This window comes from Nothoprocta perdicaria, unplaced genomic scaffold (assembly GCF_003342845.1).
Source record: "Nothoprocta perdicaria isolate Ctin4 unplaced genomic scaffold, notPer1 scaffold_36, whole genome shotgun sequence".
NCBI lineage: Eukaryota > Metazoa > Chordata > Aves > Tinamiformes > Tinamidae > Nothoprocta > Nothoprocta perdicaria.
The window spans coordinates 3,182,419-3,247,040 of record NW_020455599.1 but is presented as its reverse complement, the minus strand read 5'-3'; the positions used below and the strand labels follow the sequence as shown (position 1 = coordinate 3,247,040).

The 64,622-nt window shown below is 40.2% G+C and overlaps 1 protein-coding gene and 1 long non-coding RNA gene across 2 annotated transcripts in view; one reads left to right on the top strand and one right to left on the bottom strand.

The window, feature by feature from the left end:
- The window catches only part of SCAF8 (SR-related CTD associated factor 8), a 65,851-nt gene extending 49,408 nt beyond the window's left edge, over nt 1-16,443 (bottom strand). Inside the window, exons 1-2 of the mRNA XM_026044372.1 lie at nt 16,368-16,443; nt 10,264-10,304 (exon numbers count right to left, since the gene is read on the bottom strand). Coding sequence (XP_025900157.1) covers nt 10,264-10,304; nt 16,368-16,443 — 117 coding nt within the window. The remainder of the gene's footprint in view (nt 1-10,263; nt 10,305-16,367) is intronic.
- A 23,202-nt stretch (nt 16,444-39,645) lies between these two features.
- Nucleotides 39,646-52,195, top strand: LOC112951665. The gene is made up of 2 exons (XR_003250258.1): nt 39,646-39,892; nt 51,987-52,195. It is a non-coding gene; the product is annotated as an uncharacterized LOC112951665 (long non-coding RNA).
- Nucleotides 52,196-64,622: the final 12,427 nt, after the last annotated feature.

The window sequence follows — 64,622 nt, the reverse complement described above, 5'->3', positions numbered from 1 at the left end:
CGTTAACGGCTGCCGCGCCGGCATTAAAGGATTAAAGAACAAAAGCCGAAGCTCCCGGTCGCTCAGACGTCACATCGCGGCAGACCGAGGGCTCCCCTGGACAGCGCTCTGCTCGCCGCCGAAGCCGCCTCGCGCAGGCGGGGAGCTGCCCGCGGGAGGCGCGTGCCCGCTGCGCGCCCCCAGACTGCGGGGAGCCCCGCGGAAACACCGGCACTCACCAAGCTCTGCACTTCGTGGCACCCTCTTGGTGCCCTTCTTCCCTCCACCTCGCACCCAGGATTAGATTTTTGTGTTGGTTTCTTACACAAAGCTAGCTAACACCAACCAAGCTAACACTAAAACCAAGAGTTTTCTAGTAGCTGCAGGTGAAGTCCTGCTGTGATTTCAGCTTTATCGAATACACATTTCTGCTTGAAACACGGGTTCCTCAGCTAACAAATGGAAAAAACATCACACTGCATACATACAGTACTCGCTTCCTTGAACCACAGAGTCTGACAGGAGGCCCATCTTTAACAGAGTTCAAAGGCTTTTACAATAAAGCCTTAGATTTATCTCTAGTTGCTATTTTTCAGACTATTACTGCATTTTCAGTGCTGCAGGCACAGTAAAGGTATAATAGTCAATTAGGCTCTGATCAGAGCTGTGCTTTTATCTTCCAGTAGATCCTAGACCATTCCTAGGACAATCCTGGCAGTATCTACCTACTCGCACTGAGCACTTCTCAAATCTCAGCCACAAAGTGCCAGTTAAAACTCCTGCCACAAAAGGCCCCCTCTCCAAACTTGGGGCCACTCCCCAAACTTGGGGCCTTGAAATTCGAGCAGGTTTTACTTTACAAACAGGGTAGCTTAGAATTTAAGATAAACTCAAAATTTAAGGCAGACCCACTTCCTTAAAGAAGTAAGAGAGAGATTCAAGTAAGGAGAGATTAAGCATTGTCACAAAAAAAACCCACTGGATTTTCTTGTGCTAACAGAACTATTTGGAGAGAAGGCCCATGTCTAGCAACTGTTACTGTTGCAGTATCAGGCCACTGGGACAGTTAGGGAGCATATGTAGTTCTAATGAAACATTAGAATTACAAAGATTGAACATATCCGTAAGATCTCAGCATGCAAATACAGGAGATACAGCCATTTGTGCCTGAGCTAAAATAAGACAAGTTATTTTGTACAAGTTATTTTTGTACATCTATGTAAAAAATACAGGTACAAAAGTTTTCTTGAGGAACTCAGTTCTAGAATTAGAAAGCCACCCTTTCAAAACAGACTAAAATGTTTCACAGAAAGTTACATAAATGGTCCCTGATAAATTTTAGACATTAGCAGTAGTAAGTGTTGATTTGGGATAGTAGTTTATAGAACAACCATCCAACCTAGCCATAAGAGATAATGGCAGAGAATACAACTTCTCCCAAGATGAAATCAAGGATCTACTCGCTGGTTCATGTTTTCTGACACAGGTGGAGAGCCAGCCCATCACCTGTAATTACCTGAATCACTCCTCCACATCATTTACCTCTTCTCCTACCAAATCTACAGCTTGATGCCACATGGCTGCAAAAACAAAATTCCTTCTCCCTGCCTGCTAAGGGAATTCCATTTGACTCTACAGACCATAAAAGTAACGAGCACAATACACTAACAGTTGTCATTTCTCTTTATTGTCTCAGGCAAATAATGTACCAAAGTGATTCATTTGATGTTTGCCTTTAACCATTTTGGTTTCCTTTCAGACTTAACAATAAAGAACTGGAATATCACATTATCTTACAAAAACAGCATAGACATGACAAAAAAAAAATCAAGAAACTCTTAGCCAAGGTTTAATATCATTGTTTTTAAACCAAAAGCTAAGGTGCAAAAATAACATAAGAAACAGAATAAAAACCAGTAGGCAGATATCCTAGGTATAAATCTTTACCACAGATAAATATGGAACTGGATAAAGTTTCCTGCAGCCATTAAACACTCACCACATCTCCGTTCTACATAATGTTTTGATAGCTATCAAGGCAGCTGAAATAAATACCCAAGGTTTATATTACACTCAAACCTAACCACTTGCAATGCCTAATTCACTACTGTTAAAAAACTGTTGTGTTTTGAGGAAGAAAGTCACAAGATATGGAGTACACCTTGCAGAATTGGCAGTTCACCTCATGTTCACCAGTTAAGCTAAATTTCCCAGTTTCAAAACTTCTGCTGAATTATAACCCCATTAGTCATATCAATTGCACTTTTCGCTAAACAGATGGAGTCCCTACTCCTTGATTATTCTTAGTAGTTCTAATAAAACACTAGCATGATTTCCTTTCACTTGTGCCACTGATCTTAGGCTGTGAGACTAAGCTCATTAGCAACTTGCATAGCAATAGGAGACACATCAGAAATATACACTAGCACAAACTATAGAGCTATTAAGGCAGATGGAGAAATCAGTCTGTTTTCTGCACAAATATCCACCTGTTTTAAATAAAAAAGGTACATCAGTCTAAATGAAATATCAGTACTAAAAGTTATGGAAATGAGAACAGTACTGATGAGTGCATAGGAGTGCACATCTATGGTCTCAACCAACATAAGAGACCAAGGAGGGCAGCATACAAAGAACAAAGTTAATATAACAAATACTTTCTACTCTAAGTTTTCAGTGAATGAATCAGAATGACAGTATATAAAGGATAAAGAAAATTTAGGTTTCTACCATGAACAGTTTCAAAATCACTTAGACTTCCCTCCAGATGCCCTAATAAAACATAGTTCATTCAATTAAGGCATATAAAGTTGAAAGAGAACAAAAACCCTATACTGTAATTTTTAAAGCCAGCAGGAGAAATTCTGCATAAAAACTGAATCAGAGAAACATCAGCAAATCCCTTTACTAATCTTCCAAAAATACAACTTCTGTCCAAGCTCAGAAAGAAAATAAGCCAGACACTTAAAGTTTCCTAACAGATTTTAAAAAATAAATAAATAAATAAAAAACCACTACACCCACAGATTATGCTGGCCAACCAAATACTCATCTTTTTCTTTTTTCCTCCTCCAAAGTGCAGTCAGAAAAAAAGGAAGCAAAAGTTTGATATAATAGGAGTTGATAGCATTGCATGCACGGAGCTTGAGGAAAAGAAGTTTTGTACAGTATTCTTTTCCCATAAAAGCCAAAGGGTTAATGCCTGGCAATACCTTTTAAGCCTTAGCAGTCTTCAAAACTCATGAGCTGATAATTGCACCCCATTTACCTGCCTGCCTTTGTTACCTCTAGGCCAAAAACTAGTACAAAAAGTCACTAAGCAAAATCACTTGGGATTTCCACCCTGGAAATGAAATACTCATCACTTGAGCGTAGTTACATTTAACACTCAACTTGCTTATTCAACTCATTTATATGTAGATGGCTTGGTAATGAAGAGATGCAACATGCATATAACATGCTTATATACAAAATACCTATGTTACAGCTCTTCATTAACAAAGACAATGGGAAAATAGGCAAACTTGCATACAAGGAGCACTGGAGCTCTGCAAAACACCACTCAGACTGTGACATGGATAGCAGCAAATCAGAGCTACGAAGCCCAGCTAGGCTGGGTCAGCATACACAGTAGCTCAGGTAGCTTCAGCACTGCGATTGCCAAACACTGTCCGTTTCCAAGGGAAAATTAACTTGCCCCACATGTGTCCAAACTACCCAACTCTTCAGATCTTTATCTTTGGATTTCAGGAGTGCCGAGACATTCCAGTGGCTATGTAGAACTCATCTCATGATGACAGATTTGGGAGTTGGCTGACTCAGGTAGAGCTGAGAGTAGCAGTCAACTTCCCTGGTGTCTTTAAATCTGTCAAGCACAAAACCAAGAAAACACCTTCTAGACCTGAGTGGTCCCCAAACAGTGTAGTTACCTTAGCATGATGCTTTAGCTTGTTGCCTGCTCTGTCTCACTCGAAACTTTGATGCCAGAACAAGGAAGAGGTTATAACCAGAAGCGTGCATCTTCTAGAAAATTGTGTTAAAATGATCATTCCCAGCTGGGCATTATTGCAACAGCCCTGACATATTGTCTGTGAATGCTGTGGCATAAAAACAAAAGGCATGTTACACCTAAGTGCTGAGAATATATCCCAAATGTGTAATCACATCAAGAGTAATTACAGGGTGCAACTCAGCATCCACGATGTTCCTGATGAACTCTATGCAGAACTCCTACATAGCCCTCTTGATTGTAAAAACATCTAATGACACTTCACAAGAATTCATTTCCTCCCTCTGCCTCCACCCAAACTTGCTTCCTAGGTTACAAAAGATCCAGAAGATAGTTAAATATGGAAAAAACAGAGTAATTCCTCTAGTTATCCTGCAAGTGATATCTCTCAGGAGGCAATGTAGAAAGTTTAGTTAAGCTCCCCTTGGCCTGATCTACAGTTTTCTGTATTCTGTAAACTATTTTTAAAACCAAAATGCAAGAGCAAGCTCTTATGCTGATATACTAAAACACATAGGGAGGAAAAAAGTCTACTAGTCTACTACCCTCACTCTATGTATACTGTACAACTAATTTTGAGAAAAGCATTTATGCAATTGCTACAGTGTCCCAGTCCAAGTCTTTGTTTATCCAAACACTAACATACAGAAAGTGCAAGTATCCTCCTGTGAGTGTTACACAGGACTGCACAGAGAAATTTAGAAGAGCAGACTGGCTGCTTGTACATGAAAGAGTAGAATCAGGTATACTGCTGGGGAGAGAGGGCAAGAACAGACATACTTTGGCTGTCAATACTGGTATTTACTTCACAGTATAATTCAGACCATTCTGTTTGCTTTAGCTTTAATGCAGGACAACCTGTGTTCTAACTCATCTTTTAAGTAAATATATTTTGCACTAACAAATACGCTTTATGATGTTTGTCCCAGCATACACTCCACCTTCTACTCTGAAGCTCTTAACTTAGACCTTAGAGCACTTATAGCCTTGTATATATGGGCTGTATACATCTATACAATATATATAGTATACAGCCCATCTATGCTTTCAGTTGCTTATGAAGCCCCAGATGCATAGGTGCAACATTACTGCTGCAAAGGCATAAACACTTAGAAACTTTATATTCTGATCATATTTTAAGATTTGGTCTTAACATGATTTTTTTTCTTTTTAAATACAGTAATAGATCTTAAATTAGTCTGAAGTTAGAGTGAGGTTTCAAAAGTCCCTTTTCATCTTTCATAAAACTTTGTAGCTTTGAACCTGGACTGTTTATTGTCACAAGTTTAAAAAGCAGCACAGCAGAAGTCATCTTGTCGTGCTTGGTAAGTTTTATAACGGTCATTCCCTTCAAACAGCAAACATTAGGGCGGCAACAGTAACGTGGCTTTCATGTCTTAGATGAAAGGTTATTTTGCTTAAAAAATGCTACTACTCCAAGAACATGAAAATTCAAGAACATTTTGTATCAGATCCATTCTTGGTGCAAATGTATTAATCAAGGATTTACATTCTTACTAAGCAGTGAGAGAGATAGGCCAAATCACTCCGAAGTCACTAGGTGATGTACTGAAATGCACAGTGGGCTACAGCAGAGCTTGGGTGTGCGCAGAGCCTTTCAGGTGAGCCGTGGCACCTGCTTCCTGGGTCTGGAAGGCAGTGAGCACAGAGAGAACAGCCTCTTTCACACTTATCCTTTCACTGGTACTTCTCGGGAGTGAACCTGAAAAGTGTAATTAGGCTCCTACAAAAACTTTCTGTATTAATGAAGGTTTGAGTTAGTTCTTTAAAGCCAAAATACAGGACCTGGTTACAACAATTAAAATACTACTTTTAAAGCGACCTGTCTCCCACAGAACCAAGGTGTTTAAAAAAAAAAAAAGGCAAAAAAAAAAGGTTTTTTCTCCAGTCTGAGGCACAGTCACTGAGGGAATTAGGTGTTATGAGCTGGGTCACTCTTAGTCTTACACTTGCTTTGCAAGATTGATAAAACCTGGTTACGTTATTTAGACTTTTATGCACTCATAAATATTCATCTTAAAAGACTCCAGGTTGCTCTCACTCTTTACCAAGCTCAGCATTTCATCTTCATGCACATATGCCCACGTGTAACTGACCGGACAAAAAGCGTAGCTCACCATCAGAAACGTCCCTTATGAATACTTGTGCCCCAAAACATCCTAACGGTGGGACAGAGGCAAGGAAAAAGTTGGCAAATAGCGTAACTAACACAATGGATTAATAACTTTTGCTTTACTTTACACTTGGCTTTCTCCAAAAATGCGTATACATACAAATACTAAGATATGTTCGTATGTCCTCCAGGTAAGACCTCTCGAGAGAGCTGTTTCTGAGACAAGCTCTCCCGAGACGCAGGCAGCGTTTCCCGAACGCCCGACAGGAGGTGTTCCTGGAGGCGGTTTTCCAGCAGCAGTTACCGCTCGCCGTTACGCAGCGCCGCCCCGCCGTTTCGGGAGCCGTTTCCACTCCCAAAGCGCGTCACGTTCCCCAACCGCCGCGTGCGCCGCGGGCGAGCGCGACACCTGGCGGCCGCCGCCGGCACCGCGGGCAGCGGCGACAACCGCCCCGGTGCCGCAGGGCCGGGGAAAGCGGCGGGCGGCCGGGGCCAGGCGCGGCCTTCGCACCCTGCCGCTGCCGCAGGGCGGCCTGCGGGGAGCGGGACGGGCCGCCCTGCGGCAGCCGCTTCCGTCACGCTTTGTGCGGGGAAACGCGGCTCCCCTTCCCTCCAAGCATTCCTGTCCCGGGAGGTCCTCACCGCCTCCTCACACCCCAGACAAGTAAACACCATCTAATAAAAACAGCCCTCCACACGTTCCACCTTCAGAGGGCAGTTTTATACACTTTTGCCAGCAGTGAGTGAGCAGGCACATCCAGCAACGCCCACCTGATGTACTTCTCCCAGATCCCTATGGTGGCCATACCTGCCCACCCTGGCTTGGTCTTGGCTCTCCCCCCAAATCAGTACATCCTCTTGGACAGTCTCTTTAACATCGCAGCTGAAGAAAGATCAATCTTGCATGGCCAGCTCTACATCTTCACTTCTCACAAGACCTTCCTATCTCACCATTCTGATTCCTCATAGCCAGAAGTGATAAAAAAAAAAAAAAAAAAAAAAAAAAAAAAAATCCCCCAAACTCTTCTGCTATTGAACTATCAGAATAATAAAGCATTGCTTTCAGTTGTATGCAACTCAGTGCTATGCTGTTTGTATGTGACACGTCAGGACAAAACCTTGGTTAAAGCTACAGCTCTGACTTGTTTTATTCAGTTTAGTTATTCCAACTCAAACGCAATCTCGTTACTAACACAAATGTCACCTCGGGTGTTTCACAAGCTGACAGCCAGAACTTGTGAACTCAGCTTTTGTCCTTTGATCACCACATTCTTCCAGAGATCTATTGCAATAAATGCAAGTCATGAACTAGCTATGGTAGACATGCTCTACATTGGTTATTTCCCCTAGTTATTTTAAGTGGAAGGACTCAAGGTATAAACATACATATAAATATATACATGAAAATAGGAATTTTCTCACATGCTGAGCTGTCTGGTTAGGTAACAAGCTCTTTACTGACAAGGACTACACTTCTTGCTCTCACAGAGACTGGACTGCAGGCTCTTTAGGCTACACAAGGCTCAATCAATCACTGTTAGCACTGGTGAATTTTAATGCTTCTTTATATAACCAAGTCCCTTGGTAGGAGATGTGTTAAGACTAAATCTATAACAAAGCAACTTAGCTGAAGCTTCATATGGATGAAGTGCACAATAACCACAGGTACAAGGTCTGCCTAGTGTAGCAGGTGTATTTGCTTAATTAAATCTGACAATCCTTTAATTAAAGCACCAATTTAAATGAAGGAAATCCAGGCACTAATCATTTCTGCCGATGCTATTTCTAGCAAATAAAAATATAAGGCAGCCAGATCTACCAGGCACTCAGTAGCATCTACAAATATTATAACCCTGAATTCCAAATGTTTCGTGAAATAAAGTTTTAAAAGAGAAAGTACGTGAGAGACATCTAAAAACACTTCTTCTGTCTGTTCAGGAAAAAAAAGAGCATTTAATACAAAACTTGGTCCTTGTAACTTGGTCCTGCATAGTAATTCTTTCCATGTCTAACATCAAATTACCTTCTTGGATTCACAGACATGAGTAAACCCCTATGGAGTTTTACATAAAGAAACAAAGGTCCATCCAACCATAGGGTCAGACTCTGCATGATTAACTGGTGTTGGCATTTCCTCAGGATTCTTCAGATCTATTTGAGAAATGGTTCAGGCTGGACCTGAAGTATAAGGAATCAGTCAAGGGCAGTGCTAAATTGCATGCTTCTGTTGCTAGCAAGAATAAAATAAGCAAAGCATGATCTAAAAAAGAAAGTACAGCAAATACTATTGTATACACTTTCTTTGTCAAAAGCTAAATGTAGTCTTTAAGACTTTGGCAAAACGCCAGTGCAATCTTTAATGCATTTTGTCCACCATGAAATAACGATCGAGTTCGCACCTACTATGATTTACTATACCTGCCCTTTCTGTAAGAGTTAAGCTAAATGTAAAGCTTAAGAGATCTTTACGCACAGCTAGAGTGGAAAAAAATACTACTACATTAAAAGAACAGCTTCAGAAAGCAGGCAGACACTTGTCAGATTGCAGTTGCAGCAGAATAAAGTGATCCAAATACTATGATTCTGTGCTAGTTTTGAAGTACAGTCTATTTAACTACAGTTGTTTCACTCCAGAGCCCCCTTTCTGTGCAGTCCTTAGTACACAAAGTTTGGCAATCATGATGGCTTACATTAATGTCATAATTTTATTTATGTAGCTAAATTGCATAATCTTGAAACAGCAATACATATTCATTATAACCATCATTACTAGCTGTGTCCTGCTTCTCCCAAAGCATTACTCCTGAAAACACGACGGAGCATCTTTCCAGGCTAACAGAAGTCCTCATCCTAATTCAAAATATAGTGCTAATACCAGACATGAGTTCTGGATTTGAAAAGATAAATACTGCATCAGCTTTTCCATGGAGGCTTATAGGCTGTGTATTTTTACAGAGAAGACAGAGATTTACAGAGATTTTACAGAGAAGAGAGACATTTCATTTGGTACAAGTAAGGAGAATAATAAAAGGTTCTTCTTCATGAAGAAGCTTGACGAAGTTGAGCTTGCTGGTAAACATTGCTTAAAAAGTGGTTTTAACAAAAGTCTTAATTAAAAGCTACACCTAACAGGTAAAGAACTCCCAGCATCACACTCACTATGTAACTACTAGCTATTTTTTTCCTTCCCTATGTCTTTTTTAACCTTCTCTAAAGGGCTGAACACTTTTCACATATTCTATGAGATTTTTCTACCAGGTAGAAAAACTACACCTGATGTTAACAGCTGAACAGTAAGAACTATTAATCCTTTCCCAAAGCATTTCCTCCTACCAACAGTACAGCCATATTTATCATGAAATAAAGGAAGGCAGGGTCATCCTCCCCTAAACAGGCAAACTTTAGCACCCTGTTTTAGAAGAGTGGGATAAAACAGAAAAAAAAATCAACACAAAGGGCACTTATTCATAAATGCAGCTTGCCTTAAAGAAAAACTATATATAAATTCCCAGAACTCTTAGTTCAAATGTCTTGGTTTTGATGTCAAGCAGTAAGTTCTTTTGTTTTCTCCGTCCTTTCAAGTGCAACTTCAAATACATCTTGCTCATTACAGTAAAGCATGATAAAATAATAGTTTTCTTTAGTAGAAGGTAGAAAAAGGATCAAATAACACCCTCTCAGCCATAAGAGAAGGAAGAAGAAAAAAGAAAAGAAGAAAAAAGAGCCTCTCCCCTCAAATAAAACCCCTCAAAAACTTATTTTCTATCTTACATCCTTTTTTTCCCCTTGCATTTCAGTCTGTGTGGCTCACATACACATCACTATGAGGAGAGCAAACGTTTTTATCATACTACTTTTCAGGACAGTACCAAAAAGTCTGTGCCATTGGCTTGGCCACCTCAAACACTTAAAGCACTATTCTCACCTGAAAACTAGATTATTAGCAGTACCTGTTCTTTTGAAAGCACCTGAGATGCATTAATCACAATGATGATGTTACTCTGCCACCTCATTGACTCATGAGGTGACACAGACTAAACTTCCATCATATTTGTGTGTCCTGGCCTTCGGGAAAGCACCACCGTTTTAAGTCTTTCAATTTAATACATTTTGCAACGCTGCATAGTAAGTATTGACTTACCTTAGTAGAGCAGGCTATAAGCTGTGTTTCTCCAAGACCTGCTTTACATGAAGCTCAGCTAGCAAATGCTAGGAAGAAGCAAACATTAATTAAAATAATAGCAATTGTTTATTTTTTTCATGAAAATAAATTAAAATAGAATTAAAAGAGTTAAGTGGTTGTCCCTTTTGGCTTTACTTGCATTCCTGAATACTAGCAAACAAATTATGAAATATAAATTGTAAGTTCTATAGATGTTGTGAAACTCAAAAATATCATACATTTCAAAGTCCTTTAAAAGTGTAATGCTTTAAACTATTAATGTACTATTAGGTGAATACTATAGCTTAATTAAAGCAGCTACACATTTTTTATTGCCACCAAAACATCTATCAGTGTTTCACAGGTACATCCTTACTGTAGCAGCTTCTTAGCATAAATATGCCTAAATAGCAAGTGAATACAAAAGCCACCTCATTTCACTACCATGCTTATCTTCTTAGTGCTATTAAAGGGGAAATTGGGCAGGAAAAGCCCTTAAATAGGAAACTTAATCTGCTTGATGAGAAGAAAAGGGACAGATGCTGAGAACAAGTGTTTTGACTTTCAGCTCTCAGGTTTAGAAAGAGGGTCTTCTTAGAGAGGGGGATGTGATAGTGTTCCTCACAGCTAGGTAACTACCTGTTCTACATGGCAAGCTGTTGAGAGATAGTATTGGTAGTAGTGTAGGGAATTTAGAGGGTTGTTTGTTTGTTTTTAGTAGGCTTCTGCAGCTGTTAACTTTGTAGATTTTATTGTTTCTCTCCTTTGCTGAAAGAAAGATGAAATGTGTTGTTCTTCTAATAAAAGGCATAGTTCATTTATTTCTATGTGTGAGTTTTTGTGTTTTTTTTTTAACCACCTGAAAGCTCTAGGTAGCCCTTGAAAGTATGAGGATTATGAAAGGAAATTATGCTGTAGTTATGTGTATGGATATATAAGGTCTTGTGCAAAAAAAAAAAAAAAAAAAAAAAAAAACAGAAACCATACCTAATATTTTACTGGGAATTTCCCACACTGTATTGCTAGGCAGCTTTCTTCTTTATGATTGAGTGAAAGTGGTTCTATAACTTATGAAAATAGCACTAGGTTAGAAAACAAAAGAAGTGCTGAGGCTGTTTAGGGCTCTTGACCTACCTGTGTTATGTGGCCTGAGATATAGATATTTTGATATTGCTGCATTAGTTGCAAATTCTTTATCTGGGCTTGAACACTCCTGAATTTTTCTTACTGGTAAAACTGTAATTGCTGAGAGGCCTGATCTTTCCAGACCTAGAAGAATGTACTAGAAGTGTATGAACTAGATAATATACCCACAGAGATATTTAGTATGTTAGAACACAGAAGTTTAAGGAAACTAGCTTTATTCAAGTAAAAAGTGCTATCTGAACTATAATTGTGTTTTAACAGACATGATGTGTCTACCTTGAAAATTAAAAACAGTTACTCAGGTCTTGCTTCTGTTGCCTTCTTTTAGAATAGTGCTACAATTATAATGCAAATTAAATGGACAAAATCCTTCCTTAGTTTGAGCTTTGATACATACATTTTCAAAAGTGGAGTATGTCCCTTTTTGTAGATGATCATTTAGATTGGTATTTTTTAATATCATCAGCTAGGTTTATTTCTTTCATTTTAGTTTTTCAGTTCTAATATATGTATAGATCATAAAACTGAAGAATTTTGACAGCATGGGGTTTTGTGCTTTCTGTTTTAGCTGTGCATGAGCTTTGTTCTTGAAGGCATCATTTGAAATAGGATGTATGCTTTGGAACAGGTGGGAAAAGTTTATAATACAGTGCTCTCTTAGTGATATCTGGTCTTCCAAAGTAGCGGAGTTCAGTATACCCTGAGGAGTTACTACAGCCCAGCAGAGTTTAGCAATGGCAGTGCAAGGATTGAGCAGAGATCCTCTCATAGCCCTGCAAAGAAACTGTAGGATTATGGGCAGCACCTCTGCAACCTCCCAAGTAAAATGACAGATCATTTTGTAAGTGTTAGTAAAAATCTGTCAGTGTCTTAACCTGTCTCTTCATGACATCTTCCCAATTAATGCAGAAAGTTTCCTGCAGAACAGCTAGTTTTCTTCCTCAAAGGAGAGAGAGGGAGAGGAGAAGGAGAAGAAGAGAAGGGGGGGAAAAAAAAAAAAAAAAAAAAAAAGCCTGTCTTCCCAGTGCTTCTCTGGGACTTGGCAAGGTCGATACCTGTTGCATAAGGCATTTGTTTGCTTTGCTGGCAGCAGTGCTTTTGCTGTCTTCAATCTTTATTTTTAATTGCTGAGCACAATTATGATGGAGCAGTTGTTTTGAGGTGGTTTCGAACTAAAAAGAAAAATGGCAGTAAGCTGTCACCACCATCATTGTAGGAATAGTGAGTTTCAGATGCTTCGTTTTCAATCTGCACCTTTCCTGAGGTGTTTCTGCCCCAGATAGGGATGGGCACAGCCCCTTAGGGACTGCGTGGGCTGCCAGTGTCAGACCCACTGCTGGAGGGTGCTCTGCTACAGAGGACCCTACAGCTGCCCTGGGGTGGGGACCTCAGTTATGGGGCAGGGGTAGCTCTTCTGGTTACTTAAACACAGTAAAAGTCCTTTTGACAACGCCCACAGGTAGTGTGAGCTGCTCATAGTGCTTTCTTTGTTTCCTCTAGCCCTATGGGTACAGTACCTGCTCATAATTTTCTCCATCTCCATGCCTGGGGGATGTGTAATTCTTGCTGCTTATGCAGAACAGAAGGGCTTGTTCACTCTTAATTAGCTGGAGCTCATCACGCAGCAGCCCCAAGCTTTGTTATGCTTGTGAGTTCAGTCAGTTCTGCTCTCCACAACGTTTGCCCACCCTGTTTAGAGGGTCTGGATACACTTTACCTTCTGTTCCTTTAAAAAAAAATGTTGAATAATGCTTGTTTATCTAACGGAGGAATAGGGAAAACCGGCATGATGAACAACCTGTAAAATCTATAACAGACCTGGAAATTGGTACAGGGGTGTGCTCCAGTGTGCCCTCGCTCCTCCTCATCCTTTGGAAGCAGATAACCTATTTTCTGGTCTGGAGTTGCCACCTCAGGTCTGAAAGGTCCCCTGACACCACAGTGGGAATGGGGGCTCCTTGGTGGATAGGACAGGGCCCTTCAGGGTGTCCTGATTGTGCCATTGAGCTGCTGGCAGGAAGACCTGGTGCCCTAACAAAGCACAAAGTGATTCCGCAGTCACCGGAAAGCCTCCCTTGGTTTCCCATCTGCTGCTCCCTCTCTTCCCACCCAGCTGCTTCCACATGAGGCTTGCTTTGTTCTGAGCCTTTTTGGTAGTGGCTCGCGCCTTTTTTTTTTCTTTCAGATGTCACATTTTCCACATCAGCAGTATCAAAAGCAAAATAAAACAACTGTAAGCCTGATGGAGTGTCAGAAAGTATTCACTACAGCTCAGCTCTAGCGGAAAATAGATATGTGAAGACAAAGTGCTGCATTATGAGTGTCAGGGCAATTTCCAAAATTAGCTTAAGAAAGTGCAAGGGATTAGGGCATTGTTTTACTGAACTGCAGCAGTCTCTCGGGTGACTCGCTGCAGCCCTTTAATAGCAAAATCCTAAATCCTGCTTTAGATAAGTGGTTTGGGGACTGTTACATTAACAAAGAGGCACCATTCAATGTTTAAGGTGCCCTCACTTTGTATTAGGATCCATCCAGGATGCATAAACAGATAAGAAAATGTTAGGAAATAAAATTATTTAAACAATTAAAAAGCAATAAGGTCAGTCTTTATTAATCCATGCTTTCTGTAGGAGTACTGTGTATATTAACATACATGTCTGTATTTTTGTCATTACTATGAAAATTCTTTTGCTGAATTTGGGCAATACATATTTGGGCACTTTCATACTTACCTCAATGAACTAAAAACATTAAATGTTCCAGTCTGGATGTTAGAATGAGTACAAATTAAGATATATAATGGGGAGCACATAAATAATAACAGTGGGTAGTCCCTATGTGTTTGTTTTAAAAATGCTTAGCACAAAAAAAGTATGAGACTTACATATCCTTGTTTTAGTGCAGTTCATGATGTAGGACATATAAATTACCGTGGGGAATCACAGCAGTAGCCCATATACTTGGTCATTGCAACTCTCCCTCAGACTTGGCTGAAGAGCATGGGCTCTTTTTCTTCATTAAATCAAAGGTAAAGTTCTGCATGTTCTGCCTGTTTAGGGAGAAAGCTGTCCTGAAAGAGAAGAAGCTTCACTTTTTCACACTGGTTTTGCATTACATTCTTTAGGTAACTCTTCGTACTACTTCTCCTATCCAAGGTATTTTAGTTACATGAGGTGGCTGTGCTTGCTATGGCGTTGTTGAATGGTTTCTGAGCTCATCAACTTATCTGAGTTTTTGACTTCTTAATCTAGAAGTCTTTGGATGAGCGATGTAGCAGAATACGTTGCATCAAAACATCAGGTTGGTTTGCTGAGTCATCCATAAGATTTGATGTGCGACCTTTCTTAAGGGCTCAAGAAATTTGGCAGAGTCTCTCTTGCAGAGGTGGAGGATGCAGCTCTGTGTCAGAGGTGCTGGACCCTGGCCAAGGCAGGAAAATCCCAAAGTAATTGTGTGCAAGATGATTATACTTAAAATAGTGAAGGTAAATCCCAGCTTTCTGCACCTGGAAAATGGGTAGCAGGAATTTGTCAGCACAGGGCTGTGTCCTCACTAGGGAGGGGATGGCAAGTGGCAGAAGGTGCTTTCCTCCCAGGCCTTGGTGAGGTGGCAGGCTCCTTAGCTTTTGCTGGGATCAACGGGGAATAAAATGCTTAGCTGGTGTTCATCTACAAGTGAAAATCTGCCCCATGGAAACTACTGAGTTTCCAGTAGCGTGACAGCCAGATATGATCCTTAATGGGATTTTTTTCTGGAGGGCAGCTATTGACCCAGAAGGCAGGAGGCATTTCCTAGAAGCGCTCTCCTGCTGCTCCAGCAGAAGTCACACAACTGTGTGTTAGGAAGCCTTTGATACTAAAAGTAGTGTGAAACTATTTCAAAATTTTCCAGGCACTTTGTGAAGGAAAATATGTCTCAAGTGATGTTTTTTCTTGGTGTATACAACAATGTAACCTCTGTGTTATGGAAAGATGGGAATAAAGAACTTGGTAAAACCTTAGAAGAATGGCCCTGGAAAGAGCATTCTCATGTCAGGATGTTTCCAGGTGATCTGAAATTCATCTGTCAAAGTGAGATGAAAATAGAAATCTTCATTGATGTGGAGCCTTCTGTTACGATATCTACAGAAACTGTTTGACTATGTCTTGCTTCATAAAATCTGACACTTCATTATAGACTATACCTACCAATGCCTTGTTTTTCCTATGTGATGATCTCATTACAAACTAGGACTAAGTGCCAATAGATCAATAGATGATAGGTACAGAAAGATACTTTTCTATAGGACAAGTGTAAACACTACTTGAGCTTTTTTTTTATTTTTAATGACATCAGGAAAGGTATTTCAGAATATCTTAGTTTAGACTAAGAATAAAAAATAAAAGAAGATTTGCCAACTTTTCAGAGAGTTTTTTCCCTGAGCCCTTCAGGCGGTGGCCGTGTCTCAGTTCGTGCAGCTCAGTTCGGGCTGGCTCAGGCGCTGGAGGGCACTGCTGGCTCTGTAACACGTGGCTGGCTGCCCGTGCTCTCCGCTGCGAAACTAAGCCCTGACATTGTGTGTGGAGAGGGAAGAAAATAAAAAATAAAAAAAAAAACTTTAAATTTGCGAATACTAACAATGCTCTGAGTGGTTCACTGTAATAGAAGAGCAGGCAAACGCAGCCCTGGACGGATGCCTTGCATACTTCAATTCTTTTCGAATGAGAACTCCTATTTCCCCTTTTGTGTCCCTCATGCACTATGATTTATGCCTTATGGGAGAAAGCACCGACAAGCATTAGCTCTGGACTGGCTTCTGAGCGGTTAAGGTCCTGAACTGTCTCTTCACAGCCCATATTTGAAGGGTCATATCTCTGCCAGAAGACAGCTGGATCCGTGGAGGCAGAAAAATAGAGTTCCTCGGATTCCCTAGAAGGCCTGGAAAGTGCTGGTCCTACCAGCACAGCAAGTAAAGGAAAGGTCAGAGATTTGGGCCAGCAGTCTCAGGCGGCCCACATCTTGTATATGACCCATTTCTCTATAGGATGCACGTAGTAATATGGTTATTAATATATTTTGTGTTTCTGTATACTTCATCTTTAAATTTCTAGCAGTCCGGTGACTTCTGGAGAAAGCCAGTATATTTTGTTCCATTTCAAAGTACAGGCTATTACAGGACCTTGTATTTTCTCATGGATTTTTTTTCTCTTATTTCCTTACTTCTGTGAATCTGAATTAACTTAGAACTTATGTCTATTAATTGTACATGTGAAGTTTTACCTAGTGCAACAGAGACAGTACCCCATATAAAGGACTTTTTAATCTATGTTTTGAAACATATAAGTATTTACTAAATGTTGGTCCTAAGGTGAATCATTTTGCTGCCTTAGAGCAAGAGGATAATAAAGAATTGTTCTAGAAAACTCCATCACATCAAGCTATTTTGTGTCACTGAGGAGGCTCTAACTCTTAAAAAAAAAGAAAAAAAAAGAAAAAAAAAACACTTCATCTTTTTTTTTTTTCTTGCTAGATGAGTTAAGTGAGTTATCTGATGTTGTTTCTATCATGGGCATGGACATTTTTTTGTTAGTGAATTTAGCTTGTGTCGCTGTGAAATAATCATTCTTTCTCAGCTGCTATTAATGCTTTGTTTCCCTAGAGCTCCATTTACTGTGTTCCCCAGGGAAACAGATTCCCCAAACCGCTATTTATGTGACAAAGCTCAGCAGCTACTTATGGACTTCATTTGTATACACAAAGATTACTCAGGTTGCTAAGATTCAGTGTGATCAAGCCATCTCTGGTGGGATTTCTTATGTCTTCATAAATAACATGCCTTATTCTTTCAGTTTATAAATGCAGCTCCTATTCCCACATGCAAAAATGATGTTATGGATGAAGTGCATTTATATATTTTGCTTGATGATGAAACAAAGTCTATATTCATTATCTATTTTAACATGTCAGAACAGCAAAACAAATTGCAAATATTTTCTGTGACTTAGTAATGATACTATTCGGGTTCCTATATAATGCGGTTAAATGTCATTATTTCCATTTCACACATGTGGAACAGAGGCACAGCAAAGTCAAATGACTTCCTGGAAATTGCCCAAGAAGCCTGTAGCAGAACTTGGAAAACAACCAGGTATTCTCAGTTGTAGTCATCTTCTCTATGCACAGTGGTTCTCCATCATTAAACCTGGAAAAATCTTCTTTCCTTAACAATGAGGAAGGTCAAGTGATTGTGAGAGATGCATTTATACTCTAATTTAACTCCAACTGATGAGAGAGCTGGAAAAGCATGTAACAATCTTCCTTTTTTGTAATGTAAATAATTTTAAAGGCTTTATTAGAAAATGATGTGGTGGGAGGCAGAGTAGAACAAGGAAAGGAAGAGAAAAGGTGTATCAGTAAACAAGTGAAATCATTGTTATTTGTGTTAGCTAAACCACTGTAAAGCTGTGCAAATCTGATGCAGTTAACCATAAGGCTTCCTTTGCTTACTGAGAGAAAGCAAATCTGTGGCTAAAACCCTTTTCATAGGTACTTGCAGTTACAGATTCTCATTATTGTCTATTTCCATAGATGACCTTCCCACTTCCCTCTGTTATAGGTAGTTCTATAGCTAGTAAGCGTTCTGGAAAGTGAAGGCCTCTGTTTACAGAAGGACAGGTGCCATAAAGTACACGCTTATCAACCAGGACTGAATAAGGCTTTTGATCCTGGCCTGTCGTGTTTTTCCTTTGAACCTACTAGCCAGAGAAAGTGCCTTGTGATGTTAAGACTGTTCTTACAAAAACATCAAGCCTCCCACTTTGGACATCGGAAAACAGATTTGCTCTGTTGGACTGAAAATAGAAGTCTGTCTTTTTCGTAGTCTGCTCCTCTGATCTTGTGCCAGTAGGTCACAGAAAGGAGTGTTTTCACTATGTCACTGATGCATCCCATTTCTCCTCATCCTACTTCTCTTGTGACTCAGAGTATTTCTCAGGACCTCTAGCCACCCTCTCTTGTAGCCTTGCAAGGGTCTTCACTAGAGCTACAGCGGTGGGGGGGGGGGCTAACTCCCTAAATTTAGTGCTCACACTGGGTTCCTACACATTAACTTGAACCAAGATAATATCCTTTTGTATGGCAGCAAGGTAGCTGTGTAAGCATGAGGCGCTTGCTCTGAGTGCCCAGTGATCCCCATCCTGCTGCGGGAGCAGATAGCCACTTCCCAGAGAATAGAATTTCTACCCATCTGATGCTAATATTGGATACTGGCAACTTAGCTGAAGGATTAGTGAGAGTAAGGCTCTGCTGAGATACATATTGTGGTTTAGCCTTAATTAGTTAGCCTTAACTTTCACCTTAGATGGTGAGAGTAAATGCATCTTGAAGGAAGGCTCACTTTAAGGCAACAAAAGTACAAAGACTCTGAGATTATGAGAAAAGAATGGTATTTGTTTGTAACAGTCCTTCAGAAAGAGAGCAAACATACCCATCACTTTTTGCATATTGATATTCAAAGCTATCACTTTGAAGAATACATGATGCCTGTTCACTGAATATTTAGATGCTGAAGGCAAGCAGAAATCTAATTTCTATCTCATTTATGCAATTAAAGCTACGTGTATCAACTGTTATTTTAAGGATCTCTAACCCTTTCCTGCAATAGATCATAAAAACAGAGCTTAGGAAACAGAAACACTCCAGTATTTCAGACAGTTGAAAGATGGTGGTTGAACAATCATATGAAATGCTGAGGGCCTCAGGATGCCATTTCTAAAACTATTTGCTTGTGTGGGGCAGTCTTTATGCAGTTGTAGCCTACATGCAACACTGGTAAGACTAAAGACAAATACTTCCAAGGGTACTCAGTTGGGGATCTAGCTGCTTCTCAGGCAGAAAGTGTGCCCATCAATACTGATGTTCCATAGAGGCAGGAATAGGATAGAACAGGGGGTGCTGTGTGGTCTTCCTTGCTAGAAATACAGGGTGATATCTGTGTGTCACCGATTGAGAGGTACTGCTGCTTTCACAGTCAAACTGGGTTCTTTGTTGTAGCTGTTTCTGATGATTACAGGAATTTGCTAACAATGCATATTGTTATTTCAGAATGTAAAGGGATGGCTGTTGTGGCCATTGTAGGAATAATCTGTTCTTCTACAATTTCAGTGATGCATTCGTTATAAAATATAGTTGAAAAGCCTCTTTTTTAATCAATTTTAAAATGTCTGTTATGAGTGCTAAGTGAAGAAATATACAAACCTTTTGTTTTCCAAAACTTTCATGCTTCAGCTCTAACGAAGTTTCAAATCTTGAAGTCTCCCTTCCCAGATGCTTACATGGTGTGTCTGTGCTAACTCATGGAGCCTGGGCAGCACATGGGAAAGGCCGGAGGTCCACGTGCAATCACAGGGCTGTGATGGAAGCTGAGATGTGCTGGGTTAGCACATGTGACTGGAGTGTGGCCATGGATGGACACAGCCTGTTTAGGAAGAATAAGTAAGGAGAAGGAGGAGGGGAGGTTGCATGCTTAAAGTAAAGGAGCTCCTTGGTGGCATGGAGCTCCAGCACGAAACCAGGATGTGTCCACTGAAAGTCTCCCAGTGTGGAGATCAGAGGGGATGGTATCTTTGCTGTTGTGGCAGAGACCTGTTACAGACTGCTTGATTAAAAGGATGAAGCAGTTGGGGCTTTCCACAAACACCTAACAGAAGTTGCAGGATCTAGTAAATGACAGACTAGTTGGCCTCACCTCAAGGTCCTCCAGTTCACAGAATTCACAGAATTCACAGAATATTTAAGGTTGGAAGGGACCTCTACAGATCATCTAGTCCAACCTTCCTGCTCAAGCAGGCACACCTAGAGCATGTGGCACAGGGTGGCATCCAGGCGGGTTTTGAAGACCTCCAGAGTAGGAGACTCCACAACCTCCCTGGGCAGCCTGTTCCACTGCTCTGTCACCCTAACAGTAAAGAAGTTGCTCCTCACCTGGAGACGGAACTTCTTGTGTTTCAGCTTGTGGCCATTACCCCTCGTCCTATCGCTGGCCACCAGTGAGAACAGYYTGTCCCCTTCCTCCCTGCATTCTCCCTTCCTGAACTTATACATATTAATCATATCCCCTCTGAGCCATCTCTTCTCCAGAGAAAACAGGCCCAGCTCACTCAGCCTCTCTTCATACGAGAGCTCTAGGATAGTTCTAGGATAGTTCTAGGATAGTTCTAGGATAGCTTCAAGCTAGCAAGCCCAGGGGCTGGTAGCACTGGAGCTATAGCCACAGCACAAACCACAACGCTCTTCTGAAATGCTGAATATGAGTAGTTACCTTGTGGTAAGCTCAGTGGTTCCTCAGCTACGCTACAGCACACTTTTCCAGTGTGGAGGGAGTCTCAGTCTACTTTTCTGTGCAAAGATAAAGCTTTAACCCACACTTGCAAGCTGTTCCGTTCAAAGCTAGCAGAGTCAGACTATGCAGAGTGTCATGGCAGAGGTGCTCTCTGCTCCCTTTGAAAACAGGCTTTCTAGCTGCTTAAATGTGCACCGCATCATAAAGTAGTGCTGGATCAGCCCAAGGATGGGGAAGATATAAACTTTGTTTATAGCCACCTTTTTGCCCCCTCTCAGCTTCCAGTAGAGCACTGTTCAGTCAGGCCAAAGAATCTGCCAGATTTCATTCAGAGATGAAGTGGGTTGAATTTACTAATATTTAAAAAGCAGTGAAATGTGAACAGACTTTGTCAGTCTGGCTGCTCTGTCACAGAGCCTTCTGACCATTCCTCCTTCTCACAGCAAGCGTCATCCACCGCCTGGGCCTGTTTTCCAAGACTTATACAACTGCAGATCTGACAGGCCACAGAGCTGCTAAAAAGGAAGCACGTAGGAGTCAGATCCCAAGACGGAAAAAATTGCTGGCTCACGGTCTGTGTGAAAGATCCAACTGTTGAGAGTTGAGATATTTTGCTAATGCTGGTCGCCCGGGCTGTTAGTGTTTTACATATTCGGGTGATGGATCCAGCATCTCGCCCGGAGCAGTCTTTGCAATGGGCTCTGCCTGTGTTTTTATACATCCTGAAGGGTCGGCCTAGCTTTAACAGAGCCACCAGAGCAACAACTCCAGCCCCTATTTCAAGGGAAGCTCCTTCTCACCAGCGCTTCCTGAGGGTAGGAAACATGTTCTCATGACTCAGTCCCAACTGTGCAGCTCAGGAATATTTGTCAGCGTGGTCTAACTCCTCCTGCCTCGGGATGAGCCCTATCTTGACTGCAGAGGAAGTCCAGGTAGCTATTAAATGGATGGAGTCCTGTTCTGTGCCATGCAGCTGATGAGAGAAGGACGGGGGGGTTGCAGAGACCTGGAGCTGTGCCGGCGTGTGAAGGCAGTGACTGGCCACCAGGAAGGAAAATATGTGAAAAAGATTAAGGATGTGTAGGTTGTGATCTAAGCCATGTGAACCGCAGTAACAATTTCCTTGAGAGAGCTGCAGGTATCCTGAGGAGGCACTTGTAAGGTGCTCACATCCCCTCTCCCTTATACCCTTCTTGCTGACCTCTTCAGAGCAGGTGTATTACAAGTGCAGCCCCTGGGAAGATTCAAGTTTGAAGAAAAATCTAAAAATTCTTCCTTTCCTAGGCCAGACTCTTCCTAATACCCTTTTTTTCCCCATAACTTTCTTCCTCTTGGGTATGGTCTGAAACAACGATGCAAAGGAGTTATTTATTTGAACGCTGAACCTTTGAAAGCTGCAGTCCTCACAGAATGGATTATGCACTTCTTAGCATCTGGGGCACATGAGCTAAAAGTCTGGGGTTTGCAGGAGGTTGGTAAGTTACAGAGTGGCAGTGAGTTACCTGTGATGGTTTCTGCTGCGTTGGACACACCTGCTCACGTGGCTTCAAAGGGCAAAATCAGAAGGGAAGCAGCACAGTTCACAGTGAGACTTTTTAATCACCGCATGGAATGGGATGTAAGGAGGGAAGTCAAAAGCCACACAACAGTTTCTTCAGCACGACTGCATCAGTGCAGTTTATTCATAGTCATCAGCAGTGTGCTGTTTGCAGGTTCTAGCCTAAAAATTCCTGCCACTGCACTTGTACTCACTGAACAAATTTTGAGCAAGCAGATAATATTCGAGAACTTACATAATTGCTATAGATTCTTACACATAGCTCTTAAAATTGCAAGGATTTTAAAATTTGGAGGAACTTGGGTTAAATTTGTCGAGTTTTCCGGAAAACAGAAAGCTGAAGGTTTCAGAGAAGAGAGCGGTTGGAACAGACTCCTCTTGTTCCGTGGAAGGGCCGGGCACCGGGAATGCCATGGTGTGAGGCCACAGGAAGCCAGAGGGCTGGATCTGCGCCTCCCTTGCCAGAGCCTGCGGACGCGCGGTCCCAGCCATCTGCCAGTGTTTTAAAGGGGCATTACTGAGGAGTGACATTTTCCTGGAAGATGAGTCAGCCGTGGATTTGACTTTCAGTCCTTTCTTTTTTGACCCTTTAACCACTGTACCTCTTCATATAATGAAGATTAATATGCTGATTTTTTTATTAGTTAATTTTAAATCTTGAGATCCTTAAGCTGTTTGCTTTCCTGTATGTAATGGACTTAGCATGGGAAAGGTCTAATGGAGAAGAGCTTTTGGGTCAATAGAAAGGAGATTTTTTTGGATCCTAAAAAAGATTCAGTTTAGGCTTTTTACCAGACCATTTCAGCATATGGAAAAAAAAAAAAAAAAAAAGGATAGGACAGTTCTGTGCATAGCAGCAGCAACATAATGTAATGGTATTATATCATTTATGCCATCATGCCATTATGCCATTCTGTGATTCTGTGATATTATCTGGAGGTATCATATTTTGCTGCAGTGCAGCTGAGAAATCTGCTGTGCAAATACCTTGCAAGGAAGAAAAGAAAAATCCCTACTCTTATAAATTTCTGGTCTAAAAGAATTTCTCAAAAATGTGCAGGAAAAAAAAACTGACATCACTTGTTGGTAATCACTGCATGTAGGAGGAAGAAGCTTAAGACACATACCTAACTTGAGATGGCTGGAATTGCACGTTGCTTATAAGCAATTATAAATCTTACCCTTTCATCTTTATAGGGGCTGTTCACGACCTGAGAATATTATTCCATCAAAACAGACCACATCAGAGTGAACATCCAGTTAGGACATCTGTGGTCAAAAGCTTGCAAAAGCACCATTTCCATCATTAGCAGTTAGTGTTTGAATGTAGCTAAAGGCACAAATAATGAGGAACCTCTATGGCAAAGGAAAGAAAGAGTCTTCTGTAGGAACATTTGACATATAGGAAATGAGGAGCATGTGTAAACCAGCATTGCTGCAGCAGGATTGCTTTTGTGTATGTTGTTTTATCTTGTATTTAGCAGTTGTCTAGGGTATGGAACAATGGAATTGAGTGGACTTCAAAGCAGCAAACGAAATAAATTTCAATAGAAGGCTAAAAATCACTTCATCTTTTTTTTTTTTTTCCCTTTTTTTTATATATAAATATAAATTTACTTATCCATTCATTGTCACATGCTGGTGCATATTTTACAATTCCTGTCTGCTTTTACAATAATTGGAGCTTAGCATTGACAGTGTGTGTGTGGGGAACAGCAATTGCCATGGCTGGATCCTGACTGTGGCTTTGATGCACGGGCAGAGCACTCTTCATAATCCCCTTTGCTAGTTCCCTTTCCCTCAGTGTTGAGACGTGAATGTCTTCCAGCCACTAGCTCCTGTAGTCTGCAAACACATCAAAGGTCATAAAATATACGGTGCTAACATTAGCTGGTGCTTTCCAGCCTCTGCTACCTCCATTTGATCCTCTGTGCACAAGTGAAAAGGTAAACGGTCATCTTCGGTTTTGTCAGTGAGTAATGTTTGATTGCTTCTGTCACAGAAGAAATTTGTTCTTAGTAGGTGTTACTGGCGCCAGCTTCATTATTTATTTATTTATTTATTTAACCTTCTTTGTCTCATGAGCACTGAAAACATCCATAATGGGACTGGAATCTCTGCCCAGAATTTTATTTGAGTGGTCAGAGTCTTCAATTGCCCATGATGAGATATGGCTTTTTTTGCCCTTTGTTAAAGTTTGAATACATTTGTTGTCGGATAATTGCATCTTCTTGAGGTGATTTCCACTTGATTGTATTAGTGAAAGATGTAACAGAGCATTTAGATGAGTCTAAACATTTAAAGGGCAAATGCCTTCCCTGTCTGCTCTGCTAAGCTATTTTACTGTATAAAAATTTATGAAAGTAATTAGAGCAGTTTCTAAAATATTTGAGATCTTTCTGGAGATGCATTAAGCAGTATGGTCATAAATTAGAATCAGGCCCTATAAAAATTAGCTTTGGCTTTCGTTAGCATCCACCAACTTTCAGACTCCTCAAGCCTGGCAAGGCGATGAGGACTTCTGCTTCTGTGAATGAGCAGAAGGCACTTGGCCGGTTAGCAAAAGCTGTGTGTTTCAGGTGACAGTGAATTTCTGATGCTCTATGAACTTCCAGGAAATATAACTTCTATATGTTTTTAATTTGGTTGTAAGCAATGTGAAAACATGGAAAGCTGTTCCTTTTATGATTATTTTTTAAACAAAAGTGCCTTTTCTAATCTTCTTTTGTGAACAAGCATGGCATGTGGGCATGTACTTACTTGTCCAAGCCTGTTTAAAAGGATTTGGACATTGATAACCTCACTAAAAGCTAATGTGTCAAAATGGATTACCAGAAAGAGACATATCCCAAACTAGCAGCTAATATTTCAAACTTCTTATTTCTGTCCTTTGTTTGGAAATATATTTTTGGACATGTGCAGTTTTATTTAGGATTGCAAGGCTTGTTTGCTTTTTGTCTTGTTTCTTCTGATATTCCAAGGACCCCATCCGGCCACTGTTCCCATTGGAGCTGTCCTGCGGCAGGAACCACTTCCTCCAGCTCCTGCCTGATGCTCGTGGGACCCAGGGCTCCCCAGAGCTGCATGTTGCAGCCTGACAGGCAGCAGCAAAGGGCCTGCTAGGGAGTTTAGTTAGGCTGGATATCACAACCAGCCTAATGGAGTGAAGTGTTGGCAGCTTCCTTCATACACCATCTTTTAAAGGGCAACGAGGTTGCAATGATTGTGATATTTTTGTGCTGTTTCTTAGGATGCTATGAAAGAACAGAAAGAACAATCAAAGGACTCCTACCCTTCTGCAGCAACTGAAATGCTGTAGAAGAGATGTCCCATCAGCCATCTCCCTTGATTAACGCAGTTAATCAGAGCAGAGCAAAGCTCATGATTGAGAAACATACTCCGTTTGTGTTTCTCCTTTTGCTGTAGATAGGGAACAAATTAATGTCAGTCTCCAGTTTTCCCTACTTCGTGCCTCCAGAGCTGCTCTGTGGTATGGAAGAGAGGGAAGTGGGGTCATGATCTGTCTTCTCACCATCTTCCCTCTGTCCATCTGACTGCACCCGTGGTCAGGCAGCGAGTAGGGAGCTGCCTTCTACTTTTTCTGCCTCTTGTCCCCCTCAGGAGAGCAAGGGCATAACAGTCCAGGCCTCTGCAGTGCTGGGATTGGTGCCACTATCAACAGAAACGCTATAAGCAAATGAACACTCCTACAAACAGGGCTGTTCTCCTGGTTTTGTAATCCTCTGGAGAAGGACTGGTTTATCTTAAGTTGTGTTAACCCTTGCAAAATCTCATCCCTCTTACTTGGTTAAGATACTTTTATTTTTATGTGCAGTTTGCACTTTTGCTGGTCTATTTCTTTCTCTCAGTCTTCCAAGGCAGACCATCAGATGCTGCTTCCACTATTTAGAGATGCATCTCCCCATCTCCTTAAAATTCTTTGAATTCCTTAGCTCTGCACTAAAAGCAATAATATTTTACGAAAAAAAAAAATTTACTGTATGTAATCCCCCTTCATCTCCCTCTGATCATTTACTCCAAAGAATACTTTCCCAACTGCAATACTTTGCAATTTCAACACAAGTCTTGAAGATTAGAAACATATATTGAATATCACTGTCTGGCTTAAAGTTATTGCACTGAGAAATGTTGCAGATCTTTTGCAGTTTGCCAAGTAAAATCTTAAGGCATTTAACTGGTTGGTTGGTTTTGTTTTTGTTTCCTAGACTGAAGAAATTCAAGGCTTCTTCTGAAATGAAACAGGCAAGAGTATTCTCACACAGGGGGTAGTGTCCAGCCTTCTCTTGTGCTGAGGACTGAGCATCCCCTTTGCCCACTGTCGACACCAGCACTGCACACTCCTGCATCCCGTGACATTGTCACAGCTGCAACTTCCCGCTGCCCCAATGGAGACTTGGACTTTATCTGCTCTAGTTCGTCTGTCTTGTTGCTCCAGATTTGCACTTTCTCTAAACAATGGAAAATCCTCTTTTTTTTTAATTCTCTCTCTCCTTTCATTCAGAAGAACATCATCATTACTACCAGTGGTCTGAAATGGCTTGAGGGGGAAAAATAACTCACAAGTTGATTTCTTTGGAAATGAAATGAGTGTCTAAATTCTTTTAAGGCAGTCATGAGACTGTGAGAAAGCTTAATGCACAGCAGAAGCAGTGCTTTCCTCTAATGTGTTCATATGCATTCAGCACAAGAAACCTTGCATTTGTTTTTAAAGGCAATTGAGTTGTTTTCAAAAGGGAGAAACTTTCCCTTAAGCTATTCTAGTGCAATGAAAGATAAGCCCAACTTTTCTTTGTCTGCACTCAGCCACTGTGGTAAGCAAGAAAGGAAGATCCATTCAGTGTGAACATTGTGCCAGTGGCACCAAATCCTACACCTTTGCTTGGCAGCTTCTCAAATGCTGCTTGCTATCCATTTGCTCCCATATTTCAGAAGGAAAATACTGTTTTTTTGAGATGTAAGATGTACCAAGAAGGGTTTGACTCAAGGCTGATCTGGACAGGGGCCCAGGAGCAGAAATTCTTAATCTCTGGGACCTTTCTTGTCTTCCCTGCTGTGGAGCACACATAGACCAACCCTTAGGGATGGGGCAAAGTCCTCTTCATTGACTGCAATTTTTGCATGTGTTGAAGGAGTCAAATCTGACATAATCGTGCCATTCCACCCAATGGCAGTGCTCTTTGGTGCCTCATTATCGTGGGCAAACACTTGCCCACCCTCATTTTGGCCAAAACCAAAGCCACTTCCACATGAATCAGTAAGCAGTCACCACCTGGAAGTTAATTTTGGTCCCTGACTGTTTAGGTGAGACCTCAGAGCCTGTCACAGAGGATAAATGACATCCCTTTGGAGAGCTGTTGAAATTCCACAGCAGCTTTGGTTTGCAGCCTCCACTGAAGGGTAGCGCTCCAGGCATTACAGCACATCCCTGGTATGGATGTGAATAATGAGCATGATTAGAGGCTGACTAGGGCAGGGATACGTCAGGCCCAAACTGCAGGAGCTCAAGTTGGACCCTGGAAATATTTCTTCCTTTTTGATCTAGTTTCTGGATCATGAGAAGGGAAGGAGAGGAGCAGGAATGGTGAGACACGGCTAACGCCAGCCTCTTGTTGAAAATTCCCAGGAGACGCTGGTTTAAAATTGAAGCTTGTGGTGTCTTTTACAGACAGGTTCTCTTATAAAGATCTTCACCCTGTTTAAATAAGACTCACCAAACATATTTAGAGGCTGGATTTCTAGCATTCAACCTGTCATTTTTTAACAATCGGACTAAGCTTTTCTTGAGGTAGAAATTCATCTGTTGGTAATATAAGATGTACTGATGGAGGGTCTCAAGTGAAGCCTAAGTAAAAAATCTGATCTGAGCACTTACTCAGAAGTTGCCGACCCTCTTTATGAAAGCCTGTTGTGTGGTTCTGGATAGATTTCAGCTTGTGTTTGTGCCTAACTGCCTTGAAATATTTTTTCTGGCTTCTGCACTTCACTGAAGCTGTGCTTTGCCCTTTGCTCTATGGCCCAGCACTGTGCAACATTTAGCAATTCCAAGCTGATTACATTTAGTGAAGAATGAGGTGATTCCTCTTCGTGGCTGCTCTTCTGAAGGAGTACTGACAAAAGAAGCTATGTAAATGTAACGCATCACTACTGTTTATGGCACGTTTTAGCATTTGTCAGGAACATACCCGGTTGTAATTAAAATAAAAGGATAGTATAGCTTTGTGATTTGAGTTAACAGTTAGCCTGTTGTGGCAAAAAAAGAAATCTGGCAGAAATAGCTAGCTTGGACATAGACTCCTTAGCTGGAAGGAGGCACCTTTGGAAGTGAAGAGTAAAGCTAACCCAGTAACTCAGCAGAGACTCAGAAACTGTCAGGCTAGATGATTTTTTTTTCGAGAGAGAGGCATATATTTTAATAGTCTTTCTTGTTCCTGTTGCCAATATGCTCTAGCTTGTCTCCCTCTCCAAAAGCATAACTCTGTCCAGTAGCACCCATGCCAAAATATGCTTTGCAATCTGTTGTTCCAAGCTAGGACGTTTTAGAGAATAGGTGGACCAGGAGGAGAAAGCTCTATAATGTCTTTGACAGAGCTATGACAAATTGTTTGTGTTTTTTGAGATTAATTTCATTTCTATGTTACCTCTGTTGTTTAAGTAAGGCAAAATGCAGCAACTTTTATCTAACAGTCTTGAGAGGGCAAACTAATAAGGACAGGCTTTTTGTTAAGCTACACTGAGAGTTCAAAAAGAAGGATGCTCTGAGGGGAGAGGAAAAATATGTATATCATAACATCTTCATTTTTTTTGGCATCTAACAAATTCTCCTTGACCTGCCCCTGTAAGTTGCCTTTTGTATAAAAAAAAAAATAAAAACCCTTATGTTTTCCATTATCAAGGGCAGTGGAAAAACTGCAGAAATATGGGACTAGAAAAACAAAACAGATGAAGCCAGTGGGTGGTCTGTATTCACTGCAACATCTCACTGAGTGTCTGGACACAGAGTTTGTTGTACAGTAATCACTTTCACTTTATAAGCATATATCTGGCTGGGGAGGGAGCAGAGGAAAGAGGAAAGAAACAAATGTTATTTACTAAGACAATATGTTCCTACCAATCCTGATTAAAAAGAAAACTCTTTCCGGAAAGGAAACATGAAACAGTGCAGTGTTCAGAATCATATTGTTTGTATTTTTGTATTTTGGACCAACCTCAGTGCTTTTTTGTCACTGTATTTAATTTTATTTTTAATCATGCTTTTCTTTCATGGTTAAATGAAGCTTGCATGTTAAATAATTCTTCAATAATTTAACAAAATGCTAATCAATTAAACCAATGGAAATTTCACCTTTTTTTTTTTTTGCAGACTTTTCTTGTCCTTGTTTTCTGAGGAAGTGCCTCGGCTGTACATTTGCCAGTAGCACAGTGGGCTTTTCAAACACAGAGGGGTCAACTAGGTACACCCATATGCGAGTGGGCAAAACCTCCCTTGTCACTACCCAGATGGGCTGAATAAGCAAGAGAAAACTCTTTTTTTTTTCTTTCTAAAGAAGCTCCTCTAAAGGTGAGTGGGAAATTCCCTGGAATTTTGTGTGTGCCTCTGCCAAGGGCTGTCTCCACTTCCCCACTCAGCAAATACAGTCCTTGGGGCCCTCTTGACCCCCTGCAGCCAGCAGGGTCTCCTGGTGAGGAGTGGGCAAGTGTCCTTTGAAGAGATCACAGAGGGATCCATCCATTCCTCCCGGAGGTACCAGGTTCTGCGCAAGAGCACCTGAATATTTCTAACACACATCCACATTCGGGTGCTGTTCTGGCCCACAACCTTCAAGATACAGCAACTACAAGGACAGAGCCAGGAGGAGCAGGAGATTTCCATACACCTGAGGCCAGGCATGCTTGCTGGGCATCTCTCACTGCGGGGTCAAGGTAGGCCTGGTGAGCACCGTCCCACTGGATCTACCTTCATTGGAAACCTCTGTGGCCTTGCAGTCCAAGGGCTCAGCACAACATTTTTCGTCCATATACCCAGTTGGATAAGTCTACAGTTTAATTACATCGTGAGAGTATCAGAACAAGCTCTGCTGTACAAACTTCTCCATGGATACATGGATAGTACTTTGCTTGTATATATGATTCCACATTTTCATTGCACTACATCACGCACTAGATTATCAGTGTGTATAAATACCTCAAGGGAGGCCGTGAGGAGGAGGGGGCTGGCCTCTTTTCAGTGGTGGCCAGCGACAGGACTAGAGGAAATGGCCACAAGCTGAGGCACCAAAAGTTCCACAGGAACTTAAGGAAACATTTCTTGACAGTGTGGGTGACAGAGCCCTGGAACAGGCTGCCCAGGGAGATTGTGGAGTCTCCTTGTCTGGACATCTTTAAAACTCGCTTGGACGCAGCCCTGTGCCCCGTGCTCTGGGTGTCCCTGTGTGAGCAGCAGGGTTGGACTAGATGACCTCTGAGGTCCCTTCCAACCTTAAGCATTCTATGATTCTATGATTATTATGAATAATAGCCCCAGTGTATGGAGCTTTCTCAATTACTGTTTTTCTTTAGTTCCTAATACAGGAAGCTTCCAGTTCTACTATGAAGGTGAAACTGTGATAAAAGATTTGTTTGTTTGTTTGTTTGTTTTAATAAAGTAATAGGGCAACACTTTATATTGCTGATAGCTGAATCTTTCACCTTGCAAAAACTGTCTTCTGGGAAATTCCTCAGAGTGATCTAATTTCCTGTTTCTTACAAAGCCAATTTTTTTATGACTACATCCTCTCTACTTCTTTCTCATTTGGCTTACCAAATGAAGCTGAACTAAAGTAGCAAATGTGATTCTTACTGTATAGAGGAGTGAGGTTTATGGCAATTCTGACTGCAGAAGTCAATACTGCAGAAGCCAGTTCCATTACTAAATTGTGTCCCGAAATTGTTTTGTTTCAAGGCACTGTGTTCCACCCCAGAACTCATATAATGTATCTCTAAGACATTGCTTTCAAATATGTTTCTTTTTCTTTTTTTTTTTTTTTTTTTTTTTTTTTGCTATATCTGAAACCGAGTAGTCCTCGGCCGATAGATGTGACCTACCAGCAGCAAACATCAAGTCCCAAAGCCGATACCACCTCCTCTAGGGGTTAGATGCTTCCACTTGCTTCATTCTACTTGTGCACTGCATCCACAGCAGCAGCAGCTGTTGGTCCAGCTGCTTGCAAGCACAACAGGAGACTGCTGCTGCTGCAAGAGCTGCCCACCTCTGGGATAAGAGCTGCGGATGAGGTGGGAACGATCCATATTCTGCACGTAGAACACAGGCCTTGATTTCTGAATCAAAATAAATTTAGTTCTAAATGTGTGTTTCATTCCTCATGTAGGTTAAATGCCTCTTACACGTTATTGATATCACACAAGACTTCAACATTCATTTCAATTGTTGTCTGAATTATGTGCTTCACATTATGCCGTGTATTATATAACAGGTAGTTCGGTATGTCCCACAATTTCTCAGGGCTAAACAAATGGATGTGAAGCTGTGTAGATAAATCTCCTTATACCAGCTGCAGGGTGTTTTCTAAAGAGGTTAAGGATTTATCCTCTTATATTATACTGTTTTATGCAGTTTGTGTACTTAGTGTGCCTTCCTCAGCTTCATTAAGGTGTCCTTGCACAACTTATATCAGCATCCAACTCTCCTTGCATCAACAAAGTGGTGCAAAAAAGCCTTAAGATGAATGAAGACCAAAGACTTACTTTTGCTGGACTGTGCAGCTTTTCATGCTTTGCATGTTAGCATTGATTATAACAACTTCTGGATATTCTGGGTACAATCAAAATTTGTTTTAAGAATCAAAATTGTGGATTTAGTCCTAGGGTGTATCCATGTGCTGTTTATAGTCGAAATCTAGGTAACTGTAAAATTAAATGACTTTGTTTTCCATTACTGTGGGCCCCTTTACTGAATTTGGCACCAGTTCAAACAGCTTTGTAACATCCAACCCCTGTTGGTTCATAAAGCAAAGACCCTCCCTAGGAACACAAACGGAAGCTTTTTTTTTCTGCTACCACAGTGAGATTAATGACCATGTTAGTACATTTTTTTAATTAAATCTGAGATCTACTCACCTAAGCTGCCTTTTAAAGAAAGCAAACTAAACCAAACTTAAATAAAAACTAAAGCTTGGGTTGCTCAGATTCTCATGAAGCACCATTCCAAGGACAGCACTCTGCTCGTTGCACAAACTCTTCGTAACTGTGTGAATTTGGGGCAGGATGAGGAGATATAGATGATCAGGCATCCTGGCAGAGACTGCTGCGTTTTGCAGTTGCAGGGGAAAGGGGCCACACATCAGCTGATGCTGCCGATGTGCTGAGGGATTAGTGAACACAGAAGGGTTCGCATTGTGCTAAAAATGGAAGGATTAGCAGCAGGTTGGGTTAGTGGGAGGAGGAGGAGGTGATACGAAGCAACCTGCTGTGGCAGAGGTCTGTTTTAACTTGCTGTCAGCATCCTCCTTCTCCAGTAATCCCCTTCCCCTTTCTTCAGTGAGAGAAACACCTCTGGAGAGTTTTCTTTGTATCAGATGAGGAGAACTTGTTGTTTTTTCTTCCCCTTTGGTTATGCCTTTTTATTTTTAACATATTTGGTGAATGTGGCGTTAAACTGCCAAATATTTTTGACCCAAAGTTATTTACAGATAGAAAGGAATTGGAGATACATTATTAAGTGTAAAGATGAATCTCAGCCTGAAGTGACAGTCAGTCATGTTAGCAGGTATAAATGTATTAAATGTTGCAGTGGTGACACTAGATAGCGAGTTCTCACTTAGATCCACTCCTGCAGTGTCATGAGGAAAAGCCACCCTTTAGAAGTAACAAACCATGGTGTTTTTATCTCCTCAAACCCCAGCAAGCTTCTTGCTTAGATAAAGCTTTTGGACAAGCCCAACAAATGCTGATTGTACTGTATCTTTTCATGGTTTCGGTACAGTTCAGCGACCAGGACCCTCATGTTTGGCACAAGACCTGTTGGCATCACCACTGACTGCTAAAGTGAGTGTGGAGAAGCTTGCTCAGACGGCTGCTGCCTGTAGCAGTCTGCTTGCCCTTCTGCTGACCATCCCTGCCCTGGAGATGCATCGGGAGGGAAAACATTCTTGTATTCCTTGTAGCTGCCCAGAAAAGATTGGGTTGTGAACTTAAATCACTTTGAAACATGGCTTTGAGCTCACTTATTGGTATGTGAATGGGAGCAGTTTTCTAATCATGGCCTTTTCGCCAGCTCTGCCACAGGACTTGTAACTGCAGAGTGAGCTGTGGGATAAGCCCTGCAGCAAGTGCTCCACAGACCTGCCACAGCTCCTGGTTACTGTGCTTAGATGCTTTCCTGAGTTAAACTTTTGCCTTCTTAAGAGTCTCCAGCACTTTAACCATTTAGCCATATAAAAACACATTCCTCAAGAAAATGGCAAATGAACCCCCCCCGAATCTTTTTGGAATCCCACTGGCATCAATGAAGCAATGAATCTCTTTACAGATGGATGAGTCTGGAGTCTAGCTTTAAGGATTTGTCTTTTTTTTTTTTTTTTTTTTTTTTTTTTTTTTAAGGGATGTTAATATACAAGGCTTAAATGATCAACTTGTCAGATGGAAAGATTATGTGTGATCTAATGGCCTGAGCACATGCAGAACCCACTTTTAGTTCTCTGAGAGTCTCCATTAGGTCCATTGAACACGCAGCTTTCTCAGTGAAAGTCAGTGAATTTTTACACAATCCAAGCTTCCATTATGGGCAGCAAAACTGGGTTCATACTAATATGGGATAATGATTTCTGACATTTTTAAATATCTACCAAGAGCTCTGAGGATTAATATTGATACTTTAGCTCTAATCATAGATAGCTTTAAACAAAGAAAAAAACATGACTGATTAAATGTGCCATAGCATTGTCCATCAGAAAAGGTTACTCTGGACCACTTTCCATCACTCAGCATGCAATGTCTTTATCCTTATATTACAACAAATCTGAAGTGCCAAAACACAAGCCAAAATGAAGAGCCCAAGTTTCCAGAACGGATCACTTAAATAAACAGCTTTCTTCTATGTATTTTTTTGTTCTGTGGGTTAAGCTCCCGTGAGCTCTTCAGAAGCCATAGCAATTCATTTCAGTGCCTAAGTATCAATTAAATGGCTATTTTGAGTTTACTCTTTTGAAAATACTGTTTGTGGAAGACAGTTCACTCCTATGAAGGAAAACAGCATTTTGTTTAAAATTTTTGTTAAAAAAGAAAACAAAATAAAAGCTTTTTGAAAATAGCTCAGCTTTAAAAACTACATAGAAGAATTAACAAATGGAAATGCTGTTTGGAAGAATTAGATTATCCCTCATGTCTGAGACCAGACTATCCTCCTCACATTACCTTGGGGACCTAACCATATGGTCCACTCAAACACAAATATTCTGAAAGCTACAGAGAAACATTTGACGGCAGAGTACTCCTGCTCACCTGTCAGAATCATGATTTACTGCCTTGTTTTGTGTCACACAGTAATCTAAAATATTTAGGAACTCTACCTTAAACGAGCATAAAAGGCATTGTGGGTACATTCAAGAGCCCTTCTTAGGGATAATGATGAGAAGAATGTGCTGAGAGAGAAAGGTCTTCTAATCCATCATTCTTTTCTTCTCAGAAATTTGTTTGAGAAGTTAGAGCAAGAAAGAGGTTGTGAAGAATTTGGCCCAGACTTGCGTCTCAATTTTTCTTCGTCAGGGAAAGAAATCCTTTAAAAAAAAAGAAGTCATGGCTTGAAAGAAGGAAGTAATTTGTTCAATCCAATGTCTTTTTTTTTTCTTTTTTTTTTTTGTCTTTAGACTACAATCAATTATTCTGCCAATATCTCTGTTTTTCTTTTTTTCCTTTTCTCTTTTTTTGCATAAGGCTTTCATTATATTATGATGGACACCTGTCATAACTGTAAATGACATCTCAGGAGCGTGTTGATGCTAATATGATATCTTTGGAGTCTCTAGTCTCACCTCCAGCTCAGAAACTGAGTCGCGTCACTACCTCATGTCAGCTGGGGCTCTGTCTGGCCACAGCTTGGACCCTCCTGGACCCTATGGTCACATAGAGTACCTGTGCCAGGGCTGCAACCCACCCATTCCCTGGTGAAGGAAATAAGAAGCTTCCAGAAAAATTCTGTTCATTGCAAGTATGCATCTGCTGTGCAAGTGTGTGCAAATAGGCCTTATTTGCAGAGGTGAGGAGGTGGGGAAGAAGACTCTACTCTTTCAAAATCTCTAAGAAAGCTCAAAGATTCTTGTAGCCACAACAAAACAGGTTATTTGGAAAATGTTATTAACCTGTTCCTTCTAAAATATTTATACCATGTATTTGAAAACATAGCATATTTACATTGATAATATTGGTGTGGTAGTTAAATTTCTGAGAGGGAAGCACATATTTAGAGTGTAAGGTTTTCTGGACGTCTCCTTAAAGAAGATGACTCTTGTTAGAGACAAGGAATAAATCCCATTCTCCCCTATCAAGATACATAATCAAGATTAAATTCTATGGGACTTGTTGGAGTACTTTGAAGATGGAGTTTAGGATGTAAGATTTTCTGTTCAACAATTCGCTTACATTAATCCACTCAGAACCTAAAACAAAATCAGATGTTGACTTTTTCTTCAGAGGAAGGAGAGTGATATACTGCAGAGATGTCTAGTTCTTATTAAATCCTGGTATATGTAGTTTTCAGGATTGTTTATTTCAGAATTACAGAATCACACAGAATCCCAGAATGATTGAGGTTGGAAGAGATCTCTAGAGATCATCTCTAGTCCAACCCCCTGCTCCAGCAGGGACACCCAGAGCACAGGGCACAGGGTGGGTTTGGAAGATCTCCAGAGGAGACTCCACAACCTCCCTGGGCAGCCTGTTCCACTGCTCTGTCACCCTTACAGTAAAAAAGTTCCTTCTCACATGGAGATGGAACCTCCTACATTTCAACTTATATCCATTGCCCCTTGTCCTGTCACTGGCCACCACTGAGAAGAGTCTGGCCCCTTCCTCCCTACATTCACCCTTTAGGTTTTAATATATAATGATCAGATCCCCTCTCAGCCTTCTCTTCTCCAGGCTAAACAGGCCCAGCTCACTCAGTCTTTCCTCATGTGAGAGATGCTGCAGTCCCTTAGTCCTCTTTGCTGCTCTCTGCTGAACCCTGTCTAGAAGCTCCACATCTCTCTCATACTGGGGAGCCCAATTAAAGCTCACTTGAGAGAATAAAAACACCCAATACTCTCAAGCTCATGATCAATAATTTGAGTTGTCTAGGAAATAGAAGTTGTTCAACAGAAGTCTTTCCAAGAGTTTTAGCTTTGGAACCTCCAAGTCTGTGGGACCTTTGCTATAGCTCAAGCCATTATGCAGAGTTACCACAGTTTCAAAAAAAAGTTTCAAGCAAGCTGAGTGTGAGGTAGTTGATGTCTTGCATGCTCTTCTAAGCTCCAGTTTGTTTATTTCTCACTATGAAGATCCAACAAAGGACAGATTTCAGAATGCACTCCTGATTTTGGCCTGAGCTCCTCTGCCTGCTCTGGCAGTACCAGAAGCTGGGGCAGCAGCTGTTGCCACCTTACATGCAGATGGACATGTCCAGTGAGTGTCTGAGTTTGCTTATGTTAATATTAATCACTTACAATCCCTTTAAAACCCAATGGTGAGTTGCAATAATTCCTGCTTCCCCTGGCAGTAATGGAAGCTCTTTGGCATATGGGCCCTAGGAGACCACCGGTTGACCTGGGAGAACATTGATATCACATCTCTAGAGCAGGCAAGACCTGAATACCTCAAGTGTGTGGAATATTTTACTCTTGTTTTGCTTATTGGTGCCCTTCATACTGCTCAGGTGCCTGTGCTGCATTCCTAAATATGCTAGCGGCAGCTTGAATTTCTGCTGATCTGAGAGAAAATTTGGCCTCTTAGCCAATGGGGTAAGAAACTATATTAATTTCAAATAAAATTCAGGTATTATATTCTGTGTTATTTTATTTGTGCAGAGCTTGAGTGACAAATAGCTGCTACTGGTAATGCTGCATATATGTTGATAGCTTTTTCTAGATCCTGGCAGTCACCTGAAAAAAATTGTTTAACACTTCTGTGTTACGTAAGTTTTGGATATGGCCTTTTTCAGGAATTCCACCTATCTACCCCAAGGCTTCTGGGATTTTATCACCCTTCCTTTTACCTTCAGAACTCCTTTAATTTTGAAGAACTTTCTTCAATAGACCAGTGGTAACAGGTGAAGCTTCAGAAGTGAATCTCATAGTTCCTTTTTCTGCATACAGCTGATGTCAGTTGGGACTCTTAGGGCATTATCAACACAAAAGGTCAATTTATTTGTCAGGAAACAACCTTTCCTGAATAATTCACAGCTAAACACCCCTCGTAGCTGAATAAAGTCATTATTAATACATTTATAAGTTCTCAGTTTTCTTTGCACGTTTGCCAAATCTCCATGTATAATTAATTTCAGAGATAGTGAGTCATTTCCCTTGCTTGTGTAGGTCATTCAGCAGCATAAGAGAAGAAAGTATCTCAAACTGTGTGAAGTTTCCATTTTTAATTATACAGGTTTGTGGTTGCTAGTCTTTCTTCAGCATTAACACTAGAAATCTTTGCCCCTGCACTCTAATCTTTCAGAGTTTTTTATTTGAAATAAAGCATAATAAACCATTTTCTTTGAGAGTGAATGCAGTGTTGATGTGGAATCACACACTGGTGCACAACTTTTCCTAATAACATAGATGCACGTGTTACCTGGGTGCTGTGCCTGTATGGCAGGACAGAGGATCACTGCAACATCTTTGCAGACCTCCCATCTCCCCTTACACATAAATGGCTTCTGTAGTTATTATTCGGCAAGTACTTTATTTACAAAGAGGAGGAAAAGAATTGCTAAATATTTCTGAAAAATCTCACTAGAATAGACGATGTGAGCACGCTCATAGACACCATTCCAACACCCCACCCAGTCACCTGCCATACATATTGCCATTGTAGTGGTGATTCTTTTAAAGTAAGGATCCAAAATCGTCAGGCAAATGGCAGAAGTGATACCACTGAGTGTCTGTTTTACTTTTAACAGCTATTTGGAAGCCCTTGAAACTCCCAGCTCTGAACAGGGTGTTTTGAAACGTAAACTGAAATCCCTGGCTCTACCTGGCCAATACAGGCTCCTTCTAAGGAGCTCCTGCTGGTACACTCAGGTCTTGCCTTTCATTGCAGGCCTCTGAGAGGGCAGCCGACTAGTGCAGCTCTTGATGAATGTAGGTTTTCTGACTCGGCCAGGCAGCATTCCTGGGATCTGCACAGTTTGGTCTCGTTCCCTTTGTGCTTCACACAGAGAGCAGTGTGCATGGTTCTCTGCACTGATAACTTTGAAAGAAAATTTCCTCTAGGAAACCTGTCAAGTGGGACTAGGCACATGTTGAAAAGTTTTTCCATATTGGTCCCATAGAGAGAGTGCACATAGACTCTCAACTGGATGAAATGTGCACTTTAAGGAGAGAATTTTGGGGAAAAAAGGGGAAGAGAATCATGGAAGGAGGGTATTGTAGCAATGTGATAGAACTCTTGCTCCCCTCCATGTGCAACAGATATAATCCTTTTCATTTTGGCACTTCAGTGGTTACAAGGATCTCTGATAAATAGGCTAAACTGAAACCAGACAGCTGATTTAGTAAAACAAGCAGATCGTCAAATGGCACCATAAATGCTTGTCATTTATCAAAATATAAATGGGGTAGGACCAAGTATATTAAACAGAAATTCTGTGTTATAATACAGACAAGAAATGTGCAGCCCAATTATCAGTCACCAAAAATCAAAGTTGGAGAATGTTGTCCACTATTTGGGCTAATGTATCTCAGTTCTGTTTGGGGTCTAGCAATGGGAGCTAGCTCTAGTGAACAGTGCTACTGCAGGAATTTGGCTCTGATTCAGGTATGCTGGAACTTCAGACTGTTTATCCAAAAGCTTGAATCATCCTCACTTGCATCCTAGCAGTCTTGGCTGGCAATCAATCAGAAAAGCAGAATTCTTTACCAGCAGAACAGTAAATGCAGGGATGTGTTTTACAGACAGGGAGGATGTTAGATGTCATTGCTGGGCTAGAAAGAGAGGAAGCTGTTGCTATGATGAAGGAATACAAACAATCAAGTCACGTCAGCTGTCTTTGAAGATAACAGCACGACTGTGAAGGGAGGCATCTCTGCAACCTGGGAAGTGCTATAGTAAAACTCCCTCTGGCAGTTTTACTGTTTGTCCGTGTTCTTGGAAGTCTTGGTTGCTCCTATCAATTGCTTGTCTCCCAGCTAGCCTGTGGACCAAATAAAACTGTTGCTAACGGGATAGAAGCTGTTTGGATTCAAATGCCAGTGCAGGATATGGCAACAGAAATTAACATCTCATGTCTGCTGGGATCAAAGTTACTCTGAGCTCTGAAGATTGCAAAATGAAAGTACTGGGTTCTGCAAAGCTCTTCTTCAGCCCAGGATTGAACTCTCAAGGTACAGGTGTCAAAAGGTTGCAATAACCTTTAATTTCTTGTTTCTCAGTAAGAGGATGGATTTGAGTAATGGTGTGGAAAGAGTGGAGGTACAGAAAAAAGGTCAGAAGCGCTGGGGCTTGAGAGCTGGAATTCAAGTGCTAGAAGAATATTTTGGCTTAGCTATTGACATGTTGTGTGGCCTTGGACAGACTGGTTTATAAAGTGGGGAGGAAAAACTGGCATAGAACATCTAAAGATTAAAAGATGTTTAGTACTGCTTTGTACTTGCATAATTATAATTTTTAAAAGTGTTTATTAATTTCAAGCCAGCCTTTTACTTGAGTAAAACTCCACTAAATTTTCTTCAACTGAGTTTGCCTCTTGACAAAAAGAAAAAAAAAACATGTATATAAAGAAGACACAATGCTGCATGCAAATTCTAACCAGTTATAGAAACCAACTTAGCATTATCTTATGGGAGTTCAGTGCTGAAAAAGATTGGAATCCCAAGGGGAAACATAAAGTTTTTAAGGAATAGCTGTCAGGTGAAGACTTCCTTATAACTATATTTGTTAACTGTTCTGTTATGGGAATTGTTGATCAGGAAATGTACTTTATGCATGTTAGCTATGTCTCTGCCATTTTAATTGATATTAATTTAGTGACACCTTCTTCTGCATGAAGTCCCCAGACTATTTTCCAACAGATATATCTGAGCATCCCAGCTTTGCTTTTCTGTATAAGAACAGAGCTAAAAGGAGATGCTGGAAGATCATACTGCCTAAGGCATTACTGTGTGCGCTTCAAGGAGAGAGACAGGACATGTGTTAATCATCACTACAGTATGAAATGAGTAGCTACAGACCATTTAGGAGTGCGTGCAAAGTGATCCTCCTCGTCTTGCTTGTCTGCATGGCCTGTGGCCTGGCTGAGCTCCCTGAGAGACAGCTGGACGGCCCTTGAGCTACTCTGGTAAGACAGGCTGTGAAAATCAAACAGAAAGGAGGGAAACAAAGTAATGCTGATTTTACAGTGACCAAATTGCAGTGGGTCAAGGGCTGAAAAGATGCAAAAATAGAAAGGCATAATGATAAAAATTTGTTATTCACATAGACAGAAATAATCTACAAGAGACGATACTACGGACCCCAGCAGATCAGTGCAGATACACTGGAAGCCTGGAATTTTTCTCCATACAGTAACTGTAAAACCAATGTTTCTGTGCACTTTAGAGTGTCACATGGCATTCACATCTCTCAGGCTTAGTTCAGATTAGCCATTTGCAGAATCTGAGAGTGTAGTATTCTACACAACAGTATTCAGTGTTCTGTTGTGCAGAATACTATGCAGAGCACATCTCTCAGGCTTAGTTCAGATTAGCCATTTGCAGAATCTGAGAGTGTAGTATTCTACACAACAGTATTCAGTGTTCTGTTGTGCAGAATACTATGCAGAGTAGATCTAGTACTCTCCATTTTGAAAGACTGAATTTTACTGCAGTGTTAGTTTCTGCAAGATAGCTCTGTGTTTTTGAGCAGCCATGTGGCAGGTCTTCAGCTCTTGATAGGTTTTTGACATCTTTTCTCCATTTCATTAACTGCAGAACCATAGGCACATTTTTAATAAATTTGGGGTGCTAGGTAGCAAATCCAGGGAATGAACGTACCTGTGTAAGAGAAAAGTACACCTGGTTCCCATTCTTGGTCTTCTTAAGAATGAAATAATGAGAAAGATCCCTTCAAACTCATGTGCCTCAAGTCTGAGACCCACTTTCAATATTGAGATACATGGATAACTAACCTGATTTCCAGGAACAGCAAGTGGCACAGCAGTCTATGGACATGAGGCAGATTTGTGACAACTGGCAACGCAGAAAACCATGTCCATGATATTATGTGATTACTATCACTTAACCAGCAAGTGATGGCCAGAAGGCCACGCAACCATACTACTTCTTTTGGACAATGGAACCTAATTTATTTAAACTCAAATCAATAGTGCTGGAGTCCTGTAAACAGGACTCAGATATAATCTCAGATATTTCCACTGCAACATTAATAAACACGTTATTTATCAATAGGGAAATGGATTGACTTGATTTTTCTCCTGTTGCCCTTTCTTCTGTGATTAATGTCAAAAGAGTAGAGATTAAATGATTACTAGAGAAAAAATGCTCTCTAATTCCCCCTTGCCAGCAAAGTACCAAAGGATTTATCTAGTGACTTCTACCATCGCTGCATTTACACAGCTCACAATAAGAGATACAGGAGGTATTCAGCAGGAACAACATAACAATTCCTATCTGTTGCATAATTGGTGATGTTAGATGCTATAGTAGCTAGGCTTAATGATCCAGTAAGTCCAGTTAAAAACCACCTGGGTGTGCATATGTTTGCCTTAGCATGTGGCACTAAAAGCCTTCTATAAAGTTAATTGCCTTCTTTTCTTTGCAGTTATGACTCTAAAAGCTGTAGCTTGACAAGGAATTTGCAACGTGTACAGGTGACACCACCAGCTCACTAATGATAACAACATGACCAGCACTTAACAGAGCAGGTCAATTAATGAAGAAAAAGGCATGGGAATTCTTTTTTACTGGCCAAGAGAAGAGCCCCAGCTACATAGAGACAGCACAGCAGATATGGATGTTTGGCTTGGGAGCCTAAGGAGGAGGCCTGGACACAGGCTTTGGGAGTAATAGGGAAGCTCCAGGGAGGCACATTGAGGCAGAAGTGAAGGCAATAGATTGAAAAGTTGGGAAGCTCAAAAGTGGGAGGGCATTAAGGTAGCAAGGAGCCCAGAGTCTTGAATTAGAATGCTTATAAATAATAAAATTAGGTCTGGGTGGGTCAGGGAGGAAGTTTAGAGGAGTGAGGAACTTCTGGGATGGGGAGGTTCTGCATGGGAGGGAGCTTGAGAGACAAAGTGTGGGAGGTAAGATGTTTAGCTTGGGAAATACTGGGAGGTTCTGAAGAAAGAATAATGGAAATATTTGATCTCTTGGGCACTCCAGGACACGAGAAACTGAGGACAGAATGTCTCAGGCACAAGGAGACGGATAAGGCTTTCTACAATATGGGGGCTTCTCAGGAGAGCACTGAGGTTTTGCCTCTGCTGGCACCTGGGCTGGCACCATACACAGAACTGCTCTCTGTAGGCTCTGACAGTCCCTCGGTGTCACTTCCCACTCACTCTTTTCTATTTTCATTAATGTGGCGGCTCTTTCCATTTTTAATCAAGTAGCAATCAATGAGTATTCCCTGAAAAGAATTAGAAATATATTTTAGCTTTTAATAGATGATCTGATATAATATAATGTAATATAGTGTGTTATCATACAAATGTACTGTAGCCGTACTCTATGATCTATCAACTGAGAACAAGAAGAGCCAGCAAAATATCTATCATGGTGTGGGGCCATTGTTCTCCTTCCCTAGCCTATTGTCTGTAAACAAAAGAAAACTATGGATGCTCTTCTTGACTTTGCTGAAAATAACCTTTCAAACAAATGAACTTCAGTTAGTTTTTTTTCATCAGTTTTTACTGACTGTGAAGAAGCCAATATTACTTATAGAAGGTAGATTTTTCTTATAGTCAATTGTCATTTGCTTCCTCCTCCAAAGACTGAGATCCAGCTCCACTTGAGCTGCAGGTTTGTCTTTCCTTTCTGAGTGGAGCAAACCTCACCCTGCAGAAACAGTTCATAACCCAATTTCTGAACTTTGCTGTTGGTAATTGGAATTGCTGAGGTAAATGTGCTGGTGAATGCATTGGCAAATCCAGTGTCTTACTGGTTGCACTGAACCTGCAAACCAGCACATGCTTCTTTTTTTTTTTCATCTAATTTGCAGTCTGTTCACCTAACTTTGTTTATACCTAGCGAGTAGGCTTATTATTTGTTTGTACTTCATTTATGGCTTGCTTGCATCCAGGTTACAGTAGGTTTACTCGCAAATTACACCTAATTTGCAATCTTCACATAATTAACTGATTTGTTAATACCAAGTTTCTATCTGTTTACAAAATTTGACAACTAGGCATTTTTTTGATTTGATGAAGATCCTAATGAAGGGCAGGAGTTTTGTACAGGTTTTAAATTTGCATATTTCTGTGCCTTATTTGGCTGAGCTATTGAATAACCTGCCATGTTTGTGGAATAAAGAAATGGGCCATATATTTTAAATGGGGAGAAAATGAATAATTCAACATTAAGAGTCAAATTGTCCTGCCAAGAAAAACCTACTGAAGAGGAAGTACACTGAGTTATAATTATTTGCAATGTAGATAATGATATCAGTTATAGTTTCCAGCTGGAATCAAGCCTTCCTACTTTTGGCTTCCATACAATCATGGAGTAAAAGTTCTAGTCACAACAAGTTTGGGCCAACTGAAGACAAACCTCAATTACCCAAACAACTCAAGTTTGCAGAAAAGTAGGGCTGAATAAAGAGAGACCACATTTGATATAATTACTTATGGTAACATGTAGGCAACAATTAGCTAATCAAAATTTTAATGTAATTTTGCAGACAAAAAGTTTTAATCCATTCTGAAAGCTGTTGCAAAGAAATTCTGTTATTAGGCCAAGCGGACATCGTTTATTCTGGTCCAAGCTTGGATGGTCTGAGGGGAATTGCTAACCCAGAGTGCTTTACTGTGAATCTCATGCTGTCAGCCTCTTCTGAAAACCCTAGCTTTTGAAAACTACTTATAGAACAATCTCATTTTTCCTTTTTAGTCTAGTTTAGTCTTATCAGCAATTGTGAAGAAAGTGTTTAAAATGTGAATGAATGTGAAACATTAGTTTAAATGTTCCACAATTTTGAAGGGCTATTATAATTTTGATGTCACTTAATAAGCAGTTCAAAAGGTTTAAACTGCCTGTTTGATGGAGACTGTAGAAGACAATGGCTGAAGAGGCAAATAAATACAACAATTTGACACGAAAGTTACCACAAGGCAATCTTTGAGGAAAAGGGGTTTCTCAGAAAAGTGTACCTTTACCATTTTTCCTTCAGGTCCTACTCCTTGCACCTTGAGGGAAGAGAGAGCTGCAGGAGGGGCCTTCTGGCACTTGAGAGTGTTGCTGAAAGAAGCAGCTCCATTGCATTCTTTGGCAGCAAGGAACGTTCCAGTGGGTATGAGCAGTCATGCAGGCTGTTCACTTCTTCTCCGTGAGATTTAGGGATTTGTGGCATTGGAAAGGGCAGGCAAGGTGCTCATCTAGGGCAGCAGATTGCTGGGGTGCTGTCCAGCACCAAGCTCTGAAAGTCAGGCCCACTGCCACTGCCCAGACAAGTGTAAGGAGGAGGTAATGCTGAAAGGACGAACCCCCTTCCAGCATTATGCTCCCTGCTCCCTGTGTGGCAGCAATTACAGCTTTCTGAGGGCCTTTCTCCATTTCCACAGCATATTCTTTCCCTACACTCAGTTATTAGAATGGAAATCCATTGTCATAGGAAAGAAGATTTTGAAGATATAAGAGACACCTCATGGAAAAGTCTGGGACATCTGGGTTAGAAACAGGTCATGACATTTTTTAATAATATGGGCAAAATCAAATTTTGAAACCCCAGACATGAGCGATCAAAGCTACTTCTATGAGAGTGACAACTGAATAGAAATGACTCTTTATGTTTTCCTTTTCTAGCTGATAGGAGAAGACACAGCCTTCTCTTCAGCTTCCCACCTCTTAGGAAGAGGAAACATCTATATTTCTTCTCCTGCCTATAGGATAGAGCAAGAGGCCTCTCCCCTTTTCCCTATTACAGCTGTGGTGACCCAGAGAGGTGACCCAGTTTTGTCCCTCCTTGCTCAGGAGGCAGATGAGCCTGGTACCTCGCCCCTCTCAGGGCAATCACACATGCTCCCGCTTTGAGATTAGATCTCCAGGTCTTGGCTTGCTGTTTACCAGCAGGGTGAACTCGACAGGCTGGACTGGATTTGGCACATACACACCCTTCGTCTCTGTTGTGACAGTGCTTAATTAAAGTGACTCAGAAAACAGCTTCTCCAAAACAAAGTAATGTTTATTTGCTAAAGGAGCATCCAAAGAAAAGCCCTAAACAGTCAAGAGCCCTGAGCTTGGCTTGACCTGCTTGTGGATCCACCTCTGTCCCAATGTGACAGGGAAACCTGCTACCTGCTGCATCGTAGGCCAAAAGCTCCCCTCTGCTCACTGCACGTGGTAGCTCACCCCTCCTCTTTGCAAAGCCAGCACCTTTCTTGTGTAAAACCTTCCTTGAAATAAAGTCCTCCAAGCTTTGGCCTTGAGCAGTGTCAGCTGCGTCAGGGAGCAGTGCTGGGGTATAACTGTTTTTGTCAGAGCACTCACTTGGTCTGTGCTCTCCTTTCTTACTCACTTCCTCTTAACAGTTTCGCTGTGCATCATCTTCAGGTGTCCTGCATGATTAAGACATGGCCAAGGAAGCGAGGTGGACACAATATATGTAAAACAACACACCTTTCTCTTACTCAGCACAGCTATGGAATGAATTGGGTGGTGCTTCTCTTTTTTACTATTGTACATATTGTATTGTATTGAGTACAGTCGGTATTTGACTGCCGTTCTTTTGCCCATCACTAGTAAGCACAGGAACTGAAACATTGACTCTTTGATGAGGAAATTAGCAGCATCCCTAATCAGTGCAAAATAAGACCAATTGTAGTACAAAAAAATGCAGTAGGTTAAAGAAAACATAGTGCTACTTTCATGATTTCTCTTCTAAGTGAAGAGAAATTAGGTCTGGAATTGGATGCAGGGATTGCTGATTCTGCTTTGATGATTCTAACTTCTATACAGTGCGAGGTTGGCAGATCAGAGGCCATGACCTAAAATAAACCTGAGTTGAGGAAGGTTAATTGGGCTCCCCTTGCAAGGCCTACATAGTCCTGTGAAGTTTGGAGATAGAAATCTGGAGAAACAAACTTTAGAAGTATTTCTGAATTTGTAAATGGAAAAGCTAACATTTTCTGCCCTGTTTATTTGGTAGGATAACCTAATATGATGTATGAAGACAGTAGAAACAGGAAGCTAATAGCTAAAGCAAGAATACTCAGTTTGTCAATAGAGAAACATTGTAGGGATATAGATCATTAGTAGTGATAGTACATTTGAGTTCTCTAGTTATATTTTTAAGAGATGATTTTTGCCTATTAAAGATAATAATGTGTTAAATATATATTTTTTTGTCTTTATGTACAAAATACAAAATCTGTACCCTAAGATAACATTGTTGAATATTAGCTCTTGGTTTCCTCTGGTTCCTATGTAGTATTTTCTAATAATACTTTTTTTTTTGCTGTAGCTCAGAAGTCTGATGGCATTACAAATGATTTATGAGGTGACATTATTTGGTTGAAAAGAAAATAATTCTTACCTGAAATGAGACACGAAAAGTGCTAGTCCATAATTTTTACATATGCATTTTATTTTGGGGTTATTTTCAGAAAAAATGAAGAATAATTCTTCCTAACTATCTTGTGATATTCTCATTTCTTAGGTTATCATAATACAGGTCAGGGTGATATGGGTCAGTATAAAGCCTATGTTTTATGATCAGTGTGTATTTAATATTCAGTTAAGTTAAACTGACTTAGTATCTTTTTATAAGTCATTCATGCTTCCTAATTGCCCAAACATTAGCTACAAATGTGTAGAAAAGCTATAATCTTAAGCACTTTGGAGCATGTTTCTCCTGTCTAACACTGGAGTCCTATACCTAGGACAAGAGAAGCACCTACAGAAGTGAAGATGCTCTAGTAATCACTATATAAGTCTTTAGGAATAATCTATTTTATGTGAAAAAGTTGCAGATGACAGGATAAGCTTATTGATTTTTCCATGATGGTAAGTCACAACTGGCATATAACAGCTGGGGTTCATTGTCTCACAAGGATTATGAGAAATACAATTTTTCTAACAAATTAAACTTCACTGCTAGACTAAGGAGTATAGGAAGAATAGCTTTCTTATTTATTTATTTTCTATGAAAGCTTCATATCATAATGACAGCTAATATTCCAATGATGGTAACAATATTGGAAAAGGTAACATTGACCAAGTTCAGATGGCTTCCAGTGCTTGACATATTGCCTATGTGATGTCTAGATAGGTCATTCACCTCTTGATAAGTGAGTTCTTTCATGTCTATAAAGTAACAGAATTGTTTATTATAAGTATATCCATATTGCAATGACAGGAGTCTGTTTATGCCTCACTATGACATTTTCAGTGACAGAATTCAAAGTGTTTTTTAGATATTAATCCAACTTGATTAGAAAACAGCCTTCTATAATGAGATTTTGCATCTGCCTAAGCCCATCATTACTACATTATTACTATCCCAGCCACTGCCAGTACTTGAACTTCACCGAAGTTAGTGTTGGTGGGGAATTTCAAAAGCCTGAGAAAACAAGGAGTGTTTTCAACCCTTTAGTGAGTGCTATCTCCAGAACACAGCTCCCGTTTATCCCATTCTTCAAAAGGAGGGAGTCTGGTTTTTGTGATAGAATAATTTTTAAATCAGTACTTACTGCACTGCCAGAAGCTCTGTTGCTGAAAGTGCTTTCAAATATGCTCCATAGCGACTTGTCACTCCTTGCTTTACCCAATATTGAGAGGAGTGGCAATTCAGGGATGGTGGAATGGACTGGGCAGCCTGACCCGAGGGTTTGGGCCTTACCTCTATCTCGTTCAGCTGCAAAGATCTATTGGGGGGCACATGCTGACACCTGCGTATCCTTTAGGGACAATGCACATGGCCGTGACTCAGATGTGTTCAGCTATACTGAAGTGTCGAGATGCTGGGCTATGACTCTGGGAATTACCCATTTTATAATATCCACTGCTTTCCTCCAGGTGCCAATGCCCACAGGAATATTTCCCACGGTTCAGTTGTATGGGGAAGAGAAAGACATTGTGGGAAAACGTGTGTCAAGTTACATACCTAGTACTTGGCAAGTCTGAGGTAATACTTGCACCTAAAATAACTGCAGCTAGCATAGTGGAAGTAGGTTGGGCGTGCAAAATATTCAGTAAACCCTGAGGTCCTCAAACATTCCTGTGATTAGATATGCCCACTTTCAGATGAAGCAAGGAATAGAAGAAAGGTGAATTTGGCACTTGTTCTAAGAAAAAAAAAAAAAAAAAAAGAACCTTGAACCTACTGAGTTCACAAGCACACGGAAATAAAAATAGCCAATTGAAACTCTTCCAAAAAAGACAGGTGTGTGAATGGCTCCTGCCGAAGGGAGGTATAATTCTGTTTGTATTGCTGTTTTTAAGAAAGACTTTGCTCACCACCTCCCAGAGCATAAATATGGAGATTTTTAATGAAAGCAGCTGCAGGACATCTAAGAACAAGGGTGGTATCATTGGATCAGAATATTTTGACACACGCTATGCTAACCCCATAAGTCAAGCAACAATGATCTGATTTTTCTGGCTATATATTTAATAGCGCATATTACCAAGGCTGAAACATTCTAGACTTTTATGTTCATGTTTGATGACCTTTCTGTTTTAATAGTTTAAGATAGATGCAAATATTTAATTACTATTGTAGGTCAAAATGTGAAAAACTCAATAATTTGGTGAAGATTGTTGTATCAGCTGTATTCCACATTCATCCTAAAGGAGCAACTTTGGAAAAAACTTCTGAGGAGAATCATAGCAATATCTAGGTGGTGTAAGCTTCACAAGGAATTTAGCTAATCAAGCATGGAGCATTATCCTGTGGAAAAAAATAAAATCATTACAAAAACTGACTCTGTGGTGAGAAGCTGGAGATTTTGCGCACTGAACGCTCCAGGGCCCATCCCCGCCTGCAGTGCCCTTGGCGTTGGGACTGCCCTGGTTGTCCCTGGTGTCCTGGTCCCTTGAGGGCAGTGGGACAGGTCCTGACCATGAGGCTCGGCCCTGCCGCCTTTGGGACCCTCTGCTGCCACCAGTCTCTTGGCCACAGGGTGATTCTGGCTTAGCAACATTTTTTTTATGTTAGCAAAAAAAATATGTTTTTTTTTTTTAATCATTTGAGTTCTCAGAGAACTACTAGTAATTCATACTGATTGAGATCCAGACCATTTTCTTTTTTTAAAGGACCCTTCCTCACAAGACTGCCAGCACCGTTTTGGTCCTAGGACCAAAGCTAGGTCCTAAATACAATACAAATACAATCTCTCTTTGAATTCTGTGTTTCTCCAGTCACAATGTCAGTTAAGAAGTCAGGAAGGGTGTGTATGTGTGTGGGCAGATAAATGAACAAGTGAGATTACTTCAGGTATTCCCATAGATTAAGCTACCACCTTTGTGATGATGACTAAAAATCCATTTCTAACCTCTCCCATTTTCATATATAATGCTAGACTTGTCATTGGTGTCTTCCTCAATCACATCTTCTCTATCTCTCTTCCTCCTTCAGTCCACCTGGAGTTCTGCCAGGTCACATAGCTTCATAATGAAACCCATTCCCACAGCCACCAACATGATTCATCCTATGATTTTATTTTCTGTGTTGGCTATTGCAAGTTCTCGCTGTGTATGACCAGATACATTTGCAAAGTCCTTTAAGTCTACACTTGCACAAGTAGTCATATTAGTGATAGGTGCTAGCAACATCCTTTCCTTTCGTTGAGAATTGAGAAGGGAATGGGGAGTAATGAAGTTGCAAAGTTACTCATTTTTGGAAATCTAGACTTTTATCTTAGTTTGTCTTAGTTTGTTGTTGTCTTGCAGTTTAAAGGGTCCAAGTATGAAGAAGCCAAGGTGTCTGTGTGGCTCCACATATCTCTCTGAGTGATATATGATGAAAGACAGGATTCCAGGCTGCTATTTTTGATGTTATAAAGGTTTTATTTTATTCCTACTCTCCAGTAAGTCTCTTCTCACTGGCCTCTTGAAAAAGAAAAGCAAACATCATATATACGCAGATTTTCCTAGTTAACGTGATATATTCTCCTATCTGCTGAATGATCTTGGGGCTATTTCTATCTATTTCTCTAAGTAGGTTTTGGGAAATGCAGTCACAAGAATTACTATTTATTTATATATTTACTATTATACAGTCGTTCTAGAAGACCATATTTTGTTCAGTTTCTCTGAACAAAGAGAACTATCTGAATAGCCAAAAACAGAAACACAAGTTGTTGACTGAAGAGCACTGCCAAGACAGACCAAGCACCTGGCCATTATTATTGACAAATGACCTAGTTTATAAATCCCTAAAAAAAAAAAAAAAAAAAAAAAAAAAAANAAAAAAAAAAGGGAGCGGAGAGAGGAACAGAAAAAAAAAAAAGAATTAAGAACAAACTCATAACATTTTCCCTGTCCATCCTCCTAAGTCTCCAGTGACACTTGCAGAGTTAAAAAACAACAAGAAATAATTAATAAGAGATAAATCCCAGTATTTAGATTCAGCAGAAGATTTGGGATAAAGACAGGGAAAGGCTTTTGACTTCCAGGCTATAACAAAGAAGGTTCAAAGCTGCCCTTTGAAGTGTCTTCCATTTTTCCACCCACCTCAGCTGAGGAGCTTGGTAGCTGTGAATAGATCCACAGCTTGGTAGCTGTGAATAGTTTGTATTCTTGCCTGTGCTCTGTAGCAGAATGCAGGCTGTAGGATACAGGACTCTGTGCAGAGTGTGCAGAGACTGTGGGCTTGGGCATGGGATTTCCAGGTTAAACTGCTTCCCATTTTTCTGCTTTTTTCCCTAAACATATCATTGCTTGGAGAGGGTCATGGTCTTCTGTAGTCACTGAACCCAAAGGCTCAGCTTAGTCATGAATCAAGCATATAAAGAACTGGTGGCCTTGTTAACATGGAGAACCTTTTCTTGTAATAAAGTCTAGCAGTGACACAAGAAACTCGTCCTATGAATAATTAGAGCCTCCCCATTTTTTCCTATGAATGCAATTTGGTCAATATTTGAAAGTGAGAGAAGAATGCCTATTTCAAAGGCAATGGTTACTTTTTTAGCCTAAATTTTCCAAGACTTCCTGAATTTTTGGTGTGATCTGTTATCACAGCATAATGAGAAGAGTCATTTGTTCTCACATATAGAGTGAAGAGATAAATTTACTGTTTTCTTATTGCATTGTTTGCTTCCTTACGCAGATACTCCTTTCAATGAGTGAGATGAGAAACAATCCTGGAGTATCATAATTTGAAAGGACAAGAGACAAATACCTTGCTGTTTGTATCACCTTTCTTGTCCCTATAAAGTGACTGTTATCATCTGGATGACATTTTTTCCTGTCTACTTATTAGACAGGTTCTGCAGAGGGGAGTGATGCTGCAATCATATTGACCTGGAAAATTCTGCAGAGCTTTTATAACAAATTCTAAAACCTTCTTACAAGTACTAATGAAAAGCATTTCACAACCTTCTCGTCAAACAGGTAAGCATTATTATCACCTTTTGATGTCTGAAAGAACTGGAACAGAGATTATCTGAGTTGCTCAAAGTCAGGTCACAGAACCGTACAGCATCCATCTACCTGTGCCCAAATGTATAAAATGCTGCAATTTCCCAATCCATTTAATTTTACTCACAAAGAAGATTAGTGTAATGGTGAGGAATATAAATATCAGTTTAATCTGTGTGACATGGATTAGTACTTTTTCGGTAGCAATTTTATGAAAAGGTTTCAGAGAAGTAGCAACACAGAAAATGGGTGATGTGTCTGGTGTCAGTAGAGGCACTGAGACACTGGGCTCACATTTCTGCACCCTGATGCCTATCTGTGCAGGATAGTGAGTGCACAATTCTAACTATTGCTTGATCCTCACTATTTTTAGAAAAGTATCAAACAAGTTCGTGTTTGCCAAATCTGCTTCCAGGTAAAATTCAGCTTTAAAGCCAGTTAGTTTTTTATGCAAGGATTCAAAGCAATGCTTTCAGGGAGAAAAATATAGTAGCATTTTGTGCTCCCTCGCGCCTTCTCTGTTGTTTCATTTGATATGCCATGATGCTGTCATACCATTCTGTGGCAACTGTATTTCAATTGTTTTTTTGTTTGTTTTGGAAACTTTTGAGGATGAAAGATATATTGCCCCTAAATGATATTATTTTCTATTGTTTTCCAATGCACAATAAGCATCTATTTAAATATTGCATCTACTTGATCTGTATTTTATTGATGTTTGGTACTTGTATTTCAAGAAACGTAATACATTAAGAAATCACTCTACATTCAGGAGAGAAGGAACATTCAAATGTAATTTGGAAAATGTGGGTGTACTTAGACTGTCAGGGTATCCATAGCAGAGGTCCTGTATGGATCTGTATGGAACTATTTGGATCCTACAACTTGTGTCATCACCTTCCTGAGGTTTTGACAGTTCTCCAGCACCAGGAAAGGGGCTGCAGGAGGTAAAACCTTGGCTGTGACTGATTTGCTGATTGAGTTGCCCTGGGGTTGGAGGAATTCTTGCTTTCTCCCTTTTGAGTGTCAACACTGAAGTACATTAACGTAATTCCTGCACTTTTAAAATTAGCTTCTGAGATTCAAGGTTTTCCTAAATGATTAAAAATCTACTTGGGCTGTGAGGAGGAGGCTCTCATGGCATCCCAATATCCTGGTTCTTTTTCTGTACCATTGCACACAGCTCCTCTCTGTTCTTTACACCTGGTGGTTATTGCTGCAGACAGAGCTCTGTTGTCATGTATGGCATAATGGGCCATTGCAGCAAATTATTCTACTGTTTTCAATCAACATCATAGTCAAAAATTTCTGTGTCAATTGGCTGCAAAGGAGTACAGTCCCTTCTCTGACTGCTTATGCTTGTGTGCAGCTCTTGTCACTCCTATTGCAAACAGATTAGTCAGTCCTACTTGCAGAAATATTATTACACCATCAACTACTTATTGCTAAATGATCTATATTTTGACATTCTTTATGGAGACTATTGAAAATCTCCAAGAACAGGGAAAGATACATAAATAAGAATGAAGGTAGTATAATACTGTAACTCAAACTGATTCTATGATAGAAAATACTATATAAATATATAAACTTTGATAAAAAAAAACTTTTCTTTCTCTAGCTTGTTTATTTATCATGTGGGCCCACTTGGGAAAGTGTGTTTGTCTCTCAGGAATCTAAAAGAAGAGAAAGCTTTTGTTGGCTCTTCTTGATGCTACCTTAACATATGTAAAAATATATGTATTTTTTAAGACAAAGATATTATTGCCCTTATATTTTGCATGGCTGTTCTACAATGATTTCTTCCAAATGGGAGCATCATTCCTGCAATCCTATTGTAGACATAAATTCTACTGGTCAGGCTGAAGGAAGCTTCTGCCTAAAGGCTGACTGCTACGAGGAGTTGTATGCCCTGAACTCCCACTGCCTCCAAGGAGAACTCGAGCATTGAAAAGAAATGCTCATTTTAGAACAGAACTCTGCTACCAGTAGTGGGGTTGTGGGCAGGTGTTTTTGAGGCAAGTCCCACCACACACAGAGTGTGCAGTTAAAAATGGGTGGCCCAGTTGGTTGGTTGTCTAACTTCAATGTCTGGGTATGGATGGTAACTGCTGTTGAGCTTTTTCTCTGGTATGTGTGTCAGGGATTGAACAAAAATTATTCTTCTTCTATTCAATTTATGGAGTTTAGCATCTATGTATCAAAAGCCCGAGGAATAGTTGTCCCTATGCTAGTTTCAGTTAGTGTCAAAATCTAACATAACTACTCTTTCCAACTTTTTTGGGAAATCAGAAGTTTAACCACATAATGCCACCAAAATCCTGTTATCTACAATTGAACTTCCACTGACTCAGGTTAACAAAGTTTGTGTAAATGCTGTGTAAGTGATGCAAAAAAAGAGTTGGACTGTATCACTACTTGTCTTTCCATATCCTTTCTGGATAAAAAAAATACTTACATCAGTGAAAACACATCTTGCTTCATGTCATTTACCTTTATCTTTAATAAATTTTATAATTTATTATATTTTCTCTGTAAAAGAGAGATGGAAGCTCTCTGTGGCAAAGAACTTTGAGTTCCTTTCTGGCCTTCAAAACATTGCTTAGCAATTACAGGACTGAATGTTCCTCTTTGTTTCTCTGTACATCAGCACACTGACATTTTATCAGTGACACGAATTTTCCGTATGACTGTATTTAGTTACTAAAATCTGCCTGCATATAACTGTTTCAAAGTAATCTGCTCTCAGAATCACTATTATCCTTTAAAATGCTTGCAACTATGAAAACCCATGGACAGATGTTTCCTAATGAACAATGTGTGCCATTACCAGTTACATGTGAGCAGCATAAATATGAACTTTTCAAAACAATACACATTTTGTGGACAAGTTTCTCCAAACTAGCGAGTGTCCTCACCAAAAGCAATTTCCTGGCAGAGTGTAAGGGTACAACAGCTGTTTGAGGAAATGTGCCTGCCATGGGAGTGTTTTTATATATCCTCTCTCTCTATATATATATATGTATTTTTTTTGAAGACCACCCACCCAAATGCAGTGGGAACTCACAAAATAACGTACAGGGAAAGTCACATGCAGAAAAGGATCCTTCATGAGGAATGGGATATCACTGTAATTGTGGTGTCACTAATTGTGGGTGCCAGGCTTCTTGTTTAGGGAGCTGATTAAGTTAGTTGTCTAGGAGCTGGGTGCATTCAACAGGAGGGAAAGATGCTTTTCTGGGTCTGTATCTCAATAGCAGAGTAAGCATGATTTTTGCAGGGATTGCAAAGCCCCATTGAATCATCTAGACACATACTTATGCAGCATTTTGGCCAACATTTTTTAAAAATCAAACCAAGCAGGAGCAGCTTTAGAACAATACTTTCTTAACAAGCACTTTGCAGTTAGGTGCTTTTAGATACGTAGATATATTATTGGAGAGGAAAAAAAAACATTTCATGCATCATTAGTGACTACCTTTGCTCATTTGTTCAGCTTAGCTTCTTCATTTATCACAGAGCATTAAAAAAGTCAGTGAGTTAGATGTGAGGCTTCACTCATCATCAGTATTTTTCTGTTATTCATTACTTATTTTTCTTACAGGATAAAGGAGAAAGCATGTTCTATAACTACTGGAAAGGAGGTTGTAGTGAGATGTGGGTCAATTTCTTCTCCAAATTAACTACCCACAGGACAAGAGGAAATGGTCTCTCTTTGTTCCAAGGGAGGTTCAGGTTAGATATTAGGAAAAATTTATTCATGGGAAGAGTGGTGAAGCCTTGGAAGCCCTAGGCTTGGCTGCCCAGGGAAGTGGTGGAGTCACCGTCCCTAGCGGTGTTCAAGAGACACGTCAATGAGGCACTTAGGGGCATGGCTTAACAGGCATCGTGTTGGGGAGCTTTTGGTTGGACTCAATGATCTTGAAGGTCCTTTCCAACTGCAATGATCCTATGTTGATACAATGACACTATAAAATGCTATACAAAGATGTCTCTGGGCATTTTTATGTATTCCAGAACATGATATACTTTTTGGCATAAAAACTCTTGCTAAAACAGAAAGGTTTTGGAATTTCTTTTCAATAGAAGTGAAAGAGATTTATTTCTTTGCCTTCTTTATGCTAGACAGAAAATATTAAGGAAAACAGATCGCAAAACAAATCATTATTGTTGCAAGCATATTCTATATGTATGTATTTGTATTTTATTTTATTACTTTCTTCCCAGAACAAAGAAGGCAAAGAAACTAATGAAAATAGAGGCCAAAGAAATAGCATGTGAGAGCATGTGTGTCTGCATGCAATAATTTATATACTAACTTCATTACACAGTAATATGAACCATCTAAGCAGCAGTGTTCCCCTACCTCATTACACTGTGCACAGTTAAAAAATATAGCTTTATATTAGACACTTTATTATATTCTTTGCCATCTGAATCTTTTGCCTCTTTCATTGTTCTGCTCATCTCAATCTAAGACATAGTTCTGATTTTGATCTCAGACTACTATGAATCCAAAATACATCTAACAACTTCAAAGAAGTTTATTTCTACTTTACATGGTTATAACTAAGATAGAAATCTGACCCATAGGCACATTCGTTTTATAGCGAGTTAAAACATGTACACTTACTACTATCAAATCCTTAAGACTAACAGACATATATGTGTTGTTAGAACAGCAGCTATGATACTTTTTTTCTTGCATCCAGGGCTATTTTTGGCCCTTTCCCCTTTGACACACATTCCTGGTAACAATTAAAAGTGTCTCCTCTAACCACAAAATCAAAACTGATAGCCTAGGATTTTATGTAGCGAATGCATTTTTTATTGAGCTGCTAATTTTTGTTCAGGGAATAGAAATGCAAGGTCTGAGTCTCCCAATACTTGCAGTGGTGTAAATCAGCAGAGGTGAGGTGCCTGTGTGGAGCAGGAAAATGATTCCTTGGATATATTCATGTCTGATGTTTGGCCATGGGAGGAATATGAGGTAGAAATAAGGGCTACTTGTGCCTCTGTGGGCTCTGACTGATCCCATTTTGCTGTTTGTGGAAAGTGTCCTTGGAGGAAAAGGCAACTCGCAGTGCCCTGCTGAGCTTCCCTGTGGCGGAGGGGCCGGAGGTGACGCTGCAGCAGCACCCTGGTGTCATTGGGGCAATCGCAGCAGAAAGTGTTAGCGGAGTTGGCCCTGACCAAGAGCAGAAGGTGAGCCCTGCGGAGAAGAGAGTGCTGACGTTGTCCAGATTATCACACTGGATTTATAGCTCCAGTCTTCACTCTGACATAGCTATTACCCCTGCAGGTTCTCATGGACTTGGTATTTATGCCATGCGCGTGGATGGAACTGCTCCCACAGAGGAAGAACTGGGTCACCTTGTCCAAAACAAATCCTGTGGTGGGCCTTTAATCTGCCTTAATCTCCAGGGGTTCTGATTTATACAAACTACTGTCTAACCAATTTTGTCTAGGAATTCATCAGAAGTGTTCCAAATTTTCCAACCTTTTAGGGGGTCAATTTTGGGGATTCAGAGCTCTTGTTTTCATATGACCCTGGGACAGGCAGTAACATTGCCTGGAATGACTTTCCCTAGAGTTGAATTTCTAAGTGCAAGTGATAGAGCTTTCTAATGGAAAGTCTCTGGGTCATTGACTCGTCTCGTCTCGTCTCGTCTCGTCTCTTCTCTTCTCTTCTCTTCTCTTCTCTTCTCTTCTCTTCTCTTCTCTTCTCTTCTCTTCTCTTCTCTTNTCTCTTCTCTTCTCTTCTCTTCTCTTCTCTTCTCTTCTCTTCTCTTCTCTTCTCTTCTCTTCTCTTCTCTTCTCTTCTCTTCTCTTCTTTTTTCTTTTCTTTTTTCTTTTCTCTCTATTAGGTTCCAAATTTTTTGACTTTTAGTGCATACAACCAGGAATATTTAATTATTTAACATTCCTGAGTCCAGGCAAGAAGCCAGGCAGGAGGAATTTATTTTATCAGTGGGTGGGGTTGGCAGATGGTGGCACTGCTTTGGGGATTTGCCAGTGGTTGGCTATTTCTGTGTTTATTTTACTTTAACTGCGCACTCTGCCTACACATGACATTATGATAATGGGGGCAAATACCGATGAATAGAGATGGAGGATATCAGCTTCTAAGAAGATTTCCATTATGATGGAAGGGTGTTAAACCCACAGCCTACAGTCATCTGCATTAACGCCATGCAGCCTATTAACCCTGTTCAGAAATGTAAATGAGTTAAAGAATCAAACGCCTGCTCAGTAAAAGTTTCCCTTCAAGGGTAGTAAGAAAGATTTCAATTTAAGTCACTGGGGTTAAGCACACATTTTACTTGTTTCTTGAAGCAGAACTTTGCTAAGTTTCATTCTTTCCAGCCAAGCCTTAGTATAGTCAGTTATTTTTCTGAGAAAAAAACACATCCAGAAAGAAAGCATTTTCTCCATAAGATTGTCTCTTGCATCCAGAGTCACTGGGCTCCCAAGCAGGCTGCAGTTGCATTTGGAAATGGCCAAAACTAGGGGGGGAAAGTGCCCTGTTTACACGATGTTTTGTGGATTAAATGCCAATGGAGAGGTCACCAAAGAATGAAAAAGACTTGCTGTTCTCTCAAGTTGTGTTTTGCCAATTGCATGCTTCAGGGTAAGAGCAAAGGCACTGTATAGCAAAGAATGTGAGAATAAAGAACACACTCTTCTGTGTTATATGAACAGAGATTATGTTCATTCTGCTATATGAATAGACTGGCAGTGTACATGGAACAACATGCAAAAGAAGGTCTCAGCGTGAGTTAAGATGACAGAATCAGGCACTGTAAAACAGGGAATGATGTCCATATTACACTCTTCATATGAAAGCAGACTAGTTATTTTCCCTTTTTTTCCCCTTTTATGACATTATTGGAGATTGTCCCAGGGCATGCAAGTTTATGACACTCCACAACACCAGGGTACAAACAAGAACTTCACAGATGCAGCATTGCCCAGAATGTGGTGTGGCAGTTTTCTGAGAGGCAGATGTTCATGAAAAAAGATATCAATGCTTTTATCATGGCATTATGCCCACAAGTAAGTCGTTAAAACTTGCATGTACCTTCTTAGGATAGCAGTTTCTTATGTAAAGTTAATTACTAGAGAACTTGAAAGCGCTAAGCCTCATCCTAGTCCTGAAAGCAGAGATGCTTCTCTGTGAGCATTATTTTAATATCTCACAGCCTGCATTTGAGTCTTAGAAATCTGGGCAGAGTTTTCTGCCTGTTGAAGGTGCTTTGAGCATACAAGACCGTTTTCCATCTTGTGCAGCTCAAACTTGCATTTGCCTTGTGGTAGTCAATTTTCACCCTACCTTAGTTCCTCTTGTCTCCTTACAAACTTTGTTTAAGTTAATTCTATGATATTCAGTGCCATACAGTTAGGTGATGGCTGCTTTGCATCACTGTAGATGTTGTATAACCACAGCTCAGCCCAGTCCTAAGAGAGCGGGTGCCTGGTCTAGAGCTCCTATGAGGCAACTAGCTGCAGTAAGGAAAAACAATTTAGCTAGCTAACTTAAAATGAAACATCTTGAGCCAATTCAACCATTCAAAATATTATGTCTTTTTTTTTTTCAGAGGAAAAAAAATGTTTAAATTTGATTTTCCTGTTGAAACATCAGTTATATTGGAACTGCATTTTCTGCTGGAAAGGCATTGCGGTGAGAGCTCCTTGATCAAGTCTAATAATTTAAACACTGTAGCTTTATGCGCTATTAACCTTGAAAAATCAACAATATGCTCCTCTGTCCTTTGCTGATATTTTTTTTCCCCTGTGGTGTCCTCTCTCCCCTCCTTTCTCTGCTTCCACTCGTTTGTATTGGCCCTAAGATGCTGAATAGACAAACAACTCATACAACCTCACCCATCTAGTCATTTTTTTAGATAATTACTTTGTGCTCCCAACCCCCAAGCAATTTTCATGTAAACAGGTTTCAGGAAATATGTTTCATTGCAGATAATTTCTGTGCCACTCTCAAGTTCAGGCAGGTGTTTTGTTTGTTTTTCCATGTGTTCTTATTCTCTATCATTACTCTTCATAAGTCATTACTTTTAACGGCTTTGATCTATTCACTGACTTCAAACTAGTCCTTCTAAGTAAAAGTTGACTACTGTGTGTTTTTGTGGATTGATTTTCAGGTTATATTAAATGCTTATAAGCACAGTTTAACTTAATTCAATTCTCAAGTAAGTGAGATTTTTGCCACTTGTAAGACCTTTATTTTCCTACCAAAACAAATACAGATCATCGCATGGCAGCAGCTGTCAGGTAGAACTATATTTCATTGGGGCTATGTCCACTTCATGGTGACCTGCAGGAGAATTCCTGTAGAAAAGCCCAAGGACTGAGCTATGAGAGATACAGGTGATTCAGAAAGATACCAAAGATGTCCAGCACAGACAGCCCCACTCCAGATGCCAAACATAAGCTTGCACAAGGGGAAGACATGAGCTCAGATAAAGCAAACTGATGCTATGTTACCTTCCTTCTTACTTTTACCTTTCCATTCTGTCATCTCCAGCTGTGACTAAGGTTTATCTTTAAAAGAGTATCGTGGTTTGATATTTATGGATATAATTCTCATGTAGTATCCTCCAGCAGATGCAGTAGGTCACGCTCCTGATAAGAGGTTCAAAGAACTGCACAGCTAGAGAGTAAGGAGAGGACCTTTTGCTATAAAATATATTTTTAATGAGGAAGAGCAGGTAGAAAACTGCCTAAAAATAATGAGATTTTAACAACAGATCACATAACTAATTAGAATACAGGGCTATGGTTGCCAGTGAACACCTCTTCTGTCTCAACAGGTTTAAAACTGAGATGAAGCAAGTCTGACCACTTTCAAATCGAAATTTCGTGTCCAAAATCCCTTAAAAAGGGACAAATGGTCTCTGTTTCCTTAAAACCATTTGAAGGAAAGTCAAGCTAAAAAATTGCTATATTATTCGGTTTTATTTTACTTGGTAAAAAGCAAAAAGAAAGGATGTAAAATCACTGAGGGAAATAACAGCGGTGTCTATCTAAAGCCTTTCAGCTCCATACCTGGTCTAATCAGAAATACACCAACCTCTATCAGTATTATTTTGCTCTTTATTTTTTCCGGCGGGAATTCCATTAATTCCTTCACAGAAATTCTGTTGGTAATTCCTTCACAGAAATTCTGTTGGTTTCAGCTGGGATAGCAACAGAGAAAGTGCAAGTTACCAGTTGTCAAATAAAGTGCTTAGAAAGCCATGATTTAGAGTTTCCTCTCCTGGGTTTCCCAGTAGAGAATCTAAATGCAGAGTGTTGGTCAGGGAACCCACAGTCTCCCTGGGGAAGTAAAACAAACATGCCCAATAGTCAGGAGAGAATCTGTTCTCATAATATTTCCAGGCTTCTTCCAAGCTGTGTGTGAAATTTGGATCCATATGAGAATGACTGTGTAATACTCTCACCCTGATGTTGCTTCCAAGCTTTAAGGTTTTGTCCTCCCTAGGGAATAATGCAGATGGAAAGCAGAATGGGCCTGGAGGAAGAAACATATTTGGGCAATGTAATTGGCTTCATGGCCCGGTAATTCTTGCTACTAAACTCTGCAAGTCATGCATGGTTTTCATTGGCATTTTTGCCTCTTAGAGTAAAAATAAATAAATGTAAATATTCCTTCCTTCCTTCCCACAAATATTCCTTTTTTCCCAGAAACATAAGTTATGTGAACATGATTTGACTTGACAGTAAAAGAGTTCTGACTTGACCTGTGCCATCAAGGTCTAATAAACTATGGCTTTAAATCACTAAGTCATCATGTCAGCTTGGTTTTCCCTTTGCAGCTATTGTGAAGCAAGAACTCCTAAATCTTCTATTTTTCTTTCCTAATTCTTTAACGCATCCTGACGGATGCATCCGTTGTACAAACATAGATCTCAAAGTAGGTATGAACATTTTTGTTGTCATTATCTTCAAATGAGCTCATCTATGGATGTGTTTACCAAATCATCTATTCCTATATCCTGATGCTTTAAACAGTATACGGGTATGTTCTTACTCTAGGGTAAGAAGAGGCCTTTTTCAGCCAAGCAAACTTCCCTCCTTTTAAGGCATAACACAATGTGTTACACAATGTGTTAACACAGTTAGCATAGGAACAGTAGTACAAGCAGTAGGAATAGCAGCAGTTATGACAACTGAGAGCTATGAGAGAGGGCTCTCCTGAGTGCTTGAGCGCTCTTCTGGGTCTTCTAGTACTATCTATCAAATAAAAGATACTACTATTCACTGCGATGTTTACTTTTGTTTTTTAGGAATTTTAGAGAAGATTTCCAGTCAAATTCATCTGTAGCTAGAACTTTAATTTACTTCCTTCACTGGCTTCTGAATCTAATTAGGAATTGACTAATTGTTGAATAAAAGATTTCTTTGTTTCACCCACAGTTTACAGATCTGAAAGCAAGCTTGGCTAAGCATGGCCTTTACTAGCCAATCTTGAAATCTTTATTTTTTCTTTGAAATATTGCTCCCTAGGGTTTACAAATCTTGGACAAATTGACTGAGAATATTTTTCAATTATTTGTTGATGGAAGAAGGTGCAAACTGATGCATTTAGTGAATAAGCATTAAAAAAGTTTTCTATGACGTGCAAGTCCGATTTTTCTTCACATAATTATTCTCATAATTATGTGAAGAATAATGAAGAATTCTCATAAACAGGCAGTGCCTCACAAAACACAGAGATTTTGTTTTTAATGTGTGCCTTATTACTATTATAGTGTATGGCCACAGTGGCACAGAGTTGCTTGAATTCACTCCAGATGTTGCTAAAAAAAAATGATTTTTGGCAGATGCTTGAAATTACAATAATGACCAAGTGAAGTAAGAACTCTTATAAATGTATCTCCATGATATAAACTTCTTCTAAAGGTGTAAAACATTCAGTGAAATTGTTTGCTGCCATAGAAGAAAAGTTGTACCCTTACTGAGGAACATTTCTAAAAGAAAGCTCAACTAGTTGCTAGAAAATGCCACATGGGAAAGAGGAGCCAGCCAGACGGAAACACTCTGATTAGATACTGCGCTTCATTAAGAAGGGAATAAATCACATGTCAGACAGAGCCATAAGACACTGCTCTCCATGGCTTCCACCGCCAGCTGATCTCCATGACTTAAACTGTGTTGCATACATTGTCGTTGAAATATTATTTTGATAAAAGTAGGGCAATAGCAGGAGGTTTATTAAGTTTACATCCAAAACAGGGAAATTGTATTGGCTGTTAAAAAAGGAGCATATTACCTTTTTTTCTTTTTTTTTTCTTTTTTTTTTTTTTTTGTAAGAAACCAGTAGAGGACTTTTGCCTGGCATTCCTCACTCAGACTGACACTCCTATCACCTCCCAAGTTTCATTATCTTGGGGCTCTCACAAATGTCCTATGCTGAATCCATCTTTCTATTTCTTTTTCTTTTTTTTTTTTTTTTCACTCCCAGCTGTCCATTGCATCTCTCAACTGCAGATTATCTTCTCTGTTGTAAATTTGACACGCAGCCTATGTGCCTGGTCCTAAGATGATCCAGAAAAAATAAATAAATATGGTTTGAGCTGCAACACATACTGACTTTGAGGAACAGAGATGCACTTCAGTGCATCCACTTTAAATCATGTTAGCTCTATCCATTAGCGGATGGCAGCCACTTTTTTGAAATAAACCTTTCCTTCTGTTTCTTGCAGTGGTGGCTGTGTTCATATCAGTCAAGCCAGCACCCAAAGCAATTTGTTTGCCCCTTGAACGAGTTAAGAAATCCTATAGGGTGCAAGCTTCACCTTGTTCCCTGGCAAAAGAAGCTAAATCTTAATTCAGATATGTGGTTCAGTCTGTTCAATGCTTTGAGCCCCTGAGTGGTTCCAGTTTGACTCATAACTGGTTCTGCATGCTTAAAGACAGATATGTTCCTAAGTGTACTGCTGAATGAGGGGCATGGCTGATGCTGGAGCTGGATGACTTGAACACAGTGTCGTTCTCTGCTCCTGATGTTTATGTGCAAGTCAGTCAATGTTTATGGCTTTCTCTTTTCTCTAAGACTCATTTAGTTATTTGTGAAATTCTTTGAGGCCTTTGGATGAAATTCTGTGCAAGAGCAAATCAAACACTGTATCATGTTGTAATTCTGAGAAAGGAAAATATTTCTTCTGGTTGGCTTTGCCTAATAAGTTCATTATTATGTTTTTCATTTTCTTTTCAAATTAGACTTTCATTAATGCCAGAGAGACCTGAAAGTGACTTTTGTGATGCAACTTTTGAAATTTCTTTTAGTAACAAAGATAGTTTTGTT